The following is a 72089-nucleotide window of genomic DNA, read 5'->3' as shown; positions in this document are numbered from 1 at the left end:
GTTATCACATTATAGATATACTATTACCTGGAAACATGAAAACAAAAGATAAAATAAGTTAAATATCACTAGAACATTAAAAAAAGTGAATACGTGGAAACATGCAATACAACACTTGTCATAATAGTAGGCTAAGTTGTTTGGCAACTCGTCATAAGATAATTTTCTAACTTCGATTTGAAAGACTTCAATGTTCGGCAGCCCTTGACTTCAGGCGGTAGAGAGTTCCAGTGTCGAGAGGTAGCAACAGTGAAAGATGAGGAATAGAGAGATGATGTGTGAAGTGGAATTTCTAGCGTGTGATCGCGTATTAATATTATGATAGCGAGAGAGAGTATGAAAACGGGCGAATAAATAAGAGAGGGATGAAGTGTGCATAATTCGATATAAGAGAGAGAGAGAGTGAGTGCAGATTTCTCCTTTCATGTAACCTAAGCCATGATAACTTCTCGAAAGAAGGTGAGATATGATCATAGTATCGAACATTACAAATGAAGCGGACGCACGCGTTTTGAACACGCTGTAGTTTCTGAGCGGAATCAATCCTGAGATCGCTGAACAAAACGTCGCAATAATCGAAGCGAGGTAGAATGAGTGTCTGTACCGGCGTCTGTTTTAATTTAGATGGATAATGATACAATCTTTTTAGTGAATGGAGAATAGAGAATGCCTTCTTACATGTATATTTAATCTTATACTTTGTTTTTCGGGGTTTATTTCCAAGCCTATCCCCTTACTTGCTTCAAGTAAAATCCCCAGTATTTTTTAATTGTCACGTTAGCTTCGGCAAGTTCAAAAGTCGTGTTACGCCACTGCTGAGTACAGCACTATGTGACATGTTTGCTATTGGCACGGAAATCATTGCGAGCAGTTTCCTCTCGGACCCCCCAAATACAAACAGACACGCTAACTGTACACCTCCATCCGTCGGTCTGCTTGTCGGGTCTTCAATCATGAATCGCTACCGGTAGAGTGGCATTCTTCCTGCTCATGCGTACTGAGCTGCATACACAGCAGTCCGCGAGAGCGCACTGGTGTATTAATGAGGAAACTTCTTTCTGAACAGTCCGCGAATTTAGTATGCCAGACATGTTATCTCTGCTTCATACGACTTGTATATTATTTTTAGGTCAGTGAAACGAATGCACTTCAAATATCCACAACTATCATTATTAGGGACCTTAGTCTGGCCCAGGGAAGTGAAGTGGAGTGTGGAGGGTGGAAGTGCATTATATAGCGAAATTTATAAACTTGTAGTTCCTATTTGGGAAAAGGAAATTGTACCAGAACAATGGAAGGAGTCCATAATTGTACCTGTTTTTAAGAAGGGGGACAAAACCAACTGTGGTAACTTTCGAGGAATATCATTTTTGTTGACGTACAAAATGTTGTCCAATATTCTTTTGAGAAGATTAGCTTCGTACGTAGATGAAATTATTGGGGATCATCAGTGCGGTTTTAGGCGTAATAGATGGACTATTGATAAGATTTTTTGTATTCGACAGATAATGAAGAAAAAATTGGAGTATAAGGGTACAGTACATCAGTTATTCATAGATTTCAAAAAGGCATATGACTCAGTTAAGGGGGAAGTATTATATGATATTCTTATTGAATTTGGTATCCCCAAGAAACTAGTTCGATTAATTAAAATGTGTCTCAGTGAAACATACAGCAGAGTCCGTATAGGTCAGCTTCTCTCTGATGCTTTTCCAATTCACTGCGGGCTAAAGCAGGGAGATGCACTATCACCTTTACTTTTTAACTTCGCTCTAGAATATGCCATTAGGAAAGTTCAGAATAACACAGAGGGTTTGGAATTGAACGGGTTACATCAGCTTCTTGTCTATGCGGATGACGTGAATATGTTAGGAGAAAATCCACAAACGATTAGGGAAAACGCAGAAATTCTAGTTGAAGCAAGTAAAGCGATAGGGTTGGAAGTAAATCCCGAAAAGACTAAGTATATGATTATGTCTCGTGACCAGAATATTGTACGAAATGGAAATATAAAAATTGGAGATTTATCCTTCGAAGGGGTGGAAAATTTCAAATATCTTGGAGCAACAGTAACAAATATAAATGATACTCGGGAGGAAATTAAACGCAGAATAAATATGGGAAATGCCTGTTATTATTCGGTTGAGAAGCTTTTATCATCTAGTCTACTGTCAAAAAATCTGAAAGTTAGAATTTATAAAACAGTTATATTACCGGTTGTTCTGTATGGTTGTGAAACTTGGACTCTCACTCTGAGAGAGGAACATAGGTTAAGGGTGTTTGAGAATAAGGTGCTTAGGAAAATATTTGGGGCTAAGAGGGATGAAGTTACAGGAGAATGGAGAAAGTTACACAACGCAGAACTGCACGCATTGTATTCTTCACCTGACATAATTAGGAACATTAAATCCAGACGTTTGAGATGGGCAGGGCATGTAGCACGTATGGCTAATCAAGAAATGCATATAGAGTGTTAGTTGGGAGACCGGAGGGAAAAAGACCTTTGGGGAGGCCGAGACGTAGATGGGAGAATAATATTAAAATATATTTGAGGGAGGTGGGATATGATGATAGAGACTGGATTAATCTTGCACAGGATAGGGACCGATGGCGGGCTTATGTGAGGGCGGCAATGAACCTTCGGGTTCCTTAAAAGCCATTTGTAAGTAAGTAAGTAAGTCTGGTCCAGGATGTACGCAGATAAGGTTAGTTGTTCATAGACTATATTGGCGTGACGTCATGTTTCCCGCGCTACAGAGGTAGGCCTACTGTTAGGGAACATTTGCATCTTATTTGTGTGCAGTTGACGTTCTATTCATCATTCAAAACTAGATCGCGCAGATTATACACACTGCACTCTAGTGATAAAGAATTACACTACGATAATCCTTCCTACAATTTAAATTATTTATTCATTTGATCTATTTGGATGCTATTCATAAACATTTCGCAGCACGCGCTACGTGCGTACTAAGCTAGCCTCGGCTATCCACTGGTTACTAGTACAGAATTCAAATCATATCCTATCGCTAACACTGGTTTATGAATACGAAAAATGCTGATCATCCACCGGAAGCCTGCGCTAAAAATGTCTATGAATACGGCCCTTTATTTTTACTGACAGAGTTTAGCCTTAAGACCTCGTGTTCCACACAATCAGCATAAGAATACATAACAAGAAAAAAACAGCTATTTGTTCAAGAATCATGTAACTTAAATGAAGCTGCTTGTGTTTAACAAGTTGCCTTAAGACACAGCTGGCATGATCTATCATTTAACCCTTTGCAGCACAAATTAATTTTGTATGTTTTTCATTTCATGGATCCTAACAAAGCTTCGATCTATTTTTTTTCAACATTTTAACTCTGTACACAATTTCAAAACATAGATGGCACCTCTATGTATACTGAAGAGGTGGTTTCTTCGTGGAATATTTGTACCATAGAATTTAGAAACGGTGGTTCTTCTGAACAACCACTATGCTGCACAGGGTTAAACCAATAAGTACAATAAATATAGTAAATACATAGTCGTTCAGTGTTTAGGTCTACTATGACATGCTGTTGTTTTTTATTTAAATATTTTTATATAATGGGAGCCACCTCAGTAGCTCGGTCGGTTAAGGCGCTTTTCTGCAGATCCGGAGTTGCGCTCAGGCACGGGTTAGATTACCAATTGGGCTGATTACCTGGTTAGTTTTTTCCGAGGTTTTCTCCAACCGTAAGGTAAATGTCAGGTAATCTATGGCAAATCCTCCGCCTCATCTCGCCAAATATTATCTCGCTATCACCAAATCCATCGACGCTAAATAACCTCGTAGTTGATACAGCGTCGTTAAATAACCAAGTAAAATAAAAAATATACAGTTTGTTTCCGGGCTAGTGTTACAAACTTTCAGAGATGATGGGGAAGGGCACATGCATCAATTTGAGATAAGGAATCCTAGTCCGGAAATGACTGAATCGAAAGTTATAAGCAAAAATAGTTGTGTGGAAATAGAATTGTAATTTGGCACCACGTGCCCTCCTTTCCTTAATCTTTGGAATAGTCGTGGAAAGATGATATGGATGTCTCCTACGTGGGTACTTGCCTCGATACAATCTGTGAGCTTCTCTACTGTTCCCATTGGCTCAACCGTTTTCGAAAATCATGTCTGCATATTCCGCTCTCGTGTACTCCTCCATTTCACTAGGACTGATCGACTGGACACTGCAGCTTGTACACATACACTGCTGCCTACAGACGTGCATATCAGGACCGACCATGTCCGTTACACATTACGCCATTTGCATTGCTTTAGTGTAGTTTCCTGTCCCCATCCCTCAGACAGCTCATTGAATGGAATACTGTAAGTAGACAACGTAAACAACGTCAGATGAATGCAGGATGTGTAAGATGTAGATAAATACACATAAATAAGGTGTACAGAGGAATAAAATTATTTCATTTCCACACAACTATTTTTGCTTGTAACTTTCGACTCAGTCATTTCCGAATCAGGGTTCCTGATCTCAAATTGATACATGTGCCCTTCGCCATCATCCCTGAAAGTTTGTAACACTAGCCCGGAAACACTCTGTATATAATGTGATGATTTAAAATTCCAATGAAATCAGCAATCTATAATTTGTTCATGTATAGTTATTACTTCTATGAATAGATGGTGAAGATAACAGTCAGTGTCGCCAATACTACATAAATATACACGCATTATTGAATTTAAAATATTATCCCCCCTCTAATGATTGTAAAAAGCACTACGTTTAGCGGGAAACCGTTGATATTGTCAATTACGATAATAATTTACACTTAATCTACATTATCATTTTCCCCAACACTTTTTTACCCGTCCCAACATAGTGTTACCTATTGACAATTAGCGGAACAATTTGCTAACAGGAGTTCAGCATATTTTCAATTTGCCTGGATAAATGGCGTTCGTGATTGGCAGGGCTTACCAAAAAAAAAATTTAATGTACGGAAAGTCTCAGTCTCATCTGAAGGCATGTGTTGTTTATAATCTCTGGAAAAGAAACGAAACGGTAGATTCTAATCTGGAATGTGAATTAAAGAAAGAAAGTAACATATGAAAACAAATTCTGATCGCATAATTAATATCATCATCAAATTATCAGTAAATAATCTAGCTTTACGAGGTCATAGAGCAGAATTAGGGAAAGCTCACAGTGGAAATTTTTTAGATATTGAGGACTTATTGTGTAAGTATGATCCGGTATTACAGCAGCATGCACATGGACTGAAAGCATCTGAAAAATACCTCAATCCAAAAATCCAAAATGAATAAATTCATCTGTTATCACTAGAGCCCGAATGTTTGCCAGAATGCCTTTTTTAAACTGAGTGTTTGTATGAAAGACCTATTAGAGATAACCACGTTTCCACACATTTGGGGACGATAGGCCCAATTTTTATTTTGCCTTTTTGCCTATTTAATCTCCCGTTGCCTATTTTAAGTTTAAATGCATTTTATTAGCCTTTTTACGTCGTTATTGTACATTTTCTACATTTTAATGCACTTAAAATAAGCCGCACATAAATTACACAAAAAAAAAGGTTGTATAAATTAAAAATATATATTCACCCCACACAAATATTTGCTAATAATCTTATTCTCCAGCAATACATATGTTTCCTAGAAGTCGTTAACTTTTCTCCCCTACCGATTCCATCTTTTATGTCACTTAACGAAGATGTTTGAACAGTATAACCCCCAGTGCTCAGGTCACTTCGGAGTTTACCAGTGAAAGAAAGGGGATGAGGAAACTATTAAAAGTAAGTCTCCAGATCCCGTTACTGTTGTCGCTTGCACGCACAAGTCACGCGTACTTTGAAGTCTGTAATCCCTTCTCACATCCCTCTTTTTGAGACAATATACAGTCGGTTTTTCCCGATCTCTGAAAGAAGGTAGAGACAGTACTTCTGAAATAAGTCGTTTTAAGTTTGCTCCAATCACTTCAGTGGAAGTAGAAATCTCTTTTTCCACCATGAAAAACGTTCTCTCTGACAGGCGGCTCTCATTATGACAGTTGACAACTTAAAAAAGCATCTTGTGACATGTAACCAAGGAAAGTGAGTACCGTATGGGATAGTTTATTATTCGTTTTTTTTTCCTTTTCCATGAATAATAAATGCCTATTTCACTGCCTATTTTTGTTATTTTTAGTGCCTATATGTCTGTCCATTTTAACCAAAATAAATGCCTAAACATCCGAGCTCTAGTTATCACATAAAGTAGAGAATGAAATCAAATCTGCACAATTTTTTTATATAGGCCTAATTGTGGATACTACACAAATGTGAGCGAAAAGGATCAATTAATTCAAGTTTTCAGATATATTCATAGAGTTAAAGATTCTTTTGGAAACTCTTGTGAAATAAAAATGAATGAAAGATTTTTAGGATTCAAAGAGATAAAGACCATACTGCTGTGTCATTGAATGAAAAGTGTAGCCTATTTCATTAGCCAAATGCCGTGGCCAAGATTCTGACGGTGCAGCGAATATTATGTCCGGGATCTACTGTATAACGGAGTAAAAGCAAGTATTCAACAAAAATAGAAAACAGCTAAATATGTTTACTGCGCCGCACATAATTTGAATCTAGTTCTAAATGACGCCGTTACAGATACATCTGAAAAAAAGACGTTTTTATATGCATTAGTTGGTAGACTTTGTTTTTCAAAATACAAAGCGATGGGAAATATTATCACTAGTTTCTTACTCTTTAAAAAAGATTTGGTCTACACGTTGGTCATCAAGATTCGACTCAATAAAAACTTTAAGGCATGGTTATTGTTATGAAATCAATAACGGCAATAGTGTTCGAATAAAAAAATACCAACTGACTGTAATCAAGCCAGTGCTCTTGAAAAACAAATGGAAAAATATTAATTTGGTATCAAAATTACTACAATATAACGACCTTGTTATTGTTCGAGCTTCAGTGTCACTTCATACCGCTGCGAATAATAATAATAATAATAATAATAATAATAATAATAATAATGGTTTCTGTGACTACAGAAATAAATTCCAGGAAGCAATGTTGTCCAGCATGTCTCTAGCAGAACAATGGGGAGTTGATGCCAAATTTGAAAACGGACTCGGCAAAACTAATAAGATTTCGATGAACTGCTCAAGATGAACGTCTGTCAGATCTTGACAAATATTTTCAAGTAAATGTGTTTAACATGCCATTAGATATCATTGTTAATCAAATCAAAAATAGGTTCAATTGTATGAAATGTTTAAGTGATCTGTTCAGTGCACTAACACCACAGTTTCTGTCTCTTGTAAAAGACGAAGAATTGCATAAAGCACAACACTTATCAATACAGTATGCTGAAGACTTAACAGTAGATTTCTCATTTCAGTTACAGCTCTTCAAAAGTACATTAAAAACGAGATTAAAATACAAAACGTCATTTCGAGATTTGGCACACCTCTTGCTAATCGAAAATTACACTTTAGCTTCAAGTGCACCAGACGTTTGCAGGGCTTTCATTTTTTTCTCTCTCTGTCTATAATTGTTGCGCTAGCTGAGCGATCCTTTTCAAAATTGAAACTAATAAAAACATTTTTACGTAGCACCATGTCACAAGCGCGATTAAGTTGACTCGGTATTTTAAGTATCGAGTGTGAGAGAACACGAAGAATTCAAGTGAGTGAAGTATTAATGGAAACTTTTGCCTCAATACTAGACGTCTTCACCGCTTTCAATGACCCTTAAGGGCTCTACATACTACAGTGTGTCAGATTTTGGAGGTAAGCAATGTATCTAGGAACTGCTGCTGCTACTGCTACTTCTATAGTTTAATAGTTTAAATTACTTGTCTAAAAACAAAATGTATAGATAAGGTCAGTTAAATTACAAAGAGATTGTACAATCAAAAAATTCGTCAAGATTATAAAACGGATTTAGAATTAACCAACCTCAGGTGTAAAATTTGACAGCAGCTCTGGGTAAATTAAAAATGTGCGATGTAAATTTATTTGAAACCTTCAATGACATTTGACAAAAGGTTTTTTGGGATTTAGCAAGTCTACATGTTATGACATTAAAATCATTTGCTTCTCTTGTGTCATAGGAATGAATATCATTTCTTAATGTTAAAGTTGGAAGATTATCTTTAACATACAATAGTAACTCTAGAATATATAAATTAATTAAAGTCATGATTTTGTTTTTCACAAATAATGGTTTACAATGTTCATTAAAAGCTGCATTTGATAACATTCTTGTGGCCCTTTTTTGAAGCAATAGGACCCTATTTATAAAAACACTGTTGCCTCATAGCAGTATTCCATAGGTAAGAGTACTTTGAAAGTAAGCAAAATAAGCATCACGAATATAGTTTTCAGGTACAACAGTTTTTAATCTCTTAAGGAGAAACAAAGTTCTTGAAAGTTTAGTAGAAATATAGTCAATATGACTTTCCCATGTCAACTTGGAATTAACAATAATTCCTAACATATTAAACTGACTTTGTTCATGATCGGTCTTCTTAAGAGTAAAAATCACACGTTCAGATTTACCTGGGTTCAACCATAGCCCTCTCTAGTCATGGCCCGGCCCTGGTAATTGTGGCAACGTCGCAGCCCGTCCTATCAGCCCAGCAATGTGCTATGTGTTTCAGTGTAAGACGCTCTCCTCGCTTGTGCATTTGCGCCTATATTTCCATTGTTATGTTGTCTGTGATAACATAAATTTTTCATAACCATGTCAGATAGATGTATGTGTAGTGACGGGCTGCTTAGGTAACTACGATAAGACAATAAAAGCAGAAGGATAATATTATAAGTTGCTTTCGGTTTCCTAAAGATCCCGAACTACGCACTAAATGGATTCATTGGGTTTCACGGGGAGACTGGTCACCAATCAACACATCTGTGGTATGAAAGGAATATTTTCAGAAGTACACCGGCAAGGACGAAAAGACGAGGTTTCGTAAACGCGGTCATCCAGTTTTGTGTGAAGGTGCAATTTCGAATGCGTTTCCAAATTTTCCTTCATATTTAAGCAGTGTGACTGAAACTAAGTGGAAAAATCCGCAACAGAGGAGAGAAGAAATTGACAATCGCCTAAAAACCGAAAAGAAAGAGGCAGACGAAGAAAACAGTGTGTAGCATTTTCCTAATTTTTTGGAAAATATATCAAAGAAACTGTCTAAAAAAGACGGGTCACTATTTAAAAACGAATCTTGTTGAATACTGTATGAACTAAACGTAACTAATGCTCCTAAAATAACTGTTAGCATTAGAATAAACAGGGATTTTAGTGTGCAAATGCACATGAATGGTGGACGTCTACCGAATGAAGTTTTAATATGGACAGCCTCTAACTTGCTAATAGCTGTAGAAATTCTTTGCTCACAGAATGAATTCGCCGATATGCCGGAATTTTGTCCCGCAGGAGTTCTTTTACATGCCAGTAGATCTAATGACATGAGCCTGTCGCATTTAAGCACGCTTATATACCATCGACCTAGGCCGGGATCGAACCCGCAACCTCGGGCACAGAAGACCGGTACTATACCGACTACGTCACCCAGGACGACAGTACGATGTGTCCTCAATAATTTATAAACTCATTTTTAATTTATATCCAGAATGCAAAGTGTTACGATATGATTAGATTGAACAACATCCTGTCATTACCTCACTCTCGATAGCCTATCTAAGAAAACTTCCCTCGTTGTTTGAAGTATCCCCTTCTTCAATATCTGAGACTAGATAGTTCTTGTAGCATGTTAGGCAGTATTCAGAGAGTGAAAAAATTGTGAAGTTTCAAGTAGATTAAATTCAAGTATAAGGAACTGTAGACTACGAAAATGGACGATTGTTTGGGGTTGCTGCAAATAAAACGGATGATCTCGCGAAAAGTATTGTACCGATAACTTTTTTAATTAGTGATGCATTTTGGTAATTTTGAAAAGGTGATATGTGATAAGACTTGTTTTGGTTAAACAACTTACAGGGCCAAGTTCAGCAGAAATACAATATGTAAAGATATTTTACAACAAATACATGTATGTGGATTGCAAAACATTGTGCGTCAAAACTGACAATAATAGGGTGATCTATAATGTTTAGTGAACTCACCGAAGATTTAAGAAGTCATTACTTTTCCTTTGAAACAGAAAAACGATATAGTCTACTGCATTTAACAGTTACGCAACAGGATAGGACGGCAACTAACGTGCTGTCCGACGTTGCGACGTAGTGTGGGCCGGGCCATGACTAGAGAGGGCTATGGTTCAACAGAAATCCATTTGCATTAAACCAAACTTCAGCATCTCTTAAATTATGTTGAGCAAAGCTTTTCAAATAGTTAATATCACTATGGTTAATTAAAAAAGTAGCATCATCCGTGTATGGAACAGTATCAGCTTTTATATTATAAGCGAGGTCATTAGTAGCTAGCAAAAACAATATCGGAACCTATACGAAGCCCTGAGGAATTCCATGATAATAATTCATAACATCAGATTTTTTACCATTAAACGAAACACTTTGCTTGCGATCTGATAAGTAGGATTCAAAAATCATCAACTCACTTCCTATGATACCCAAATAACTTAATTTAGTCAATAGAATACTATGATCAAGACAATCAAAGGCTTTGCTTAAGTCACAAAAGGTTGTATGAAAATAATCATTATTTTCAAAAGCCTCCAGTGCTTGCTTCACAAGACAACTATTAATAATAATAATAATAATAATAATAATAATAATAATAATAATAATAATAATAATAATAGTAATAACAATAATAATAATAATAATAATAGTACCGCCAAATTTTAATGCCTTCGACGTCCTGTCAGCTTATCAAATTTATTATTTCCCGCGGTCGAAGACATGTTATTGAACCCATATGCTTGAACATAAATCGATATGTTAGAACACCCAAATTATACTTTGCAAGGGGGCCCAATCTTTCTCCGTTACGCTACTGTTGTAATGTCGAAACTAAGTAGCTGTTGGTAACAAACCTCCTGCATTCCATTGTAGTCTGTTAAGTTCATTGGTGTAATTCAATTCTGTGCATCTCAATGTTGTCCCCATCCGGAGATCCGATTGGGGGATATTTTAGTGTAAAGTAGCATAAATCGCACCGCTTCCTAAATCGCACCACTGCTAGTTTACTGGGGCGTATTTTGCGGACTACCGGGGCTACCGCCAGGAAATTACAAATGAAAAAGTTTATAATATAACATAATGTAATAATTTTGTATTACCGTATTAGTTCTACCACAGTAATTAAAATTAAAGTAATTGTTAGATTTGTATGCGCTCTCTGCTCTCGAAAAGAAAGAGTTGTCAAGGCGGCATCACTGGAGAAACCGCTGCCGCGGAGGGTAGCCTGTGACCGTTCCGCTCACGTCGCACAACTGCCCGTCCCCCACTCCCTCCTGTTTCCATCGTGCACTGTAGGAGGGTGAGTTGCCGCTCTCGTGATCGGTTTCTTGGAAGGCGCGAAGCAACAATATGCTTAGTACGCTAGCTCATTAATGTGATTGTGTTCTTGCACTGCAGTATTTTAAATTTGTGATTTGTTCGAGTGTCTAAGAGTTATATTAATTGTGAATTATTAAGTTTTTAATTTCCCAATTAAGTGATATTGTGAAAAATATGGCAGAACAAGTTTCTGGAGAGGTTTGTGTTGAAAATGACTGTGTAATAGAAGGTTTATTAAAAGTGCCTTTTAACCGTCGTACATACAACGAGAAAGTTGAAATTGTGAAAATGGAAAGACCAACTCCTGAGTTAAATTTGTCCATGGACGTAAAAGAAAAACAGCGAGAATACACACGCCATTTCACTTCAACATCATATGGTAAGTGGAATTGGTTGTATGGTACTTCTAAACTGTCTAAACTATTTTGCTGGCCATGTTTGTTATTTAGCCGCGAAACTAATGTGTGGTCAAAAGAGGGGTTTTCTAATATGAACTCCCTTCGAACGGCAGTCCTAGAATACCACAAAATCTCATATTTGTAGTAGCATGAACTTTGCAAACTTTGGGAAGACAAGAATTGATTTACAGCTAGATAAGCAAAAAGTTCTACACATCAACCAACACAATGCTCTTGTGAAAAAAAATCGGGAGATTTTACTGCGTCTTATTAACGCAGTCTGCTTTCTAGGAAAACAAGAATTGGCTTTTCGGGGTCATAATGAGAGTGTGGAATCAGAAAATAGAGGAAATTATATTGAATATTTAAGTTCCTTAAGTGAATTTGACCATTTACTGGCGAATCATCTTGAGAGTTCAACAGTATTCCGTGGTACTTCTCCCGCAATTCAGAATGACTTAATATTTGCTATAAGTGGGGTTATGATAAAGAACATAAAATCTGAAATAGAAGAAGCACCTTTTGTGGCCATTGTTGTTGATGAAACAAGTGACTGCTCTAATCAGAGTCAATTGTCCACTGTTTTAAGATACGTCGACAGTACTGCCAATGTTCAAGAACGGTTTATAGCATTCACAAATGTCAGCTCGGGCAAAACTGCTGCTGCTTTGTTTCAGCATGTGGAAGGTGTTATAGCAGAATACAATGTCGGCAATAAGTTAATTGCACAGACATACGATGGTGCTTCAGTTATGGCGGGAAATATTAATGACTTAAAAACAAAAGTTCAAGAAAAGTATCCTCAAGCACTATTTGTCCATTGTTACAGCCATGTTCTCAATTTAGTTTTGCAACAAACTACTTTATCCATTCCAGAATGCCGCATTTTTTCAAAACACTGTCCGGTTTAGCTGCATTTTTCTCATGTTCTCCTAAAAGATCAGAAAAACTCAAGGAATTTATGAAAAAGAAACTCCCAAAAGTAGCACCAACTAGATGGAATTTTACATCTCGGCTTGTAAATACAGTAAAGGAATACAGAGAACAACTGACTGCTTTCTTTGAAAATATCATTTGTAATGACTCTGAAGAAAACTGGGATGATGATGTAATTGTGCAGGCTCAAGGATATTTGTATTTTTTCACACAGTTTCAGAACATATTTCTTCTTGAAGTCTATGCTAGAGTGTTCGCACATACAGATGTGCTCTACAATATTCTTCAGACAAAAAGTCTAGACATAGCATACTGCTTGCAAGAGGTATCAAAGTTAAAACATACTATACCCGAAGTCAGACGTAGTGGGTTTCCGTCCATATGGAGTAATATGGAAAATGAAAATTCTTCAGACAATACAATGGAACCACCATTAAAGCGAAGAAAAGGAGATGATGAATTGAAATACAGGCAGCTGTACTACAGCATACTTGAGCGTATGCACATGGAAATTACTGACAGATTTTCTGATTATGGAAAGCTTCAGTTCACACATCTTCTAGATTCTCAAAAATTTTCTGCTTATAGAGAAAACTTCCCGAATGAGGCACTAAACAAATTATTTCAGTCCTATAACAGTCACTTTGATCAAGTACGTTTGAAAAATGAATTAAGTGTAATATATTCAGCAGAAGTCTTTGATTTTTCGAACAAACCTATCCATGAAATATCATCTGCCATATATGAAAACCAGCTGAACCAAGTTATTCCTGAAGTCCTTAAATTGGCAACATTAATTGTGACAATACCAGCTACGTCAGCATCGGTAGAAAGAACATTATCTGCGTTGAAGAGAATAAAATCCTACTGTAGATCAACTCATACACAAGAACGTTTATCCGGCTTGGCACTGATGTCAATTGAAAAGTCATTTCTACAGAAACTTCGCAAGCGGCCCAACTGTAATTTCAATGACGAAGTCATCGAAGTATTTTCGTCCCAATCAAGACGTCTGGAATTCACATATAAATAGGTAAGGAATTTTATTATAGGGTTTTAAAAATATATTTTGTGTAATAATAGGGTCAGTGGTAGCCCAGACCCTTAAACCAGTATACGCCACTGCTAGTTTAAAACAAATTACTATAGTAGTGTGGCATCTAGTGGTATTGTTACAACCTACCATATGAACTTCCACCATGTCACTTTATTTCTGCCACTTCTTTGTGTCTGCAGCGTGGTGATAGTGTATCTAATATAATCGCTCAGGTGGATGTGTATTTAGCTAACATTTTGTAACTAAATAACGGATTTGTATGCAAAGGAATCCATAATCTTAAGATGTTATTGGTTAAAAGAAATATTAAAGAACATTTAGCTTAGTACTATTTTCGAACATGTGGTGATTATAGGCTAGAATGAAGGAAATAATAACTTATGACGTAGTTTCTCAATTTGCAACACTTTATAGGTGCCTAATTCGTACCGGTGCGATATGAGCAACTGTAGCAATTCTAACCGTACAAAAGAAGTCCCAAAAATTTTAACTGAACGAAGAATGCAACAGGTGGGTGCAATACCAAGTGGTGAAAAGGGCATTAAGTACAAGAATTGTGTGTTGTACAAGCGCACCAGGTATTTTGTGCCACCTATGACAATTTTCAAACGTCAAACAGTACATCCTACATTATCAGCTGGTGCTCCTTCAGGATCGTTATTTGTTTGCTCCTGAGTCAGGTTACATCAACAGTGAACTATTTGTCGAATAGCTCAAACATTTTATTTGTCACTCAAACCTGCCATAGAAAAAAGTGCTGCTTCTGTATGTCCACCTATACGACCCATTCCAAAAATTTAGAAGCCAGATTATCTCGGGAAAATTGAGTTCTCCTCTTTCAGCTTCCTCGTCATAACACTCAGAGGCCCAGCCTTTAGATGCTTCCATCTTCAAACCATTTCAGACAGCTATATCATGAAACAGTTCTTAGATGGCTTCGAGGTAATCGTTGAGAAAAGGTGACGCAATTTACAGTCTGTACTGCCTGGTGAAGCACATGGCAAATGTGTAACAATAAAAAACGCATTTAGGAAGTTTAAATGTTTGATAATTTATGCTCTATTTTTTCAGTTTCATTTGAAACTCTCTTTCATTAATTTCAATAAACTTGTAATAGGCATTTATTACATTATTCATATTAAATACTGTTCAGTATGTTCAATTTTGAATGTTTTCCTTCATCCTGTTCCCTGCAGATAAAGAGGTGCTATTTAAGAAACCGCAGGTGCTATTTAGGAAACCAGTTGCCTAAATGGCACCACTGACAAGTGTTTCGAAAATGTCATTCTAATTAGAAAATATTAAATAAAATTCAAGATTATTTTTTAAATGAAAGGTAAATGTTCTGGGAATAATCTCTGTAAAGGAATGCAGAAAATAAAAATTGCATTGTTCAATAAAAATTATAAATACTAAAGTAGTGCGATATAGGCAACCTTACCCTACCTCCGGATTTGTTTCCATCGAAACGTGCAATCCATAGGCAAATCATTAATATGTATTACATAAAACTGGCAATTATCATTACATAAATCTACCTATAGTAACAAATATTACTCTTTGCTTAGTACACAGTAAAAATGTGAGACTTCTTTTTTACATAGCTTAAACACGAGTCGCGCTGAAAAATATCAGCCAATAATAAATTTGTTATGATATGCTTCTTAATTTTATTGCAAGGCGAGTGGAGAGTGGAGCCATCTGTGGTAGAAGTTAGAAAGGAAATCCTACTAGCGATGAGAGTTCTGCTCACGAAACGTTTTGCTTCGGGCAAAAAGAAAGTATCGCTGCTTTGCTTCCAGTGATCTGCAATAGAAGGAACTTCTGGTAGGTAAATTTCTTATATAGCAGCATTGCCAACCATTGAAAAGTATGTTGCGTTTTGCAGAATTAACAGGGTGTAGCGTTAGCATAATTACCGTACCATAATTTTATGGCAGGATCTAATCCAAACTGTTTTTATTATTTTCGTAAAATTAGCAAACTATTCAATATTATGCCCCCGAAGTCTATAAACTTGTGTAACATAATAGCACTTATTTTTTGATCACATAGAAACGGGAAAAATGAGAACAAGCGACATTTTAGTAGGCCTACTGTTTACTACTGCTATCTACTCTTTACTATTAATGGTATATTTAATTCATATAGTTTCAGATTTTATTTTACACTATCAATTATTTCCATTTTCTCGGGGTTATCAGTAATGCATTACGCAGGCTTTATCGTAATTAGGCTGACGAACTTTGAGCTCGGGTAGAGGACTTATTTTCGCTTTTCTATAGCATGCGGCACTGAAACTTCCAACTTGCATTTTTCTAAGTAATACGGCATGGGAATCTATGATAGATTAGCTAGGTTAGATTAGTTTAATTTAGGCTTTCCATATGTCTTGCATATAGGAATATGTGGTAGGTTAGGTTAGGTTAGGTTAAGTTAGGTTTGGTTAGGTTAGGTTAGGTTAGATTAGGTTAGGTTAGGCTTTTAGTATGCCTCGCATATACAGTGAAGTGAAATGTGCGTTTTGCTGCTGTTTACTCAATAATCTGTATGGATCGATCATTGACCATTGTTCTTTCTAATCTGGAAAGATTGATTACAGATGTATTTGAAACTAGCCTATACACGCGTAGATATAACTCATTTAGGATATTAGGGCTTACAGGATAATAAAAAAATTATCCTACAGATCGCATTTCAGTTGTTTCGATTCTGAGAGAGAACTGACTAGAAATTAGGATGGTACCAAATTTACTTTCCCCATAGATCGTTCTGAATATTGTACGTAATTGAAATTTTGGCAGTATCTCTTCCATATCCAAAGATCGTAAGTAAGAGGCATGGTCGATTCGATAGCCAAGACTTGAATGCTGAGTAAAAAAGCTCTTCTGAGTTGATCTCCGCGTCATTGAAACTCATTTTCGACTTCTGCATCCTGTGCAAGTAAAGACTTGTTTTCGGATATGGAACGTGATGCGACTGTACTTTGACCGTATTGTGTGGAACTATAAAAACTGGAGACATCCTTCGAAGAGGTGGAAAAATTCAAATATCTTGGAGCAACAGTAACAAATATAAATGGCACTCGGGAAGAAATTAAACACAGAATAAATATGGGAAATGCCTGTTATTATTCGGTTGAGATGCTTTTCTCATCTAATCTCCTGTCAAAAAATCTGAAAGTTAGAATTTATAAAACAATTATACTACCGGTGTTTCTGTATGGTTGTGAAACTTGGACTTTCACTTTGAGAGAAGAACAGAGATTAAGGGTGTTTGAGAATAAGGTTCTTAGGAAAATATTTGGGGCTAAGAGGGATGAAGTTACAGGAGAATGGAGAAAGTTACACAATGCAGAACTGCACACATTGTATTCTTCACCTGACATAATTAGGAACATTAAATCCAGACGTTTGAGATGGGCAGGGCATGTAGCGCGTATGGGCGAATCCAGAAATGCATATAGAGTATTAGTTGGGAGGCCGGAGGGAATAAGACCTTTTGGGAGGCCGAGACGTAGATGGGAGGATGATATTAAAATGGATTTGAGGTAAGTGGGATATGATGATAGAGACTGGATTAATCTTGCTCAGGATAGGGACCAATGGCGTGCTTATGTGAGGGCAGCAATGAACCTCCGGGTTCCTTAAAAGCCATAAGTAAGTAAGTAAGTAAGTAAATAAGTGTCGTCCATAATCGCCAAAGAGTATAAACCTTTTGGTTTGCATTGAACCAGCAATTTAATTATTTCACATAAGTACTTTGAGCCTGCTATATCTTGGCGACTGACTAGAGAAGTTAAACCAGCGTTCATGCGGTAAAATGATGAAATAAATCTCACTGACCTCGGTGGATCAGTGTTCAGCACAACTTACTGCTGAGGATAGCAATTAGTGTCGTGCATTTCAAGTTCTATGTTCGGTTTGTTTGTCAAGCGTGACAAGAACCGAAGTATAATTTGAAGAAAAGGATCTGTCACAGCTCTCTCGAACTTGTCCCTTTCATGATCTGTGCCCTTGAATTTCGATGGTCTCTCCTACCTTTCACTCCCAATCCCTTCATGCTTTCAGCTGAGTAAGTATTTTAGAAGTTTCATTTACATGTAAGGACAGGTAATTTTTATTACAAAAATATCATTAAACATCCACAGAAATATACTAAATATAGGTACATCACATTATGTTTTAAAATACATGACAGTTGTTACTATACCAATTACCGACTAAAAGTAGCTATAATTATTATACTCTTCACATAATATTCACATAAATCAAGGTATTCGGTAACAATATTTGTGTGTCTATATGGATGATGAAAGTATTAGCGACGTCCATTACAGGCACAATGTTCTAAGTTAGTCGAGTATGAGGAAGTTCGACATTTGTCGATGTTTACTCTTCAGAAGAAGGCCTGTTCCACCTTGTTATTAAAATATTCACTGTCCTTCACCCCACCACTTTATGTTTTAACCGCTTAAGGATTTTAGCATAAATCTTGGTATTAGTTTTTCATATTTTTATATAAAATAAGATTAAGTTTGTAATGTCTTGATTGCTCCTCTCATGTTCGAATATTACAGGACGCTATTTTAAACCACTTAAGGATTTGAGCACATTCGTATTTTGCGATTAGTTTTTCATATGGAATAAGACGAAGTTTGTGATGTCTTGATTTCCTCTCTCATGCTTGAGCATTCCACAATAGATACTAGTCCGTGCTTTGAACATATGCGTTTACATATATATAATTCATTCATTCATAGTGTTCTGCCCAGCATTTTCCAGTCTTTCCTATTTTCTACCTTCCTCTTTGTCTCCGGATATGATCCATATATTTTAATGTCGTCTATCATCTGATATGTTCTTCTGCCACGAACTCTTCTCCCGCTCACCATTCCTTCCAGTGCATTCTTCAGCAGGCATTTTCTTCTCAACAAGTTACCCAGTCAATTCCTTTTCCTCTTTCTCATCAGTTTCAGCATCATTCATTCTTCTCCACTCTTTCCAACATAGCTTCGTTTCTTACTTTGTCCATTTCACACGCTCCATCCTTCTCCATATCCACATTTCAAATGCTTCTATTTGCTTCTTCAGTTAGTCGTACAGCCCCATACAATGCCACTCTCCACACAAAGCACTTCAGTAGTTTCTTCCTTAGTTCTTTCTCCAGAGGTCGGCAGAAGATGCTAATTTTTCTGTGAAAAGCTTCCTTCACCATTGCTATCCTCCTTTTGACTTCCTGGCAGCAGCTCATGCTTATAGTATATCCAAAGTATGTGAAGCTGTCCACTTGCTCTACTGCCTCATTTAGAATTCGCAAGTTTACCTTCTTCATTTTTCTTCCTATGACCATGGTCTTCGTCTTATTTGCATTTATCTTCATTCCATACTGCTCATAGCTGTAATTTAGCTCCAGTAGCATATCCCTTAGTATCACCTCCTCTTCTGCTAACAACGCCATATCATCAGTAAATCTTATACACTTTATTCTTCTTCCTCCTACTATCACTCCTCCCATGTTCTAAAACAGTTCTTCACTAAATCCTCCAAGTAGATGTTGAACAGGGTAGATGATAAAGGGCATTCTTGTCGTACTTCTCTTCCTATTTGACTTCCTTCAGATATTTCTTCTCCTATCCTGTTTTTGACTCGTTGTTTCATATAAAGGTTACTGAACAGCCTCCGCTCTTTCCAATCCACGCCAATTTTCTTTAGGATTCCCATCAGTTTATTCCAGTCCACAAATACTATATACACTTCTTTATTATTCCCTAGGTATCTTTCGCCGATTATTCGTAGCAGTCCAATTGCATCTCTATATCCATACATATTTTTCTGTGAATGTTTAGTCATATTAGTAACAAGAAAATTACCTATACTCATTACTGTTCGTAACTTCACAAAATATGTGCCTGACATCCCTATGCAGCTAAAGCATAAATGATCAGGGAGAAGAGCAACAAAGGAGAAAGGCACCGAACATATGTAAGGAAAGGGAAAGACTGAACAAACGCAAAGGGAGCTTCAGTTCTACAGATACTCGGCAAACATGAACCGAACATAGGTCTGTTAACGGTTTTCAATGGACTCGGTAATTTTAGTTTACATGCTTCACTTCCACGTACTGTTGGGGTGCCTATGGAGTAAGGCGAAGTTTGTAGTATCTTGATATCCCCTCTTATGTTCGAACATTGCACGACACTAGTAGCAACGTCATTCATTTCAAATTACAAGTTGCGCTGCTCTGAATGTAGGAATTGATGTAGGAAATGAACAGAAAAAGCTGTGATCCACGAGCAAGTCTGGCGCATTGTTTAAAATCTTATAAAATTTCGTGATCAAGAAAAAGAAAGGAGAACTTACACAACTGTTGCGGATAACATTATTCATAGTGTTCGTATAATTACACTAAAACAGTTGTCATTGTTGAGGAAATAACTGAAGACACTGAATACTGAATAAATGCCGTTACTTTATACTAGAAAAATAGTAAAGAATTATATTGGAAACAAGATGGACTAAAGGAAACAGAGATTGAAAATTAATTGATATTGCGCGAATGCGCCAAAATAAACAGTACTGAAATTATCGCTCATCTGCTGTCCACGTTTCGCTAGCAACGAAGAATTGATTTATTGTATACAATAGTTTGACATATTTTGAATTCAGTGTTGTGTTGATTTCTGCAATTATGGTTCTCACAACAGAGGAGAAGGTGTTTATTGTCGAGCATTATTTCTGGTCTTACGGAGTACTGAAATTACAAACATACTCTGAAAATAAATATAAGTCATTATAACATGCAAGGCAAAATGAAACAGTTCCCGTACGACGGAACTTCTCGACAACAGCTAACATTGTTGTGTTATTTGGTGCCGCATTGTTAAATCGCTCGTGGTACTGCTCTTTAACGTAGCGCAAGCTCGGCCCATTCTGGCGCCCCACTCCATATGACTGGAAATAATGCTAGAAAATGGACACCTTCTCCTATGTTGTGAGAATCATAATTGTAGAAATCAACATAACACTGAATTCACAATATGTCAAACGATTGTATACAATAAATCAATTCTTCGTTGCTAGTGAAACGTGGACAGCAGATGAGCGATAATTTCAGTACTGTTTATTTTGGGGCATACCGTACTAACAGTACCGATGAAGAAAATTCTGAAAGTGAAACCTGAACTGATGGAGACTCGGATACTGACACAGCTAATGAAACTAAAGATATTGCAGTGTGATTGCATTATGAGGAAAATATGAACTATATGACATACCATAAACTGATTTACATATTTAAATAATCTTCTAAGCTAGAGAAGTAAAATTATTACCTAACCTTATTTACTATTCATGTTGTACTATATAATATTTATGTATGTTATGAACTTACTTGATTTTGCTAGTATAAGTATTTATTTATTTATTTATTTATTTATTTATTTATTTATTTATTTATTTATTTATTTATTTATTTATTTTTTTTACTGGTGTACTTGCTTACGTCTTATTTACTTGTGCATTTATTTACATATTCATTTGTGTATTTATTTACTTATTTATGTATTTATTTACTTACTGACGTACAATACAATTATTTAGTCCTGACAGTCGCCGGAGATGTGGGCCTGGGACAGGCGAGTCCATTTAGTTACGCCAAGGGATGTTTGGGTTATTCACTCGCTTGCCTTCGGAGCGATCGGATGTCACGCGTGCGGTAGAGCTGTATGTTTTCAGTACAATTAAGCTGTACTGCATTTCTTTACCGACCGACCGCCCTTATTTCTACTCCGTAACTCTCCCCGCTCCTCCTATTACTTCCCTTCTTTCGCGTCGCTGAGCTGTCAGGATTATATAATCGGTCTGTACCACTATTTTTAATCTAGGACCTTAACTGTACCACTAACCAAATTTATAATGGAAAACCGTCAAGTGTCTTTCCTACGATCATAATAGGCGGTTCTATGCTCCAATACCAATAATTAATTGCTTTACGTAGGCGTGTTTCATTAAAAGTAGTAATTATTTTAATTTATTTAATGGAGTGTTCCATAAAATATACAGAAAATAGCTATATGTTTATATTTTATAGCAATTTCTATTTCTATTTAACACTTTAAGTGCAATACCCAGCAGTGGCTCACGTACCACGTACGTGACAAAAATTATTACTTTTGAAATACGAGATATGAAGGATATTAAAGCGAAACTCAACATCAGTAGTAAGTTCCCAACAGCATTATCTAAGTAGTTATTATTGTGAAGAGAGGTATTCTTAAGGGCAAGATAAAATGCTTAATTGTATTCTCCTTCTATGGTTATAAACAATGTATGAACCCAGTACGTTTTTTTTTCTTTCTCTTCTTCTTTTGTTGTGAAACATTGTAGGCTGCACAAGCAATAATTTTGACTTCTTTTTTTTCGGATTCATTGTTACAACTAGCACGGAAGAAGAGTAGCATGAAACCGCTCAGTCCTATACTGAAAAGAAGAGACATAATCACAGCACAGTCGCAAGTTCGCAACGCAGTCGTACTTATGTAAATACAGACGATACGGCGAAGGTACAGTCGCAGAATAGTCCCACATGTAAAAACAGACCTTAATTCGTATCGTTACATATCGAAGTTGAACTTGAGTAAGATTTTTACTCGAATATTCTAATTCTCTTCTATAAGAGTCCTTCGTTGTTGTTGTGGTTATATTTATTACAAAGAGTTAATAACAGGGTGTTAGTTTCGGCCCAAGACTTTATAATAAAATTACAAATCAATTTCAAAATTTGAAATATTTTAAAATTGAAGCTTTTAAAAAGAAATTTGTAAAATTATCCATGATATATAATATTAACAAATATATTTTTTTACCTTTTATTTCTGTCGACTATATTCATGGTTTTATTGAATATCACTGGCTTCTGTCGGATTGTCAATTTATATTAAATGTGTATTTCTCTCTCTTTTTCTCTTTCTTCTTTATTCTTGCTCTTGTGTTGTATTTATTGGTTTGAATTAAGTTACTGTATTTAGTAAACTGTCCTTGTAAAGTTTATGTTATATTATTGACTAAGACCACACCGTACACGAGCCTGGCACTTATGGTAGTGGCTAGAAACATTTTTGTTTTATAAATGTAATTTGTACTCACGAGCCAGCTAGTTAAATAAAAAAAATAGATAGATAGATAGATAGATAGATAGATAGATAGATAGATAGATAGATAGATAGATAGATAGATAGATAGATAGATAGATAGATAGATAGATAGATAGATAGATAGATAGATAGATAGATAGATAGATAGATAGATAGATAGATAGATGGATGGATGGATGGATGGATGGATGGATGGATGGATGGATGGATGGATGGATGGATGGATGGATGGATGGATGGATGGATGGATGGATGGATGGATGGATGGATGGATGGATGGATGGATGGAGGGACGGACGGACGGACGGACGGACGGACGGATGGATGGACGGACGGACGGACGGACGGACAGATAGATAGATAGATGAATAAATAAATAAATAAATAAATAAATAAGAGATGAATGGACGTCATAAACAAAGTGATTTCTTACGTGCAGTAAATACACTGTGTCCCGCTTAGAGGGATAGAGAAATAAGTGATAATTTCAATTGTAAATAATGGTTTATTAACAGAAATTTTTACATAATTTGATGTAAAAACTCTCCGAGTTTCGGAGAATGCTCACTGCAACTCGATGTGTGCGCCTTGAATTGCTCTGCAGACATCTAAACGGTGTTCAACCTTACTCCAAGTTTTCTGTAGCATTTGTGGAGTCACTATAGTAGCTGCATTTGTGATGCGTTGCCTCAAATCCTCCAAAGTGTTAGCTCTGTCTCTGTGATACACAGCATTCTTCACAAAGTCCCAGAAAAAAAGTCCAAGGTGGTCAGATCGGGTGACCTCGGTGGCCAAGCAAGGGATCCTTACCTTCCGATCCACCTATAGGCCTAGAGGAATTTTTCATCCAAGAACTCACGCACCTATTGATGATAATGGGGTGCTGAGAAATCGATCCTGGGGGAAGTTGGTCAACAACAGAGTTCTACAACATGTCGAGATACACATTTCCTGTGATTGTAGCCTCTACGAAGAAGAATGGTCCAATGACGGAGTTCCTCGTCGTCCACGCCAACACTCACTTTGGGCGTGTCTCTCTCATATTAACGTATAATATGTGGATTCTCTGAACCCCATCTGGTGACGAAACTGGATCTTGTAAGCATACAAGTGTAGAAGATTATGCATGATCCTGTGAATTGTTGATCTAGGGATTTGAAGCTCGGCATTAGCTCTTCGTATCGATTTCTGTGGACTCCTAGTGAATGCCGTTCGCACACTTTCGACTGTCTCCTCAGTTACACACCGTTTTACATGTTTACCAGTCTGCGGTAGCAAAGATCCTGTTTCTGGGAGTGCTGTGTCCCCCTTGAGAATTACTTTATGCCCAGATGGATCTACATTTCATGTACGACAACGACACGGTGTTGTATTCGCGTAACACATTTTTCTTCTGCTAGCTATAGCACGCACTGAACTTTCTGTTGTGGTGTTCACATGTTTACCATAACGTGTTCTCCTACAAAATGACGCCAGGCTTGTTTTAGTGCCCTAGCAACAAACAAACGATACTTACGCATAAACAAACAAAAGTTACGCATGCAGCAGAAAGTTTGGACCCAAAATATATAATGCATTAATTAGAGCTTACCCTGAGCTAAGTACACTTAACACACATAGATTTAAGAAACAAATCAGATTAATTATTTAATTGTTTAAGCTAATTGAGTTAAAAATTGATACTCTAATATTCATGTACTTTTGTATTTTCTATTTGTATATAGACCCAATTATTACATGCTGTATGTATTTTACCATTTATTAATGTTATTGTGCTCAATGAACTCTCTTAATTTTGTGATTATATTTTGTATAACTGATCTGAACTGCGCCCGAGCACGATCTTCTGCTCTTTCGGTCTGCAATGCCTAATGTAGCTCAAGTGTAAAGTATTAAATAAATAAATAAATAAATAAATAAATAAATAAATAAATAAATAAATAAATAAATAAATAAATAAATAAATAAATAAATAAATAAAGTAAATAAATCTGTTTTCAGACTTCGTTGCATTAACTTGGACAGTTTCTCTATCTTGTCAGATGTAAATCACAACGATATCTTTATCTGATTTTAAGTGGTACGCTTTTATTTCTCGATCCCTCTAAGCGGGACACGGTGCACAATAATATACGAGACCAATTGCTTCAATTACCATAATTCAATGGAAACATATAGCAACCAATATAAAGTATACACATTAAAACTAAATGATATGTCAATCTTTATTAAATTATGGTAGATATTCACTTGACTTTAACCCTTGCTTTCTCCGTTTTTAATAAATGGCGCTTGGCTCACTATGGCTCTGAACCCTTTAATTTCTCAAAATGTGGAAGTTTTATTCAGAATTTTTTTCAGTAATTCTCCACCGGAAATGAAACTGCCTACTTTGAGTACAGAGCCATTAGCTAGCTAGGAGGACAATGGGAGTTTGCAGTCCAAGGAGCAAAAATATTTGTTATATATTTGGTTTTGTATCATTGTATAATTATGAAGGCCATAAAATGAGGTAGAATAAATGGTAATACGTTGAAAACACCTGCTCCATTACAATATATATCCACCACAAATTTCACTCAACCTAAATCTCCGACATAAAATGCTGACATTATATTGCTTGGATAAATCTGACACTGTGAAGTTCGATAGATCATTAAAAATATTGTCTAGTTCCAAGATTGCACAATATTGGCAAGCCTGATTTTCATTTGCCGTGGGTAGGCCTCAAGATAGGAGTAATGTAGTACAGTATGAGTGAGTGGTGCAAGAATGAGCTGGAGAGAAAGTGATCCGCCCGCCTGGATAGGTGCATCGTCGTCATGCACTCTCCTTCGCCAGCAGGCCTACAGCTTTCACCGCCCGTTCCAGACTCTTGCAGCATCTTTATTACTTACGCTTCGACACTTTTCTCTACAATTAACGCCATGTTACAATCTATGTATAAATGAATACATACTAACACTAAAAGTAACTCCGAACGCAACAAGAAGCGAAAAGTGATTATATATTGCAACTTTACTATAATTGATATTAATAATTAGGGACCGGATTTTTATGTAATTACATATTATATTCCTTTCAACCTAACCGTATATAAATAACAACTCTTTGCGAATCTTGTAATTACCATTAATATATTAAAATTTGATAATACATATTTTTACATATTTACCCCACATTACATATTATGGCTTGGTATTACATAAATCTACATAGGCCTATTTAGGGGTTTTATTCATTTTTACTTCTCTCAAAGGAAAAGAAAAACTTCTGCTGGGGAAGTTTACAATTCGAAATACACAAATTTAAAAAGCCTTTTTACCTACCCAAGAAAATATATATTTCGGGACGAACATAACGTTCTTAGTTCCAGGAAGTAATAGAGGCACTCACCCCATACCGCTCACTGTAAATATGAGTGAACATAAGGCAACCTTTCTCATATAACTACCTTGTATTGTAAAAATCTCTCAGAAGGTAGCGTTGTCTTCATGCGGTGGATGGGACGAGGACGACATGATTTATCTCGAACTATAATTGTTCTGCACACGTTTTAACAAGCCGTTCCCATGCAATTTGGAACCTTACCCACCCTCTTCCTAATTCTTCCAGGGAAAATCCGTGTCAAGTCTGACATGAGAGTTTCAGGTTATTGCTTGACCTCTTTATTTTAAATTTAGTAGACTTATACGGAAATGGGGTTTTCCGAGCAATTAGAAAGTATGGTTCTCGGCTAGAATAATCCTACCCTTCTGAATGAGACAGGAATGTCACTTTTCAAACAACAGTTGGTAAATGCCTATAGTTTGATATTTTAGTAGGTACTTTGTTTCTTACAGGGAGCAGCTAAAATGCATGTGTCCCACATCTCCTCTTATTTTCTCCTAATCCAGTAAAGCGAAACAGTGCTTGCAGTACTGTTGTGTAATTCATTTCACTCAGTTCTCTAGTTTTAGTACTTACAGTATAAAGTGCAAGTGAGTTTATCTACTGCTTTTAACTAACTAAAATGGCCCCTGAATCTTCAACCCTAACGACAAAAATAAAATCATGGATTGCAATGGACGAATCTTTCATTACAGATGGAAAAATAGTAATGTGTCAAGTGTGCTGTAAAAAAAATGTCGGGTGCTCTATGAAATCACAACTGGAGAGTCTTATCTATCCTATACCTGCCAGATATTGATATTAAATATTTTCATGATTTTACATATTTCGGTACATATTCAGCTTATTTTCTTACATAAATATGTACATATTTCACATTCTGATATTACATAAAAATCCGGTCCCTATTAATAAGGGTGGGGGTAAAGTAGCTCACTTGATACAGTAATTAGTCACGGACTGGAAATTTCTGAGTTCAATGTCGGGTGGTGACGGGAATTTCTCGTTGCCAAACCTTCCAGAACGGCCCTGAGCTTCACTCAGACTCCTGCCATATTTAATACCGAATATTACTCGAGGGTAAACGGCTGTCGAGCGTTTATATGGGAAACATTTACGTCTATAATAATAATAATAATAATAATAATAATAATAATAATAATAATAATAATAATAATAATAATAATCATCATCATCATAATAACGACTATTTGGTACATGATTTATCATAAACATCTTAAGGGATAAGAAGTAGGCCTATAATTTCATAACTAAGGAAGAGATTAGTGAAGTGCTTTGTGTGGAGTGAGGCGTTTTATGGGACAGTATAGACACTACGACGATGTGTGGACTCGGGTTCAAATCCTGATTGAGATAAATTACCTGGTTGAAATTTTTCCTGGGTTTTGCCTCATCCCATTAAGAACAAATGTTTCAGTGCTGGACCCTGGAGTCATTTCGCTGGCATTATTACCTTCATCTCACTTAGACGCTAGATAACCATAGCATTTCATAAAGCTTCATAATATAAACAAAATAAACGACGAAGTGAAGAGAAACGACTGGAAGTGTTTGAAATGTCGAAATGGAGAAGAATGGAATGTGTGAAATGACAGACAGAATAAGAAAGAGTGGGTGAAGAAAGAATAATGCTGAAACTAATCAGGAAGGGAATAAAAAATGTCTGGGCCACTGGCTCAGCACAAACTCGGGGTAGAGGAAGATATCAGATAGTAGACAACTTTAAGATATAGGCCTATGGTTCGTATGCGGACTTAAGAGGAAAGCGGAAAAGAGAGAAGATTGAAGAGTGCTGGGTTCACAAAGAAGAACCTGCCCCTGGGAAGAAAACTATGAATTAATTAATTAATTAATGAAGACAAAGAACTAGTCGAATAAAAACCTGCAAAGATAACCACGTATTAAAACAGGAATCACAGTAAATGATATCACAGTCTCTTAAGAGGCTAAAATAGGTTAAGTAATACATTCCTATCCGGAGCTGTGCTGGGCTAATTACCTGATGGAGTTTTCTCGACGTTTTCCCAATTGCAAGGCGAATGTCAGGTAATTAAGATCAGACTAGCAGATTCAGCTAATTGTAACGACCCCAATGAGTAGGAATTCCTTCTCACCCCATTTTTGATCACCTGAATACGAAGATTGACGTCAGTCTTCGTAACGTTATGACGTCTTCTCCCGTTCACCGTTCCTTCCAGTGCAACCTTCAATAAGCAGTTTCTTATCAGCCAGTGATCCAACCAATTCCTTTTTCTCTTCCTGATCAGTTTCAACATTATACTTGCTTCACCCACACTTTATAGCACAGCTGTATTTTTCTCCGTTTCATACAATCCATTCTTCTCCATATCTACATTTCAAAATCTTATCTATATGTGTGTGAATGTTGGACACTAAAAATTTGTTAAGATGAACAGAATCTATAGAAATGCAATATTTTTAGAAGGATTACTGTTCATGTATATTGATTGCTATAGCCTTCCGAGTCCTGAGACATTTGTTGTTTTATTTTTAAAGTTCAATATAACTCTGCACTTCAAAAAAGTCACTGACATGAGGAAAATGCTGAAGAAATTCTGCAGGTTAGTTAGGACACAAATGTAGGTATATTATGCTATACTTCGGGTCTCTGCATATATATCTTTTATCATAATCGTGTATGAAATATGGTATAGTATACTATACTCTTAGGACTCAGGAGGATAGGGAAAGCGAACAAGGCTGAAAGAGAACTGAACGTCTCAGTTGTAATAGTAAATGTGTATAGGTACAAGAAATTAAAGAAAAATAAACATGTTGAAAGTATAAGAGCTATAAGACCACCATAAATGCAATAGTTAAGATCTCGGAAGGCAGAAGAAGATCGGGAATATCAAATATAAAATGGAGACAAGAGTTCTTAGGAGTCGTAACATACAGGGTAATTCACGAGGATTTACCGCCACTTACAGAGCTTATTTCCGAAGACATTCTAAGCAAAAAAATGTCATATAAACATGTGTCCTAACCTCAATATTTTCAGAGTTACATTAATTTGAAGTTGTTAGTAAAATATATTTTTCCTTTAGTTTTAAGGGTAAAAGAATAACCTATTACAAATAGAGAATGAACAATTCAGAAGTATCATGTCTTTAATTGGCTAGTGTTCTGAAGCTAAAAATGTGTTGTTAATTGTTTTATAAAGATTTTGTGTTTCAATCTCTAACTAAAAATTACATTATTCTTACACACTTATCTAAAAAATATAATAAAACAATGGAGATCATTAATAAAATCACGAAACCTTCACTGGTACAAAGACACACAAGAATAGGCTTGTATAAACCCTTGGCACAGCCAGTATTAAGCTATGGTAGTGAAGCGTGGACTGTGAAGAATAAAGATGTCAGTAGAATAACAGCAATTGAGATGAAGTTCATGAGAGCAACAGCTGCATATACTCGCTGGGATCATAAAAAATGAGGACATAATGCAAGAACTTCAAATAGAACCCATTATGCAGTTCATCAGCAAATATCAACTTCAGTGCAAGGGTCATCTCGAACGAATGGATCGATGCAGAATTCTAAAAGCACTGTTTCATTACCATCCTCATGGCAAAAGATCTCTGGGTCGTCCGAAGAAGAGATGGACTGAAAATTCTAGTTTGAGACCGTAACAGGCCACTCGACCTAATACTTGTTAGGAAGACGACGACGACTTATCTAAAAAATTGTTACACATCATACGACTTTAGGAACTGAATTACTTACAATTTCAAGGAAAAATTGTTCCGGGGCCGGGTATCGATCCCGGGACCCTTCGCTTAGCGCGCGAACGCTCTTCCGACTGAGCTACCCCAGGAACTATACACGACACCGTCAGAATTTTTCCTTTGTATCCACACGACTCAAATGAGCTGACAAGACGCCAGAACTCAACTATGAGTGCACACAAATACTTGTGTGACTTAAATTGTGGCTTTCTGTTAACGTACCTCCTGTAACGGATTATTTACAGTTTAATTGTGCATCCTAATGTACAGTCTTGAAATTTTACAAGAGTGGCGCGATTTGTAACAACTGTTGTGATAAATGCGTAACAAAAATGTAATTTTGTAGTTAAAAATCGAAAAAATATCTGTACGAAGCAACACAACACATTTTTACCTTCAGAATACTAGCTAATTAAAGAAATGATACTCCTGAATAGCTAAATCTTTATCTGTGATATTCTTTTACCCTTAAAACTAAAGAATAATTTTATGAACAACTTGAAATTAGTGTATCTCTGAAAATATTGAGATTAGCACACATGTTTAGGGGAGAGTTGGGTAGTATCAGACATTGGACAGTGAATTTCTTTCATCTACCACCAGATGATAGTAACTGAATGACATGGTTATGTTTCTCTGATGTCGCATACAGAAACGTAACGTCATTCAGGTACTACCATCTGGTGGTAGATGAAAGAAACTCACTGTCCGATATTACCTGATGTACGATACTACCCAACTCTCCCCTATATGACATTATTTGCTCAGAATATCTTCAGAAATAAGCTCCGTAAGTGACGGTAAATCCTCGTGAATCACCCTGTATATTTGATATACGAATGAGGAGAGTAATAGTGGTGGTGATAATTATGAACCCATTGTTTAATAATTTATTACTTTGTATTTTACTACTTCCTGTTCAAGTCACGAAAAGTGCTGAGTCACCATATAACAAGCATTGATTGCTGAATAAACCGATAACTTCAAGAAGACTGAAACGATTACTGTTATTTTGTTAAGATTTAATGAGGCGCGAACTTTCTCCAAGGCATAAGTACTGTTCTGCCTTCTCATAAGTCTCTTATTATGCATGACGAAGGCTGACATAAGAATCCTTTCATGCTGGCGATCGAGGATCTCTGGGAAAGTTTCTTGGTATTGATATATCATGCAGCATTATTGTTAGGTAATGCACGCTTAAATAGGGAGAGAAAGTGAAGTGAATGGAGAACCTGCTAATAACCTCGCATGCCCTTCTAGACGTCATCTTCAGCAAGTGAAAGGACTTGGATTCAGATCGTGATCCACGTTGAGCGGACATACTGACATAGCGACACTGTCTGACCCCTATTTCGGAAACGGACGATGAAGATTCTTGGCCAACTGACGTTGCGCAAAGTAACAGGTTTTCAGTTGAGAGAGTGCGTCATCATTTGGTCTGAGTTTCTCCTTTAATTTAGTTTAGTGTAGTGTGCCAGTTTCAAACAATTTCTAATAGACATATGTAAAGAAATATTACGCTTTTTAAATCTTGAACCGGGAAGCATCTTATTTTCTTGCATTCTTTCTTAGGTCTTTTACCTTTTTCAAGGTCAGACTTTTCGCCCTTAAACGATTTCAATCTCACACACTAGACAGAAACGTAGGAGCACTCCGTGGAATAGAGTCAACGCGACACAAGACCTCCATGTTAACAACGAATAAATATTCATGTCATAGAAACACACGACCAAGGCTTTCACACGGCCGGCGCGGCGTTAGCATTCGTCTTGAGCGTTCCGCACGACAGATCAGTAGAATCTTTTTACTCGTAATATGCACAGAATATTTAAATGTAAGTTGAAACATTAATTAGTAATATTGGGCTCTTTACTTAAACCACGTTTTTCACATAGCTGAGAGATTGCCAACAAATTACAAGTCATGTTCCTTTTAAAGAAACAGTTGAAGTTATTCAGAATTATCATTTGTATATTTACTTCTTTTACAAGAACGGATATTCTTGTTTCCCGGTATTATACTGCTCTAAATGCTTCTGGAAATTGGTCCTGGGTTCGTGGTTATGAAACTTATTTACTCCTATGTTTTATTGATTCTGTAGTCTATTAGGTAATACTTGGCTAGTCACTCTAGATTTCGTTCATATTTATTTTTAGTCTGGTACGTAATGACTAAGTGTCCACCGCTGTGGAGCAACGCTTAGCATGCTTAACCGTGCAACAAGCGGGCCCGGGTTCAAATCTTGATTGGGACAAGTTACTTGGTTCAGGATTTTATCCTGGGTTTTCTATCAACCCATTAAGAACAAATGCTGGATAACTTTCGGCGCTAGACTCTGGACGCATTTCACTGGCATTATCACCTTCATATCATTCAGACGCTAAATAACCACAGCAGATGATAAAGCGTCGAAAAAAATCCACTAAAAAGATTAATTATTTAGCGTCGATGAAATTGGTGATAACGAGATGGTATTTTGCGAGGTGAGGCCTATGTTGTGACATGACTGTAGAGCTCGGAATTTTAGGTGCTAAAGTTAAGAATGACACTGAGTGTGAATGAATTTTTTTTTTTATATTTTAGTAGGTTATTTTACGATGCTTTATCAACATCTGAGGTTATTTAGCGTCTGAATGAGATGAAGGTGATAATACCGGTGAAATGAGTCCGGGGTCAAACACCGAAAGTTACCCAGCATTTGCTCATATTGGGTTGAGGGAAAACCCCGGAAAAAACCTCAACCAGGTAACTTGCCCCGACCGGGAATCGAACCCGGGCCACCTGGTTTCGCGGCCAGACGCGCTGACCGTTACTCCACAGGCATGGACGTGTAGATGAATAGATGTGGTGCGTAAGGAGGGTTTTAAGCCCAATTCACAGGAGTCCGATTTGTAATAATAGACAACAGACTCACAAGAACTAGGTAATGTATCTTGTAAACCGTACGCTAATTTGTAAGTGGTAGTTAAGAGGATTAGAGATCTTTAATGGTACTAAAAGGAAAATACTAAATGACAAGAAAGACGTGTCAAAGAAGTGGGGGCACGGCTTCTGTTTTATAAACTATACCGAGGAACAATATTAACTTTTAGCACCTAAAATTCCGGGCTCTAGACATGAGATTAATTGTCATTCTCATTACAGTTGGGGAGAATCTCGAAAAAAAAATCATGTAATCCGCATAAGCTACGCAGGCGGCCTCATTGACATCTTAAATTTATAAAATTTAGTGTAGGCTAATATTTGTTTTAGTAAATGTTTTTTTTTTTTCACTTGTTCATTATACTAAAATTAGGTACTGAATAACAAATTACAAGACTTTTACTGGAATACACGTGTATAGAATTGCATAGTGACTTTATGAAGTTCATCCTAAACCAGTGGTTCCCAACCTTTTTTGATTGACGACACACTTTACTGAACGCCCACGATATCGCGACACACTTATTTGTTTTAATTAGTAATAACAATAATAATAATAATAATATTAATAATAATATAATATAAAAATAATAATAACCAGTACATTTCTTCTGCAGAAAAGGATGGTGGAACTCTATGTAGCATATTTTATAGCGGACGGGGAAATGATTACTGTTCACTGCACGGGAACTTTGTTGTTCTTAAGCTCCTTTTTGTCCAACTAAGACTTTCAAGATCTAAGCGGAATTCAAAGAAAAATTATATTAAAAACATAGTTATTCACACATATTTTGGTTTCATGATGAAAAATGCAACAAAAAGGTGCCGGAATGCCGTTACAGCGCGTTCCGCCAGAAAAAAACATTAATAACAACTTCTATGTAGTGTTGAACACGCAATCAAAAATTTTAAAAGAACAAGCAGCAATTTGAGTAGCATTAGAAAACACTTAAAAGTTATGTGTCAAAAATCCCAACCTATCTATGTTGGATGTCCGCTAAAAGATATCCGATCAAAGATTATCGTTTTTGAAAACTCGCCTATTTAAATTAATGTGAAATCTACGGTTGGTGGGTTGCACAGAGTTTCTTCATACGTGACCTTATGGTTGAAAGACTGAACTGAGTATTGTTGCAGGTGTTCACGTTTCATTGGTAAAGTCTGTCTCGAAATAAAATGTACCACATCAAAGACTTCGTTGTAAATAAAAATACGTTGTAAAGAGACTTTCTGGATGGCATAAAATTTATTTTTCAAATACAAAATTTCGCGACGCACTCCATGGAGATGCGCGACACACTGGTTGGGAATCCCTGTCGTAAATAATTATTGATCAGATACACTATTTTTTTCAAACTTCTGTAAATAAAATTAAAATTACACATTATGTTCAAGAGAAGGAGATAGGTCGTCATTTTATGCAATTTAAACAAAGGACTAAAATTTGAAGTTATGTTTATAATTATTTTTATGCTCGACCATGCCGAAATGTAGTAATTATACACCTGGTAGCAGACCTTCAATGCATGTCATTAAAGTACACCTACTCATTAAAGGTCAGGTCTTTCAGCCAATGACGACTCAGGTTACAACTGTTCAGCCAATGACAGGTCAGCTTTCTACCGTTATAAAACCGCAAGTATCGATTATTCTCGGATATGCAATCGAAAGAGAATTAGCGAAAAGTCACGGAGGCTGGAAATCCAATACTGTCGCAGAAGGTTATGTTCTATTACTCTAATAATTAGCGTTAATTGTAAATAATATTCAAATAAATTCAATTTGTCATCTCGTTTTTCAATGTCTAATTTAATTTCAATGTTATCTCTGTAGGTTCTTATGGCCTAGCAAGGTCAATGTGGACATCTGTTCCTCGGAAAAAATCAATACTTTCGCGTCTGCGCACATCTCACAACATACGGGACATTGCTCAAAAATTAATAATATCAAGTTAGAAATACGGTCGAGCATAAAAAGTCGTATGAAACTCGCCTATAATGGTAATTAAGAAGCTCGTATGAAAATTATGAAACTCGCTTGCGCTCGTTTCATAAATATCCATACTCACTTCTTAATTACCTTCATTATAGGCTCGTTGCATAATGTACTATTATATGAATACATTCTACGTGATAGAAAAGATATGTATGTGAACAAAATTCGTTAATATTCTACGAAGAAAAGCTCCACACCGATGCACGGACTGCCAGCACATGATTAAGAATATGAAGATGCATATTCTCATTAAAATATCCGTACTGAGTTTTGTAGCTTCATTTTTAATTGAATGAGAAAGGAATATTAAAATATTCGTACTGTAATTAGTGGTCTGAATTTTTAATTATTCATAATTTAGAATTAATTCCTTTTGTAAAAAGCTCTTACATATGAAATAGCACATTTTAAAGGAAATTAATGCTATGATGTATACTTGTTATTTACGTTCGGTTTACATAAATTACTTTTTTCCACTGACTTAAGTGATGGTGACAAATTGAAATCACCGTCTTAAGATAAACAAAGGAAAGACAGAAAATATAAAAATAAAAAGAATAGTATGGCCGAAGATAGTTACTAGGAGACGAAGGACAATAAGTGAATAACAGAAAAGGACAAGAAAAAATATAACGAAGATATTTGAGAAGAAAGAAGGAGATGAGAACGAAGGTACTGGAAATGGTGCGAGTTTCGTTTCACTAATAAAATGGTGTTATTAAATAACATAACTAAAAACAAAATTATTTTTATTATTTTTGTGTTGTGCACACTTTTATACAAAACGTGAATTGTGAAGGCACATAAAATTACAAATTTGATGGTATCAATTAATATGGATTCAAAAGTGAAATTCTGTGACTTCAGCTACATTGCCATGTCCTTATACAGTTAAATTTAACACAGGAGTTAATTTTTATTTTAAGAAAATATCACTATATTATTTCTCTCATAATCCTGGATTCTATTAGAACAAAGTGATATGAAACTAAAAATCATGCAGGACTAACCCTGTAATTTCCGACCTATCTAATAAACTTAAAATTAACATTTATTCTGCTTCTATTATCACCGCATACTCCTGCCTTTAAAAGTAATATTCAAGTACGATACTTGTACTGCTGTGAGAAGAAATCACCAGTGTTCGTAAGAAACATTTCAAACGGAACTGATACGAAGAACTCTCGTCGTTCTTGGCAAGGAGTAAGCTCCTACCTCCAGATGGAGTCCACCTGTTCATTGACGATGCTTGTCTGCTTGGTGAAAGCGAAAGAAAACCTCAAAATTGTCGGTTGATGGAAACTCGCTACTGCTTGCCAACTTGGTCAACCTGTGCCTGGAGGTTGTTCACGACCTCTGGTGGCACATGCTCGCCCAGGATCTCAAATAAATTGATGCGCTGGTTGCCTGGAATGGATTCGTATGCAGCCAGCTGGATGCCTTCTTGGACTTTCTGGATGGTAGCATCCTTAGGGATCAAGTACGTGTTCTGGGCTTGTCTGATAGCTTCGTTCGTGAAAAATGCTCCTTCTTTTTCGGCCTGTGAGACTGGGAAGGCCGCGGCCGACCCGATCACCGCCAAAGCGACGAGTAAAGACACAGCCAGCTTCATCGTTCTGTAAAGAAAATTAATTGTTAGCAAGAACTTCATGAAAATATCAGATCTACCACAGCATTGACAAATTGCCTAGAAATATTTTTACGTGTTCTTGTCAATATCACGTTCGGGTAACATTTTTAGATAAAAAATTGATTAATATGACAAAAAAGTTGAAATTAAACGTTATAATGGGAAATATTTATGATAAAGATAATTGGTTTGGCTTTCCAAAGCGCAAATAGCACCTAGTCATTCATTGGCGCATTGTGTACCAGAGGTCTGCATCGGACGTTTTCGCTCGAGCACCAAATAGTTCATAGCATAATCCGATAGGTAGCGCACATGCATGATGGGTAAAATTGTCGCGAGCGATAAATCCTCGAACAGTATAAGCCGAGCGTTAGACATTCGTTCTTGTTACAGTGATAAACTGTGTAGTAACATCATGGATGTTTATCATTTCAAAACTTTGCAGAGTTTAACTAACCTCTCCATAGTGCAACTACAAAACGTGCTTTAAAATGTAATATAAATATTGTAGGTAAATGTTTTTTTTGTTCCCCCCCCCCACACACACACAGGAGTGATTTTGTTTTTGCGACATCTGATAGATGTTATTGAATGTAAATGTAATTATTATAAACGGAGAACACAATCACGATAATGCAAGAACCGTATCAAGTTTTCTAGTAATAATAATAATCTCTAATAATTATTAGTGTATCAATATTTGCGTCTGTAACAGTTGTGCAGCATGATTATTCGTTTTATTATATTTTGTGACGTTATCTCTGTACTGATATTGTTATTAATCTACTGCTATATCAATAATATTTTGTAAAATGTTTCTACATTGTCGCAGTATATAGGGAGAACACTATGTATGGACCTATCACATTATATATGTGGTAAATCAAATATTGAATAATTATTAATTAGCGATAATAACTGTATATCGAAATTTTTCATACTATTCTATTTATAACTTCATGTTACTCTTTTGGTACGTACCATTGACTGTTCCATTAAACGTTTGTCATAAACGCAGAAAATAAAGCCTTATTTTTACCGTGTGAGCAAAACATATGTGTATCTTATCTGTCGCCTTCCATACAAGATAAGACATATCGGTGAGATGACCTTGTACTGTGGTTCTATTTATTATGAGCGTATCACGACCGCTCTTATCTCACTCGAGGTTGCGACACTCGGCCGAGTTCAAGCGAGCGATTTAACTCCAATGCAGCACTCTGTTGTGTACCCTATTCAATGCGATGATAGTCGAAATTTGACAAGTGATCTAGGTGTCGCTCATGAATCCGATATTGGCAGGCTCGTCATCCTGTCTCATCAGACGAGTATCTGATAAGCTAAAATCCAGGGTCCGAAGTTCCAAGTCTTTAAATTCTATATCAGCTTCGGAGATCCAAAGAATTCATCCCGACCTGCTTTTTACTATTGAAGATGATATGTATGCAATGGAGGGGGAAAGGAACTAGCTACCCCATTATATCCTGGCCTAGTCGCCTCATAAGTGCTGCCTTCTTGGTATCACTTGTGAGGTTCAGACCTGTCTTCGGACAGTTGACTAAACAACAACATGTGAATTAATGTAGAATAAGAGGAGAGTGTGGGTGGAATTAAAGATTAAAAAGGGATTGTCTCGAGGAAACTTTCATGACGAGCAAGCTGGGGATCGAATCTGGACAGCTTGGATGAAAAACCAGCGTTCTAGTTCTGAGCCAAAAACGCGACGATAAAGATAGTTAAGTATTATGATAGCTTAGAGCAAGTTAATCATTTTAAATATTTATCATGGTTTGTTAGTTTCAAATACTGTATAACAAATAATATATGTGTAGATCATAAGTACTATGTGAGGCAGTTTCTAGAACACACGAAAATAAAACAGGGAGAAACACTACAACAAAATTCTGGAAGTTATGGCTATAGTAAAGTTAATTTATAGATTCGAAACATATTCGTACTGATGGGTGTAAAATGAATACAATAAAAAATAAGCTGCTAATTTAAATCGTACATAAACTAAAAAACTGAATAAAATAAATGAAAATGTAAGAAAATAGTTACAGTAGAGCGTCTCGTTTAGGCACAGTGAAAACGTAAATAAAGGGCAGGTAACGTGTGGAGGGAAAACGAGCCGTACGATGAACACAAGGAATGCACAGATTTTAGTTACAACATTTATGGCGGAGCATTAATTGTAATTATACTCCTATTTTCCAAAAACACACAAAACAAAAGAACATAAATTGCATAACATTATCATATACACATTTTAACAAACAAGCAATTGTAACATTGAAATGATTCAATATAACAAATTAAATTTTGCTACTTATATGATGTTGCTTTCAAGCAGCATTTTTTACGGTCATGAATTTCATTCTTTGTATGACTAACATAACTTAATATCACCGTCTTCTGTGGCCAAATTAACAAAACTACAGTATATTGGTCTGAAAAGACAACACTATTTACTAAAAATAATTATCCCTTCTCAAAGTTCAATTTATTCAATTGCTTGTTTGTTAAAATGTGTATATGATAACGTTATGCAATTTGTGTTCTTTTGTTTTGTGTGTTTTTGGAAAATATAATTTCAAGTAATGCTCCGCCATAAATGTTGTAACTAAAACCTTGTGCATCCCTCGTGTTTATAGTATGGCTTGTCCTCCCTTCACACGTTACCTGCATCTTGTTTACGTTTTCACTGTGCCTAAACGAGACGCTCTAGTGTATAAATAAACTGGATAAAAAACAAGGCTACTTAATATCGCGAGAAATGACAGAACATCTACTCAAAATAGAAAATAACGGATTAGCTAAAAGAGTGAGCGACATCGAGACAGTGTGCACCAGACCTCTGCAATCTCACGGAAATGGCCGATCGGAACTCACCGATCAGTCTTCGGTTGCGAAGAAGGCAGCCGGGAAATGATTCGCTCGAGCTCATGCAGTCGAGAATTCATAATCGATCGGTTGAAACGCTTACTCGATCGGTCGCGAGTGCTCGAGGTTGATGCACTACAATATTCCATCATCTTGTAATGCCTGACACCAAAAAAATCTACCTACGAAGGTTACCATATAGCACGAAAAGCAGGAAGCATTTGAACATTTAAATAAGGAAACATAATTTTTAAATAACACAATTCTTTAAATGAAATAATGCTTTATATTATCAATCATGTTATTAATCATCCTTCTAGCCAAACTCATTATATCAGTAATGGAAATGTTTAATGTAGTTTAGTAAATATGTGATTGCATAAAAAAACAGAGATTTTGTGATACGTCTCAAGTTTCTTCAAAAGAAGACATAGGTCTAATCTATTTCAGTCACAGTATTTAATAAAAATAAACAATATCTACATGTTCACTTTGCTTAAAATTTTTACTATAGTGTATATGAGGAGATGCATATTCACAGACAAATGATTGATGTTGGAGCTACTTATGGTAAGGTGGAGGCAGATTCTATAATTCCACATTCGACGACCATATCACGAAATATCAAGGATGGAATAAACAAAAATCGTGCTGGTTATTTCAAAATTAAAAGAATCAATGGAAAAATCGCCATTTGGTTAAAATTAATAATTTTTGTTCATTCTTATCAGAATTTTCTCCTTGCCTTCTTTAATGTATTTGCTTTTGTCCTATGACATTATGAATACAACTGTTACAAAATATTATAACTGTTCCGTGCAACGAGAGGATAAACACGAACACATATTTTTTTGTTAATCTATTTAGTGCAGTTTTACTTCATATTTGTATTCTTATAGACAACGTAGTTGATAAGATTTTATTTTATTTTAATGACTTATTATTATTTAATATTTTATTGTAATTTTTTATTCACTCTCATAGCCTGTACACATTCTAGGTTCACTAATCAGGTGATAGGGTAGCAGACTGTTTAATAATTTCCATAACCCATTCTGTAAACACATCGATCCAAGACAGTGTTCTCAGTCTATGATACCCCACAAAAGATCAAGACGACTGGTCGACCGTAATGCTTCATCAGGTGTTTGCTTTCTGCGGAGTCTGGACACGCGGCAGCGAGGCTGCTGTGTATAGTACGGAGCGGCCTACCGAACGCACGAGTATATCATGAGTAGAGCCCGGATGTTTAGGCATTTATAACGTTAAAATATGCAAGCAAAAAAAGCAATAAACAAAAAAAGGGCGCAATAATCTTTGAAAAAGGCATTATAGATTTTAAAAATCATAATATATTTTAACAATAAATTTAAATTATATCAACATAACTCTCACATTTACTTCGTAGGTTACACATGTTGACTTATAAAATACATTATTAACTATCTTTTCACAAACGTTACATAACAAAACTGTTCCATCTGTTGAAAATACATGGGCACCAAATTCACTAATGTAAGCATGAAGTTTACTTTTCAATGGTTTAATGAATTTACGCATTCTAGCTAACCGATCTGTCACCCGACAATAACTGACTGTTCCTCATTCAAATTTCTTTCTTCTACAATAATAAACAAAATTGTAACAGTAAGATTTGAAAATATGAAAGCAAACAATTGAAAATATTTCATAGAGTGTTTTGGTAAAGTTATTGATCTAATTCCCAGAATGCTCAGTCAGTTTAAGAGAGCAATGTTTTATGATAATGGATTATTGAAAGAATTTTAGTTTTGTTCTTTAAATGTACAGAAATTCCGAACAAAATGTAACATTGTAACATTCTTTTGCAGAGAAAAAAGTTACATTTGTACTGATCAAATTTCTGCACATTTAAAGGACGAAACTAAAATTATTTAAATCATACATTATTATAATACACTGACTCTTAAACTGACCGAGCATATTGGTAATTAAATGAATGGCTTTCCCAAAACACGGTATGAAATATTTCACATAGAACAATTTTTATACCGAAAAGGAAGAAAAAACGAGCAAAATTGTTAAACTTTTCTGTTTCAAATATCCCACCTGAAATTAAGGACAGTACTTATGGTTTATCCTCTATAACAGGAACTGATTGTATTGTATTCCAAATAAGAAAATATCAGTTCGATTACACTAACACAGAAGACGAATCAGTTTTAAATTTACATGGAATGGAACCTGGCTTTTTGAAAATGTTATTGCCATTGATGTAGAAGATTATACTTACTTACAAATGGCTTTTAAGGAACCCGCAGGTTCATTGCCGCCCTCACATAAGCCCGCCATCGGTCCCTATCCTGTGCAAGATTAATCAATTCCCTACCATCATATCCCACCTCCCTCATATCCATTTTAATATTAACCTCCCATCTACGCCTCGGCCTCCTCAAAGGTCTATTTCTCTCCGGTCTCCCAACTAACACTCTATATGCATTTCTGGATTCGCCCATACGTGTTACATGTCCTTCCCATCTCAAACGTCTGGATTTAATGTTCCTAATTATGTCAGGTGAAGAATACAATGCGTGCAGCTCTGCGTTGTGTAACTTTCTCCATTCTCCTGTAACTTCATCCCTCTTAGCCCCAAATATTTTCCTAAGCACCTTATTCTCAAACACCCTTAATCTCTGTTCCTCTCTCAAAGTGAGAGTCCAAGTTTCACAACCATACAGAACAACCGGTAATACAACTGTTTTATAAATTCTTTCAGATTTTTTGACAGCAGACTAGAGTCTGTGTGATGTATCTTGTCTCACTGTGAAAAGAGAGAAAAAGGAGATATGTCTTACTTCGTCTGTATTGTTATGGCGATGGGGGAATGGAGCGATGCCGTCCATCTGTCCAGTGGCGGAAGGGACCAGTTGATACATTCTGTAGCGCAAAATAAAATTACAAAATATCTCTCTTTGTACTGTGTAGTTCCGTCACTGAGCTTGTCTTTCACGAAATTGAGTTCCGGTAGCCTGTACAATAACAAGGGTTTGAAAGGAATACTGAAAATTTACAACCCTCCTATAATCTCCACCCTCATTTGAAGCGACTTGGTTTTATTGCTACTGAGACAAGATAAACCTTACCAGGTATAGATGACAAAGGCTTCTCAACCGAATAATAACAGGCATTTCCCATATTTATTCTGAGTATAATTTCCTCCCGAGTGACATTTGTATTTGTTACTGTTGCTCCAAGATATTTGAATTTTTCCACCTCTTCGAAGGATAAATCTCCAATTTTTATATTTCCATTTCGTACAATATTCTGGTCACGAGACATAATCATACACTTTGTCTTTTCGGGATTTACTTCCAAACCTATCGCTTTACTTGCTTCAAGTAAAATTTCTGTGTTTTCTCTAATCGTGTCTGGATTTTCTCCTAACATATTCACGTCATCCGCATAGATGATTGTGATGTAATATTTTTGAGAACATGTTACTTTTTTATTTTATACTTTAATGACAAGACATGGCGTTAGTCAGACAGTTACAGAATCGGCTTTCTATACTGGTAACCCGGATTCGTATCCCGGCGGGTTCAAGTGAAATTTGTGATCGATAAAGACGGTGAATTGTTGGTAGGGTCTCGCTATGCGAATCATTTTTCCACCGTGCACAAAAGGCAAAAGGCAAAAAGTCTGCTAGTGCGACGCGCCCCTCCGTCTTTGGGGGAATTTATTTTTAATTGGTTTATTTTACGACGCTTTGTCAACTGCAATGATTTTCTAGCGTCTGAGTGAAATGAAGGTGATAATACCAGCGAAATGAGTCCAAGGTCCAATGCCAAAAGTTATTCAGCATTTGCTCTTATACATAAATATCCCACTAAGACCCCAGTTGGCTCCGGATGCTCTTCAGTAGTCTAATTTAATTCATTTTACTCGTCTTTAAAATTTCTATTTGCAGTGGCGGCCGCTTAGGCAGTTTACATTATGTTATATAAAGCACATTAATTAAACCAGCCATTTTACCAGGTGTGCAGTTAATAATGCACCTAGTAACAGTTACAATAACATTTCCGAAACTAATAACAAAATTTACAAATACAGATAATCAAAATCTTTCACAGTATGGTTAAGTCAAATACAAATATCTTTTATGCTTGACCATGCCGAAATGAACTAATTATACACCTGGTAGCAGTCCTTTAATGCATGTCATTAAAGTACACCTACTCATTAAAGTACAGGTGTTCAGCCAATGACAACTCAGCTTACAGGTGTTCAGCCAATAACAAGTCAGCTTTGTACCGTTATAAAACCGCAAGTATCGATTATTCTCGGATATGTAATCGGAAGAGAATTAGCGAAAAGTCACGGAGGCTGGAAATCCAATACTGTCACAGAAGGTTATGTTCTGTTACTATAATAATTAGCGTTAATTGTAAATAATATTCAAATAAATTCAATTTGTCATCTCGTTTTTCAATGTCGAATTCAATAATCAAGGTTATATCAAGTTAAACGGTATTACATCAAGGTCAATGACATTATTGTTCCTCGGAAAAAATCAATACTTTCGTGTCTGCGCACATCTCACAATTCACGACCTAGAACAAGGTCAGTTCCGATCTTGTCAGATACAAATAAAATGTATACATCTGAATAATTCCAAGTTAAAAATATGGTAGAGCATAAAAAGTCGTATGAAACTTGCCTATAATTGTAATTAAGACGCTCGTATGAATATTATGAAACTCGCTTGAGCTCGTTTCATAAACATCCATACTTGCGTCTTAATTACTATCATTATAGGCTCGTTGCATAATGTACTATTATAATAAATGAACACGTTTGCACTTTACTTAAACAAGTCGACAAAGCCAAGGCAGCAGCCTGAATAAGACATGTTCATGTCCTGCACAGATCTCATGTAGTGTTAACAAAAACATCAATACTAGCAACAGAGTAGCGATATTTAGTTGCCTCAAAATAAAACAAATATTGCCAAAAATTAACAAATAGTGTTACATAATATGAAAAAAATATTTATCTTTCTAAAGCGAACCATGACTGACTGTCTCTGCATTCAGTATAGTTGAATGGATAATAATTTACACATTCAAATTCAAGTTTATGCATTAGTTTTGAATTGGTAATATTACATTAAGATTTGGCGCGGGACTTTAACTTGTGTTTTTCGTGCAAGTCTGAGCTTGATGGTTCCTTACCTAACGTCTCCAACAACCCTGCCATCTAGCGAAATTCCTGCATTACTGCTCTCTAGCGGGCGGAATGTTAACTACTGAGTCAAATTCAATTCGGCTAAAAGCCTCCCTCCAACGTTCGGAAAAACGGTGCAAGAGTGCGTCCCGATCTGTGCGCACGCTCGTTCAGATGCAATACGAATAAAATGTGTAGAAATAAACTATTCCAATTGCTTTTAGGATATTATTTTCTGTTTTTTTTTTTTCACCCCTGCTGCAAAGTCACTATCGGAGACGTCTATCAGCAAGAAACTTCTAGACGAAAAATGTCATGTAAAATTTTAATAAAATGCCTCTGATTTGTGGCCAGGAGTCTTTTATGCGTCACAAAATCAACCATTTTCCTTCGGAGGGAACCTTGTTAAGAATTTTCATCTATCGCTCTTGACTGGGTTTGAACTATTGGATCTTAGATGTAATGACGAACATGGTAAGCACTTAAGCACGATTCACAGAAGCTCTACTCACAACAGAAATGTAGGAATGAATTTTCAATATATTAGCAAAATTAAGTGAATGCACGAGGCAGACGAAACGTGTTTGGAAACCCCTGCAATACAACGAAGTGGCTGCTCATTTTAATGTTGCGCACAGCATGCAGAAAAAGTCCTCTTACCGCTCACTTCAATTCAAGAATGCAGTTTATTCTTTTTCTATTTTATTACTTAATTTAATTAGAAAGTTCTCAATCAGGTTTTACAGGTGAAATGCTGAAAGGCAAGGAGTACCAGTTATTAATAAAAAAGTTAAAAACTTCTGCGAACCTTTTGCAAAACGACTTGACATTTAATCTTTGTTTTCAATAAATGTGTTATGCTTTAACGGTGTTACTGTATCCGTGTGAACAGGGAGGTAGAAAGAGAATAAAATATTATATGCCTTCTACAGGAACTGTGTATGTTTCTTTTGCATTATATCTGGCCTCTTATCTTAAGTGATGACCTGAGGCAGTATTAACTGCTGAGACCATGTTAACCCTATCAGTAGGCAGTCTGTTATTCGTAAATTTCTAACATAAATTAACAATAGATATCTATAATGGATGCTCATAAATTAAATACCTTTCATAATTTGCACATGTACGCTTTTTCTTGTCCACACCTGTGGAGCAACAGTCAGCGTGTCTGGACGCGAAACCAGGTGGCCCGGATTCGAATCCCGGTTGGGGCAAGTTACCTGGTTGAGGTTTTTTCCGGAGTTTTCTCTCAACCCAATACGAGCAAATGCTGGGTAACTACCGGTGCTGGACCCTGGACTCATTTCACCGGCATTATCACCTTCATATCATTCAGACGCTAAATAACCTGAGATGTTGATACAGCATCGTAAAATAACCCAATAAAATAAAAAGCGTACGCTTTTTGGATGGGAAATATATTGAAAAATAAAACATTTTTCCCCAGGAATTTTTACAGATTGACTCCACACCTATTTCTTTTGTCTTCCCGAAAGAAGTGATGCCATCAGCCATTATAGAATTCTATTCCGGACTGAAGCGCAAACCCGTCAAGAAAGATGACTGATATGTCGAAACATGATAATCAGTAGTGCTCGGATTCCTATAATGTCATATGTTCATTGTGGTATTTTTTACAAACTTAAGGTAAATATATTTCTAGCTTTTCTGAGCCCCATGACACGTTTTTTTTTTTTTTTTTTTTTTTTTTTTTTGTTATATAAATGTATAGTTTAATAATAAACCTAATCCTCTGGTTACAAATAAATACGACCACACAGGTGTATACAAACTCACATGTAATAGTTGCTACAAGTTCTACATTGGACAGACAGGCAGATCATTCCAAACACGCTACAAAGAACACATCAAAGCAATAACCAGTGGACACAATACATCTACATACGCCGATCACATAACCAATGCTAACCATACATACAGTAACATAAATGCGGACATGGAAATCCTACACATACAACCCAAGAACCAAAAACTCAACACACTAGAATAATACGAAATGTACAAACACGCTAAAACACATCCAGATCAAATTCTCAACACACAGATCAATTTCAGTACACACACACCATTTGACTCCACTTTTCAACACTTTTCAACAATCAAACGCACTCACACAACAGGCAGAGAAGTTCGAGATGACGCCGAGATCTAGTAGGCTCTGAGGATGATGTGATGAAGCACCGAAACAGCTGTAAGCCGCACAGACTTCATAATTAACACAAGTCCGCTAGTAATCAATTACTTATAAATATTTATATTAACAAGTTATTCGAAATACCCAGGAGTATATTTAAACTCCAAACTTTCTTGGGAAGAGGATGTTGATAATGTTACGGGTAAACCACGGAGAGCACTTCATTTTATTATAAAACCTTGAAAAAGACTAGCCCCAAATGGAGGGAAATGGCATATCTAACGTTAGTGCGACCGTTAATGGAATACGGAGCTATATGTTGGGATCCCTATGCTGTGTATATTTGTACTTTACATGGTTTTCATGTTTAATATTTCACTTTTCACTTGGTATCGTCCCCTTAAAGATGTCTACCCTCTTTCATACTTTTGTTCACTGATCTTGGCATTCTATCCAAGGATTGTGTTACGAAAGAATCTAGCTGCTTCAAGGACCCGTGACCCATAGAATCTGCCACTGTCGCCTTTCACATTCTATTCTTTGTCAATATGGTAGACATGAGAAGAAATCAGTTTGGATACTAATTATTTTGCTACATATTTAGTGATATAGAATTTTAGATGAGGGATTGAAGCAAACTCAAGTAGCTAGATGGCATGAGTTTGCGCAGTCAACAATCGCAAAATTCATAAAGAAGCGCAAGGAAATAGAGAATGTTGCAAGTGATAAAATTAATCCTGAATTTAAGCGTTTAAAAGCTGCAGCAGTAGAAGACGCTGACATTGCTACCTTGAAGGGGTTTAATTCTCCAGTATACATTCGGGTCAGCTTACTTCATATCAGAGGTCTGCATCGGACGTTTTCGCTCGAGCGCCAAGTAGTTCATAGCATGATGGGTAAAACTGTCGCGAGCGATAAATCCTCGAACAGTATAAGCCGAGCGTTAGACATTCGTTCTTGTTACAGTGATGAACTGTGTAGTAACATCATAGATGTTTATCATTTCAAAACTTTGCAGTGTTTAACTAACCTCTCCATAGTACAACTACAAAACTTGCTTTAAAATGTAATATAATTGTTGTAGGTAAATATATATATTTTTTCCCCCCCACACAGGAGTGATTTTGTTTTTGCCACATATGATAGATGTTATTGGATGTAAATATTATTATAAACGGAGAACACAATCACGATAATGCAAGAACCGTATCAAGTTTTCTAGTAGTAGTAATAATAATAATAATAATAATAATAATAATAATAATAATAATAATTAGTGAATCAATCTTTGCGTCTGTAACAGTTGTGCAGCATGATTATTTGTTTTATTGTATTTTCTGTGACGTTATCTCTGTACTAATATTGTTATTAATCTAGGCCAGCGTTTCTCAAAGTGTGTTCCCCGGAACCCCGGGGTTCCGTAAGCAACTCTTAGGGGTTCCGCACAATTCCTTGTGAAATTATTTACTTTTTAATCTCTAAAATATAATGTTATAAAAACATGAAAAAGAATAAGAACAGGACTATAACTGTTTATTCAGCCATTCTATTGACAATAATCAGACAACAATGGGTACCGTTTACGGCAATCTAATCATTAATGCACATTGTGCGCTTGAAATAACTTAAGTGTCTGCAGCTAACACATTTTTCAACAATAATGCATAGGTGTAAATTGTATACGAAATTAATTGAAAGTTCTGTGAAGGTTATTTCGCAGAGTTGTTTTGACGTTCCCTCAAGAAAGCACAGGAAATTTCTTTTGGAGAAGAAAGAACATTATTTTGAAGTTCGTTGTGAGTTATGTGTTAATTTTGTGTCTCAACGTTTATTTAATAATATTCCAAAAAGGTCAATGTTTTAACCTTCCTATTGTGAATGGGTCTAATTGACCCATTGCATTTGCTAAAATTAACATAAAACCTACAAAAACAGCGATTATGTGACAGAACTTTGAGTAATCCTAAAAAAACATGATTAGGAATATTTCCTATTACTTTTATCCACAAAAATATAGTACTTCGTCATATTTTTCACTTTAACACATCTATTGTGTTTGGGTCATTTAGACCCAGTCACGGATTTTGATTTTAATTATGAGTTACGTATTGTTGTTGTGTTCCGATACACACTCTCTCACACACACACACTCACTCTCACACACACTCATTTTCACACACACTCACTCTCACACACACTCACTCTCACAACTCTCACGCATTCACTCTTACACACATACTCTCACACTCTTACACACTCTCACAATCTCACACACTCTCACAATCTCACTCACTACTCACTCACTCACTCACTCACACTGATATTAGCCGGTGTATACAGATCTGCTGGATAATCACTTCAAGAACTATGGGACAGTATGTATAGTAGACCTGTTTTCTATGCAACAGTGTCACTTCAATTTTTTCATACTACTAGCAGGTTTCTCAGGTTTGATAACAAATCAATCCGACCAGTTAGATGACGTCATGATAAATTGGCTGCTATTATATTATACATGTCAAAAATTTTCTTACCCTACCAAGATGTCACAGTATATGAGCAGTTGGTGCCATTTCGAGACAAATGTCCCTTCCGCCAGTACACACTTTCAAAATCCAGAGACAAGTATGGTATAAAATTGTGATATAAAAACAGCATAATATGTTTGCGCAGCAGAAGTGTGCAAAGCAAAGCCAGAAAGTGGACCACGAGAAACAAACCAAGGCAGAAATGTTGGTAGCATTGAAAAGACTGATAAAAACATCACCATTAACAATTTTTACCAATGTATGGGACCGGTGCCCACCCAGCATCGTGATGCACTTGGAGAGCTATGATAGGTAGCGAAATCCGGTTACGCAAACAGTTATAACGGCTGGGGGGCTCATCATGCTAACCACACGATACCTCCATTCTGGTTGGATGATCGTTCACCTCTGCTTAAGCATGTGGCCCTGAGGCCAGCAGTCAGCTGGTCGGTATTGGCCCTTCGTGGGCTGTAGCACCACAGATTATATTTTGGCCGAGGAACTTCTCAAGAGGAATCTAACGTTAGTCAGAACTCTGAGAAAAAACAAACCATAAGATATGCAGCTGAACTGCACGAGACCAGGGTGTCCAAGCATTTTCGGATTTCAGACCGACGTAACTTTGGTGTCGTATGTGTCTTAGAAGAATAAATCAGTGATTTTGCTGTCCACAGTGCATCACGACTGCAGTCTATCTTCAGAAGAGCACAGAAAGCCTGAAATCATATTGCATTACAACAAAACGAAGGGAGGAATTGACATCACGGATAAACGTGCCAGTACCTACTCTTGCAAAAGGAGTGCCAAAAGATCGTCTGAATGTGTGTTTTATAATGTACTCGATATTGCAGGAATAAATGCTTATGTATTATATATTCATGCGAGTACAATCCAAACAAATTGTACAGATGAAGATTGTTCCTGAAGGAATTGGACTAGGCCTACAATTAGCACAAGTAATGCGAGAAAAAAAAAAGATGACAGGAAGCCTGACTCAGAAGATAAAACTAAGAAGAAAGTGCAACAAAAAGAAAAAATGTAGACCGAAGAAAAACCAAATTACTATAAAAATGCAATAGGTGCAAAGTGTTCCTCTGCCAAGATCATGCAAACATTTTAGGCCTATTGCAACATTTGTATAGAATAAATTGGTAATTATTTTGTGTTCACACATTGGAAAATAGGATATTATACTTGGCTCGGAAACATGACGGGCTCTCTTCTTGGAATTGGTAATCCCTCATAAACCCCCATCCTCTACTCAACCCCTACCGCGTGGCAGAAATACAATAGATCCCAGCATTGCCAAATCTAACAGTCATTGCCTCTACCTGATGGCTTTCACCCGTTCTCAGTGTCTTTGTCGACGTGTTGTTTTATACCGTTGTGCGCCTCAATATGTCTAATTTATTCCGGCCATGATTAATGAGTGTTGGAGCAGATGATCCGCAGCCAGGCCTCCTGATACACCTGAAGATCACGACAAGAACAACAAATAACACCGTCGAAGAAAACAGAATATCTTATTTGCAGAGGAGCGTAGCTAAGAAAACAAAGTGTTAAAAAAATTGTGTCTAACGTTAGAAATTCTATCCATAAAGTAATCGAAAGTTCAGGCAATTTAATAAGTATACATCTTAATCACTTAACATCGGACGCAACCGGCGGAGTTGGATATATGGGCATAGAAATTAAGAATTACGGTTCACCAACTAAAGAGAAAATAAACAAATTAAAACAGAATTCGGTAAGATAGACGATTTTATACGTGATTTACTTCGCCGAACAGTATGTGAACAGTACGCGAAAGAGATATGGCCAACAGCAACACCGTCCTTAGCAACCTAAATATGACATTATTCACAACAGTGCTTAAAAGTTTTCTAACTTACAGCAGTGAATTAAATGTTTTTAAATCACTCTCTACATGACAACCAACATATTAGCATTAATTAAAATGAATGTAAATGACCTTCTTCGCCAACAACACATTACAAAGAAAAGCCCTACAATTTAAAATTAAATTTACATACCAGTAATGAATAAAATATTGTATAGCACACTAGAATAAACAGATTTTATGCGTTCGTAGAAATTATCACCCAAGGCAAAGCAGATAAAATCTAACTTTACTCTTTTGTACTATAAATTCTATAACTATTGAATGATCACAATTTCAGAAAATTTTACCAGCGCAACATTCTTAATTAAGTATAAAATTCTGGAACTTCAATAACATGAGAATTTAACACTTATTATAGAGGTCTGCATTTTTTTGTTTATTTAGGCAAAACATGTTAGTGAAAATATAAATATAAAGTGTTTTTAAAATAAGTTTGTTCATTTTTATACCAATTTTGTTTTAGTAATTATAAATTAAGGTATATTTACGAAGATAATATAGTCTTTCTGAAAATCGCGGTTTCACGGAACACAGTTTGAAAAACGTTCGCAAATCACAATGACTTCAAGAATTGGCAACTCGGCTAAGGGTTTATCCCTTGCGCGTGCCTGCAATTAACTGGTGAAGGGGATGAGGGAAGGTCGTCATGTTTTCGTGCGAAGTATATATGCTTTTTTTTTTAATCAAGGCTTAAATAAAAGAAGATGTTTTACTATTATATCCATTTTTCAAATCCTGGGTCAAACTGACCCATTCACAACATGTGTGACAAAGTTTCGAACATAATAGGAAGGTTACAAAAATTGTGCGAGTTTTGTCATCCCTTCTTCAGAATTGTGTAAATAGAGGGCAAGACCGATTATTGCGCGCTACGTCATAGTATTTTTAATACAGAGTGACACCGATCCTAACTCTACAATTTTTAATACAGAGTGACATTGAATCATGGATCGGTGGCTTAAAACAGGATCATTAAAACAATCAACATCCAAGTGTGCCACTATAACTTCAACTATCCCTAAACAGTATGTGGGTCTGATGAAGGCGAAATGGAAACACCAGGTTTACAAAATAGCTTCTCGTCACCTGAAAATGTGAAGGAGCCAATATCAAAAACATAACATGAACCTGTAATTAAAAAACGTAAACATAATGAGAGTTACTTAGCCTTGGACTTCATAGATGCTAAAAATTGCCCTCAGTGTGTAATATGTGGCAGAATTTTACCTAATAATTCGATAGCACCTTCAAAATTACGTCGCCATTTTGAAACAAACCATACTCAGTTTCATGACAAGAATATAGATTTCTGTGATAGAAAACGTCGTGAGTTACTAAAAGTTACAAAAGTTCTTAGGTCAGTCATCTTATAGTACAAATGGAAAAGCAACAGAGGCATCTTTCATTGTAAGCTACAGAGTGGCTCAGACAGGTGAGTCCCACAAAATAGCCGAAAAATTAATAAAACCCTGCGCGATTGACATGGTTAAGTGCATGCTCAATGAGAAGGAGGCTAAACAATTATCTTCCGTGCCGCTCTCAAATGAAACAGTGGCTCGTCGCATTCAAGATATGGCAGCTTACGTCAAGGAAGAATTAAACCGTCGGCTGAGATCATGTCAATTTGCACTAGAGATAGACGAGTCAAGTGATGTAGTAGATCTGGCAGTTGTACTAGTGTTTGTCCGTTAACATTATGAAGGTACTATTGAAGAAGATATGCTAATACGTAAACCGCTGCCAGCTAATGCAACAGGATCTGAAATTTTCAGACTTGTTAGTGAGTACTTTGAAGAAAATCATATACCCTGGGACAATTGTGTTCATGTCTGCACGGATGGTGCAAAAGCAATGGTTGGGAAAACAGTTGGTGCAGTATCTTGCAAAAAGTCAGTTGCAAAAAATTGCAAAATCAGTCCTTGTATTTTGCACCGTCAAGCTTTGGCCATATCAAAAATTCCAGTGTCCCTCAAAAATGTTCATAATGAAGCAGTAAAAATCGTTAATTTTATCAAGTCCAGAATACTAAATTCAAGACTCTTCAAAATAATTTGTGACGACATGGGAAGCCTTCATAAATCTCTGCTTCTCTATACAGAAGTGAGATAAGTTTCTCGTGGAAAAACTTTAAGTAGACTCTTCGAACTTAAGGCTGAGGTGATGGCTTTCTTCATTGATCACCATTTCGAGTTGGACGATCGTTTGAGTGACAATCAATGGCTCTTGAGATTTGCCTATTTAGCAGAATTTTTGTGCTAATATATTCAGTGCAGAAAATATAATCAGCGTTTTCAAGAAAAAATTGCAGCTCTGGATGAGAAGTCTAGCCGGCCGTGAATTTGAGAGCTTCCCTGCTTTGAAAGTTTTCCGTGAGGAGAACGAAGAAACTCTCCGAGAACTTGATGAAATCAATGAAGAATTTGTAAAGCATTTGGAGAATATGCGCCACACTGTAGAGCAGTATTTTCCAGAAGAGGAAAGTGAAAACAATTCTCAAAACTTGTGAGTCAAAAATCAATTTGATATCAAAGAAAAAAACCTTCTTCCCTCGATTCTGAAGAATATGAAGCATTACTGGAAGTGACGTCTGATTCATCCCTGCAACCTCCGTTTAAGAATCTCCCTATGGTGGATTTTTGGCACAGCCTGAGAAGAGACTACCCAGTTTTATCAAAGAAAGCTATCACAATTCTACTTCCTATTATAAGTACTTACCTATGTGAAACTGGGTGTTCAGTGTATACGTCTATCAAAACTAAATACCGAAACAAACTGGATGCAGAACCGGACATGAGACTTTAGCTTTCCAACATTAAACCAGGTATTAAAGAAATATGCAGGCGCAAACAACAAAAACACTCGTCCCTGTGATCAATTTCAAATAGGTTTTTTTTTTCTGAAAAAAAAAAAAAGTATCTGAATTTTAGTGTGAATTTCAAAACAGTGTTAACAATGCTAGTGGACTTAATTTCATTTACACTTGTTATATATTTACTGATAACAAACATGTTTAATGTTAGTGGTAAAACTAAGCCAGGATTACTAATCTTTGTAATAGCAGGAAATATAGTTCAACAATATTATTTATAATTTTTAAATATGTATAATATGTGACATCAAAAAAATGTGTAATGTTAGTGGTAAAAATACATTTGGTAATTTAATATATATATATATATATATATTGTCACATATTATATATAAGTCACACAGAGTTAGTGTGCACTCAATGTTGGTTGCTTGACGGTTGTCAGCCCACTTTGAGGTCTGCGGATATAAAGGGAAAAATTGGATCGGTGTCTGGTAGAGTTCCCGGGTAGCTCAGTTGGGAGAGCGTTGGTACGTTTAACCAAAGGTCCCGGGTTCGATACCCGGCCCCGGAACAATTTTTCCCTCGAAATTATTCAAATCAACTTTACAGGGAGTTATACCAGAAAGCTTGATTTGCAACATATTTATTGCTGAAAACCTTAAACCAAAATACATAGTACTATTACTGACTTTAAAGAGAACAAGCATGAATGTTAAATACATTTATACGTTAAGTAGGGTAAATGTTATTTCATAGTATGTAATGTTGTTTTACACTTATTTTATTCTATTCCCTTTCAGAACATAAAGATGAGTATAATTTTATAACACCTCAATACAACAATGATCCCCATATAACGATACAAATTTTCCTAGTCCCAAAAATTGTTGTATCGAGGTTCGACTGTATAGGCTTTAAGGGCTTGTGGGTTCGGATCCTGAGATGCTTCTTATGTAGGCTATATCTGTGAGTTTTTTTAGAACCCACCATCACCGCCATAATACTCGTAGGCCTACCAATCTTTGAACAAACCGCGATGAACACCTTCCTTGGCATACGATCGGCGTCACCCTAACACAAGTGGTGGTTTCGAGACAGAGATGATGGTGAAAGGAGAATTGTTGAGAGTGTTGGTGAAATGGCGAAAGAAAAACGAGTGAACTCTGAGAATTATCTCGGCTTCGCTCACCACAAATACAATTCCGCAATACCCAAGATTTATCGTGGTCGTAGTAAGCCAGCCCTGTGCTAACAGAGCTACCAAGGTGACTGTGTTTGACATCTCTGTCTGAGTGATCAGGAATAAGAATTATGTAATGCAATAAAGTCACTATCCACAAGATGGTACTGTTTTGTAATTGGTTGTTTAACCGTGCTGTATCAACTACTTAGATTATTTAGCGTCCATAGAATTGCATATATCGAGATATTTGGCAGGATGGAGTGCCCCTCTCAAGGATTCGCCGTGGGCTTATCTGACCTTCGCCTTACAGTAGAGGAAAACGCCGGGAAAGGCCAAACGAGGTGATCAGGTCAAGCCGGAATCGAATCGACGCCCAAGATATTGCGGATCAGCAAGATAACGCGCTCACTGCCTGAGATGATCGAGTAGTATCATATTTCAATTGCTCCATTTCCCTGACTGGTAGAGGACGCTGGCATATTATTTTAACTTTTATTACTATTATTTTTATGTATGGATAATTTTCAATTCATTTCGCTGTTTTGTGTGTAGTGTACAATTTTGATATTTAGATGCGATGATAGCTGCACATGTGGAAGAACACCCACGACAGAGGGTTAGCACAACGCCGGGCCTCCCATCTAATACTACAACACATTGACAACGGACGAACATCTACGCTCTACATTAGATTCGAATCCACGACCGTTATTTCCACTCACTGTTAAAACTGTACTCACCCATTATGTATATTAAGCGCAATCGAAGTTGGAGAATGTAAACAGTCACCCAAGGTCACATGCTCTTTATCTCGCCGTGTGGTTGGCCCGCAGGGGGAGGGAACAGGCTGTGGCTTGTTTACAGTCTCCAGAAATCCATTGCGCTGCCTGTACTCGCATACAGTGTTAATTTAATCTGGAGTACTGTTCCTACAAAATATGTATGTATGTATGTATGTATTTTTTTATTGAGAACATCAATTGCATGCCCCATTACATAGTAATATTACATGCATTATACTAAATAATTTACATGTGTAATTACAATATTATGCTACAATTTGCTTTTTCATAATATGAGAGTTGAATTTACACATCACCTTAACTAAATTTAATCCTATACTTATAAGATTGAAATTTCTATACACATGCCTGGGTTAATTTAAATTTAAAATCACAATATTGTGTCATACTTTACTTATAATAACTATTCCTGATGATTATCTTACATATTTCCATAATATGAAAATAAAGTACATCTTATGTTAGTTAATTTTTATCATATATGTATGTATGTATGTATGTATGTATGTATGTATGTATGTATGTATGTATGTATGTATGTATGTATGAGCTATTCCATCTCAGATCGACCGAAATATAGAGAAAATACAATAAAACTTTCTTTTTTGTACGTAGAGAACTGTGATACAATGCTTTGTGCAAAGTTCGAGGCATCAGAACTTCATAGTGCTTAAATTAAAAATATTTAAATTTATCGTATTTTTATAAAATTTGCAACTTTAAACTGTTGTAGCTCCGAAACCCTTTCACCCAATGATCAAAGTCATGGTTTATTTGATGCTGAGAAATTAAAGTTTATATTTACATATAAACAGATTTTCTTACTTTTATGGAAATGGAGAAATTTAGATTTTTCCTAATTAAGACGCCTTTGACAAGGAAAAAATATTTTAAAAATATTTTTAAAATATATAGTTAGATTCCGCATTGAAAGAACAAATAAACACATATTTTTTACTGATGTCACATTGATAGGAAAGTATTGAAAATATCAAATAAAAAATAAATAGTACGCGCTTGAACTAACCAGCTGACTGTGAGGCGGGAGCTAGCCTAGGCAAGCAAGGCCAGGAGACAAACACGTGATGTGTCGTCTAGCAGTCATGGCTGTGTATGTATGTATGTATGTATGTATGTATACATATATGGCAAAATTGTTTCATTTTAAAATAGTATTCTGTATTAATATTTACATATTTGAAATCGTTATTAAATTTTACATCATCATCATCATCATCATCATAATCATCAAAGCTACTGGGGTGACTCAGTAGGTTAAGGCCCTTGCCTTCCGGTCTAACATTGCGCTCGGGCGCGGGTTCAACCCACGCTTGGGCTGATTACCTGGTTGGATTTTTCCGAGGTTTTCTCCAACCGTAAGGTGAATGCCAAGTAATCTATGGCGAATTCTCGGCCTCATCTCGCCAAATACCATCTCGCTATCATCAATCTCATCTACGCTAAATAAACTAGTAGTTAATACAGCGTCGTTAAATAACCAACTAAAAGAATCATCATCAACGTCAAGGATTGGTTCCTTTGGATCAGTTCCGATTCCATATTTTCACCAATAATTTTACACATAGATACATAAAAATTTCACTCGTGTCATTGAACATTCTTGTAAATGTTACTATTCTTCTTCGAAAGACCTTGAAATAACGCTGGCATAAGACAACGACTCTCTTTCGTTCCTGAGCTAAAAATCGTTCATCACGGCAATGCTTAATAAAAGAGAAAGTTTGTAGGTACCTCATTCAATAAATTACATACCTCTTGTTGATTTCTCTTTCTGTCGCCATATCCAATTATCCTATTATTTCTATCCTTTGTCTTTCAGTAGGGTTTACCGTAATGAACGATTTTCATCTCAGGAATCAAAAAGAGTCATTGTTGATTTACGTCAGTGTTTTATTATTTTCATGGTCCACTCAAATTAAACACACAAACTTATTTTTATTTTGTATCTAGGCCTTCGAAAGAAGCATAACAATTTACAAGAGAATATTCAGCGGCGCGAGTGAAATTTTTATGTGTTGGCCTATAGGCCTATATTATGTAAAACTGGAGATTTCAAATATGTAAGAATTCATATAATTTGACATTCAAAAAAGAAATATTTTTGGCGCACTCTGTATAACTTAATATTTTTGTAAGAACACTTCCGTAACATTGAATTATTTTCAACAACTTTTCTACATACCATTATTTTTCGTGAAACGAATATATATATATATATATATATATATATATATATATATATATATATATATACACACACACACACAGGATAATTCACGAGGATTCACCGTCATTTACGGAGCTTAATTCCGAAGACATTCTGAGGAAAAAAAAGTCATATAGACATGTGTCCTAATCTCAATATTTTCAGAGTTACATTAATTTGAAGTTGTTAATAAAATGCCTTTTTATTTAGTTTTACAAATAGAGAATGAACTATTCAGAAGTGTCATTTCTTTAATTGGCTAGTGTTCTGAAGCCAAAAATGTGCTGTTAATTGCTTTGTTTAGATTTTATTTTTCAATTTTTAACTAAAATTACATCATTCTTACGCACTTATCACAAAAATTGTTACAAATCATATGACTTTAGGTTCTTAATTCTTTACAGTTTAATTATGCATCCCAATATACAGTCTTAAAGAATTTACAAGAGTGGCGTGATTTGTAACAATTATTATTGTTGTGGTAAATGCGTGAGGAAATGTAATTTTGTAGTTAAAAATCGAAAAAAAAAAAAATCTGTAATAAGCAACTATGGAATTCACAACACATTTCTAGCTTCAGAATATTAGCTAATTAAAAAAAATGATACTCTTGAATACTTCATTCTTTATCTGTAATAATTTTTTACTCTTAAAACTCAAGAATAATGGCATTTTACAAACAACTTCAAATTAATGTAATTCTGAAAATATTGAGATTACGACAAATGTTTATATGACATTTTTGCTCAGAATTTCGTCGGAAATTAGATCCGTAAGGGACAGTAAATCCTCGTGAATCACCAGTATATATATATATATATATATATATATATATATATATATATATATATACTGTAGGCTATAGCAGATGTGATGTTAATTTTATCGCAATTAATTTATTCGAAGTATGCTTCAGCGCTCTGATTAAAGTAGTGATACACTGTAAAGCTGAAGTTCGCGAGTTCCAGTACTAACTACCACCACTACTACTACTACTACTACTACTACTGCTACTGCTACTACTACTACTACTACTATTACTACTATTACTACTGCTATTGTGTGGTTAGCACGAAAATCCCCTCTAGATGTATAATTGGCTTAGGAAAATCACTGTAGATCACAAATACATCACTATGCTGGGAATATACCGATCCTATACACTGGCCGAAATTTCAAGACAGAACTTCTTCTTCCTCATGAGAATTCGAACCAGCGCTCATACCGTAACGCTAATCTAAAACATGACGCTTCAACCACGTGACTAACGATGCAGGATTCGATTTCTAATAGTATCATCTAATTTCTTAAATTTATGAAATCCTTCCGGACGCCCCATGACACTGGGCTCTTTCAGTGGGAAGTGTGGTACCACAGTCTAGTATATACAGTCACGAAGCTCAATACGTAGTAAATATGCATCCATAGATAGTTGCTAACCACTAGGATCGCTACTATCGCCTCATTACAGACAATGAGAAATAGTACCTGCACAGTCTATTGTTCCTAGTACCCTCATAAACCCAAGCTTCGTGACTGTATATACTACACTGTGGTGGTGATGTAAAGACGTAATGACTATGTGTTCGAAATCTTAATTTATAAAATGCACATAAAATCTCACTGCAGGATGTGTTGTGCATTTTGACCATGTGCAATAAAACATCGTTTGTACTTTTAATGTGTAAAACTAAAGAAAGTTGAAAAAAAAAAAGACACACACGTTAGTGTTTCTTTAATTAAACTCATTTGTTTTGCCTCGCGTTTTAACTAGTAGACCACACAACAAACACATAGGAACGACATCTGTACTGCCATTAATATCTTTTAACTTCTGCCATTTTACCGCTTTTTTGCCTGTAATAAGACTACTACTTGATATAAAAAGGTTTTTATGTTTATTCAAAGACTTCACAAACGTAGAAATACTTTTTTATTACTTGTATTTTTTTTTTTTCGTATAATGTCTTGTGACAAAAGTTTCTTAAATATTCTCCTTATCATGTGTACAAATTCGATTTGCGTGTGTAAACGGTTGATATTGGAATTCATTCGAAGATGGAGTTTATGGCTATCAGTCTGTCCAAAACGAATCAGTAGCAGCAATGTTGTGATCCTGCAGAAATTGGTAGGTGAAACCATTCGCATCCTCCATGCAAGAACGAAAGGGCGGGAAAATAACGAGGGATGTTTCTTACGATTGTATTGGAGTTGGTTCCCAAATCTGTTGGTCGGTTCCCTACCATATTCCAGGAGGCGCTAGAGTTGGTTCTCATACTCTTGAAGGGGCGGTACAGGAGTTGGTTCACAAGTCAACAACATTTTTCTTTCCATTTTTCACAGACTGCTACTGTATCCCTCTGCAGCCTAATTTTAGAAATCAGATCCTCACAAACTACTGAAGCTACATTTATGAAAGCACCCTCTTTCTGTTGAGACTCTGATATGTTTTCTATTGTTACCACTGAAATATAGCGTCATACTTCCGTTGGCTTGAGTTAGTAAACAACGTGTATCTTTTTTTTTTTTTTTTTTTCTTTTTTCAAGTTTCTTTAGAATATCATAGTTACGAGTCGTTCTAAAAAAGTGTTCAACCTCACGAAAAATGTAGTCCACCGTTGTGGAGTAAAGATTAGCATGCCTGACTGTTAAACGAGCGGGCCCGGATTCAAATACTAGTTGGGACAAGTTACCTGGTTGAGGTTTTTTTTGGGGGGTTTTCCCTCAGTCCATTAAGAGCAAATGTTGAATAACTTTCGGCGATGAACCCTCAATTCATTTCGCTGGGATTATCACCTTCATCTCACTCAGACGCTAGATAACCATCGCAGTTGATTAACCGTCGTAAAATAAACGAAAGCTAAAGCGCAAATAAAATAAATAATACACTTCTGTGATAGGGAACCAATTCAAATAATGTTAAATTTAAGGACAAAATTTTACTGGAACCAACTTGAGTTCCGAAAGTTCGGCTTCGGAACTAACTCGAGAACTCTGTTCCTGATTGCATAACAACTTTCGGTGTTCCTGCAGCGAGTGCACTGGAAAATTTTACAGTATCGTTGTATAGCCAGAACTTGTTTCATATCTTTGCACTATTCAAGGAATCTTATAGTTGGAGAGTCAAAATTCGCGACTCGCGAAATCGCGAAAAACCTAAAAATCAAATAAACATAGTTTAAAACATGGTTCACATAAAAATATCACATAATTACACGTTTCAACTCGCGAAACAGTCGCGAAAAATCGCAAAAATCCTATTAATCGCGAATGTACCATATTTTCTGTCGTTATTCTTGAAAAGACGCAATTTTTCAGCAATTAATAAATACATTATCTAAATTTGGATATTTTAGAAGTTATGTTTGAAAAATGCACATAGTTAAAAATAGTCCTGGACTTCCAGTGCGAGAAGGTTTGCTGTCGTTACTTGGAGATCACAGTGATTTTGTGGACGGAGCACCCCAAACTATATGGGTTCCAGTTTCTAATGTTGACTGTGAACTTTTTTTTTTTCACAGTTTTCGTGTGTGCTAACAAATAGAAGAACAAACCTTACAATGACAAACTTAAGAACTATTGTCTGCATACAACTTTGAATGCTAAATAATGTTAAGTATCTTAGAATTATTGTCAACGTAAAACTTTGAATATATAATTATAATTGTCAATTATCTTAAGGAACATAATAGCCTAATTTTATAAAACAGGGTGAAAATTTCTGGTTTACTCATGAAATTTTCCTTTTTACTCAAGAATTTTTATCCTTTTTAACCAAGAATTTTAGCCCCTTTTAGTCAAGAATTTTGACTGTCTCTACTTATTGTCTATATGGTAAAAAGGATGAACATGAATTTGCAGACAATTTCCGAAGACGACTAAAGAACTAGAATGACTACCAACAGCATAAACAGAGTTTTCTCTAATATGCTTATTTTTACTTACAGAAATGGACTTAATTTATTGCTGTCCCAGTTGGTAATAAACTAATAAGTTATTCCTCATTCAAAGCAGGTAGACTCCATTTATAGAAACGGTTGTTGACAAATATTTACCACTCATTATACGTACATACACCACTTCTTGCGCTAAATCGGTGTCAATTACTAGGAACTTTCGTCGCTTCTTGCTATGTTCTAATACCGGATCAGGTTATGTGACAATTTCAAATTAATACAAGTAAGCGCCTTGGAATTATACATTTTTGCCTTAGGAAGTTTTAAAATAAAAACAAATTCTTTAATATTCAATTTCTGTTAAACAATCTCTCTTGGTGATGTACGGTTTATAGGCCTACTTTATATCATGGTATGGTACATTATACGGTGTGGAATACCGCCAATGGTTTCTGTGGTCAGAAATCATACCGTTAGTGATAAATGACATTCTGTCAGTGAAAAAATGTGATCCATAAAAATTTGAGTACTACCTGTTTGGTTCGTAAATCTAAACCACAGCCTTCTCGAACTGTATTCAACGTGTATTTAGACACGTTTATTTGATAAGTCAGCCCCTGAAAGACTTACAACAGCAATATTTCAAATATAGAAGCTGTGGTCCGTAGCTTTTGGTGGTCATTGTTGCCATTTTAGTGACTGTCATTTTTGTTGTTGTTGCACTTTTTTTTATTAACAATTAAGTAAGAAACTTTGAAGCTTTAACATTATTTTAAATGATAAGTTTCAATGGGCGTTGCAAAATAATCTAGTAAATAACTCAATTAACTTGAAATTATTCTATTGAGAAATTTAATGTGTTGCGTAAACTCCAAACATTCGCGTTGACTGCATGAAACAATTAATTGTATACATCAGGTTCGTTCCAACAGCAGTCAGGAACCGTCCGTAACCATCGTGAGCATGCGCAGTACAGAAAACGCGTTCCAACACAATCCGAACCAGTCCTGAACCGGAAACATGTACTGCAGTCGGGCGTTCCAACAAGCTTTTGACACGGGTTCGGATCGGTCAGAAATAGTCCGCGGATTGAGGCATGTACGGAAGAGTACGCAAGACGCGCATGAGCACAAGCTCACCAACGTCTCCTGGATACTGAAGAAAGACATGATCGATTGTTCACATCAATGAGGTTAAAGATGAAAAGTGACAGTACAGACGAATAATAAAACTAGAGATTTAATTTAAATTTTCGCCAAAAAGAAAGGGAATGGAAATTATTTGGGTATTGAAATAGTTAATTACAATTTCAATATGCGGCTTCGATTAAAAGTATAATAAATAACGTACATACATTAATAATAAAAAAAGAACTATTTTTAGATGAGAGTCCCCCAGTACACGACGTTGAATTGGCGGAATTCTTGCCTTCCATATTTTTTGTTATCTTTTTATAGAAAATGATCGAAATTCTATTTTCTACAATTAGAATTAGCTGCGAAACGATAATAATAAGCATCCCGTTCTTAGCAAAGATGATCACAGTTATAGCATCTCTGGATTTAGTACATAACGATCCGCGAAAGCGTTTCAACAGCGTCCAGTCCAGTTTCAATCCCACAGCAGATGCTCAACTAGCGCATGCGCATAAGATGGTAAAGGAACCGTACATGAACTGATCCATGAACCGCTTGTTGGAACGAACCTATTATGTATGTGTATGTTGTAAGGGAAAGGGTATGCCTTTTTTAAATCGGGGTATGCCAAAGGAAAATCTTGGGGTAGCATACCGCCTGTGTTTTTTCCCCACTTCCCTCACTGATTATATTTGTCATTTTATAACATTGTTGATAAAATGTGACAGTCTATTTTCAGACAGTCAAATTTTATAAAATTTCTAAAATATTATAATGTTGCTATAATATGTGTGAATACCATCATTCCCAATGAACTAGCATGTAGATATTGAATATGAACAAAATTCATTAAATACCGGTAGTAGGCCTAATGTCGCAAGGGGGGGGTGAAACTCCGAAATACTGAAATCGATTTTTTGCAATTTCATATTAAATTCGAAAAAAGAGAAAGTACCGCAAAAATCTTTAACTATTTTAATGTCAATTCGCATTTTGAAATAACTGTTGGATCACATTTTCACGACACGGTATTAGTTTATCGAAGTCACAAAACAATAAAGTACCACACTGGACTTACCTGGATATCGCAGCTATCTGTGTGCTTGTGAACGAGAATCAACCATAAGATGGAATAACAGTCGCGTTCTAGCACCTCACTTGTTTATAAGCCTGCGTTATTGGTCTGACTCTCCCCCCTCCCTTACCCCCCGTAAGTGAAAAGAGAGGATGATCCTTTCTTCTCCACCTTGTTGACCTGAATCCCCATCATCATGGTTTACCTGTCTGAGGCCAAGTAGTTATTTGCTGTCGGCAGAACGGAGGAAAAGTGGCTCAGTGAAGTCCGGCGAGGCGCGGCGAGGCGTCCAAGTTGTCATGCACAGCAACAATCAGGCCATAGGAGCTCTTGCGCCGCTCTCTACCTCCCCTCCTCCTTCCAACCCGCGTTGCAGGCGGGTTATCAACGCGTGTCTGCACCTCGTGTCTTCAAACCCCTTCGATGAAATGGAAAGTTGACCTTTATATGCCCGAATTTCGACCTTGTTTTCTCGTCTCTTTGTCCAACGCTTTGAAACAACGGCTAAGATATGATTAAAATGCAATTACACTATACAGGTAGGTAAATATTATTTATGAAACAATAATTTAATCTTTATTCAGTTGAAAGAAGAGCAGTTTGGCTTCAGGAAGGGACTACCTACTACGAACAATCGGCAAAAAATACCTGGAGAAGAATAAAGAAGTGTATGTAGTATTTGTGGAAGACACAAAGAACGCAACTAACCTAGAAAATGTTGACATAATGATAAATTGCACATAACAGACTCTTCCAATTTCCAGATGACTCGATAGTCAGGATAGGCTATATGATTCAATATATATTATTTTAATGTACCGAAGTACATATAATATTTCCATGCAGATATTCTGCGTCATCATGCGATGAAAGAGTAATGGAACGGAGAAAAATTCTCTCCGGCGCCGGGATTTTGAACCCGGGTTTTCAGCTCTACGTGCTGATGCTTTATCCACTAAGCCACACCGGATACCCACCCCGGCATCGGACAGAATCGTCTCAGATTAAGTTCCAACTCTTGGGTTCCCTCTAGTGGCCGCTCTCTGCACTACGTCATAGATGTCTACGAACGTAGGACTAAAGTCCACACATGTGCCGAGGTGCACTCGTTATGAGTGACTAGTTGGCCGGGATCCGACGGAATAAGCGCCGAACTTAATCTGAGACGATTCTGTGCGACGCCGGGGTGGGTATCCGGTGTGGCTTAGTGGATAAAGCATCAGCACGTAGAGCTGAAAACCCGGGTTCAAATCCCGGCGCCGGAGAGAATTTTTCTCCGTTCCATTGCTCTTTCATCGTATATGATTCAAGTTTCGTATTCTTCGTATCTTTTCCGCATGGTTTTTCTGTAAACCTGTCACTCAGTCACAATTGAGGGGTTCAGAAGCGAAGGGGTATAAGTACACTGTAGTTAATTTTGAGAAAAATGTGACTGAAAACGTTTAAGCTTCCGTAAATACCGTCAAGTTTTAATGTTATATTTTATTGTTTGATGTCGTTAAAAATATATCCCTTTGCAACTAAAATTTTTTTACGATTTAGCTTATCCTGAATGCACTTAAATCATTTTTTTTAATGTCACTTGTAACCCTATGCTCCTGACTCCCTCAGATTGTTCTTTCTAGCTTATTTCTTACAAAATTGAGTTATGGGCTGAATGGTGCTTTTTAGTTTCCCGTATGCGTGGAAGGCAAGAATACACTAATTTCGAAATTCATCTCCATTCTGGGGGCTGTTATAAAACTCGTGGAAGTCAGAACTCTACTTACTCCATGGAATAAGAGAGTTTTTGCATTCCAAGTTTAATTTCCCTGTATCGCTCAACTAGCTGACTAAAATGATACGGTATTCAGAATCTCACAAAAATCTATAAAATCCATGTAAGTAAGACTATGAAAGGCACAATATGGAGTCGATTTAACTTCCAGAAACCCAATTCAGATGCATTATTCCCCAGTCAACTAAAGTAAAATTCAGCATTGCCATTGAAAGAAGAAAGCAAAAGGACTTGCAAAATTTAATGGTTTATTTCCGAGGAAAGTAGGATGTATTATCAAAGTCTGTTTTTTGGACAGTAATAATCAAGAAGCACAGGAAGAACATGAGGGTGAGAGAAAAAACAGAATCTGTAACATGAATCAGACTGTGTTAACATTTTAATATTGTTTGTGGTTTTATTTGTGTATTTAGATGTGATTTGTGGTAATTTGTGATCTTTTGTCTCACATATTTGAAATTTAAAAAAAAATTAGCAGTGTTAATCTTAGTAACAAACTTCCATTTTCTCGTATATTCCAATGTTTCACAAGGTAATTATGATATACACAGTACTTACCTTTTTTCTTCATATGGCTCATATTTATTTTATTTTATTTTATTGGGTTATTTTACGATGCTGTATCATATAAAATCATACATTTCCACTACCCAAATTATAGTCCTGGAATTGTCTTAGCTTTCCGTTGTCGTAGGTAAATATTATAATATGTCTAAAATTTAATATATAGACCTACAGATTGTGTAAATGTCTGTGAATTCTTTACCGGCAATAACAATAAACGCGCAAACTTCACTTACCTTCATTAGGAGGATTATAAAGAGAGTTGCACAGGAAACCGTGTCAAAAACACATTTATTATATATTACGTGGTGCAATTCTTGCATTGTGATCAATTCTCGTTTGTGTGCAAAAGTGTACTACATAAAGCTTATAAATTATTCCTTGGAGAGTAGCTACCACACACCTAGCTGAATGTCTCAAGCAGCGGTGTATATTAATTCAAGTCCGTAAATGGCTGGACCGTTCAGCGGGCAGATTGCTGTGCGCGCGGGTTAAATTTCCTCTCTTAAGGTGCGTACACACTTAGCGAACGAACAACGAACGAACGACAAACGATTGTATTCGCTGATTGAAATCGGTACGTGTGTACGTCGCAGCAAAGGCAAACCGATCGTTTGATTTGCCTTCGGAAGTGATCCGTCGCTTGTCGGTACATCAAAGGAAGTTCGTACTCGTTGTGGACGGGATTTGCCACTAGCTTGTAGTTCGTAGCAGAACGCAGCGCTTAGTTCAATTTCACCAACAGGATGTCGAAACTGGAGTGGACGGAAGACGATGTTATAACTCTTATTAATGCACATGGGAGCAGGAAACTTTATGGAATCCCAAGCATCCTACTTACCACAAGAAAGTAAGAAAATGTGATGTTTGGGAAGCTATTGGAAAGATGTTCAGCTGCAAGATAGGCGAGTCAAACACGCGCAAAATTTTAAAATTATTTTTGTTTATTTATTTTCAGTGGATACATGTTTGTTGTTTATTGTAGGGACCAGAAGTCAAAATGAAAATTGAGTCCATACTGACATCACTCCGGAGGGAAAGACAGAAGTCCACAAAAAGATCTGGAATGGAGAGTGATGAAGTGTACGAGTCAACTTGGTTCGCGTATAAACATATATCGTTTCTTTTGGACAAATTCACGCCCAGAAAAACAAAGTTCCAACGTTGTGGTCACAAAATAAATTATTGGCACTGAAGAGTGCCTTTTCGTAAGCATGATGCGCATTCGACACAGACAAATCCAGTTTTTTAGTATTTTAAGATAATTATTGTCAGTGAGGTATCCGTGTACTGAAACTTTCTCCTGTCTTGCAGTCGTACCTTAATAAAATCTTCCAGTTCCTCAATTATAGCTGTACATACTTCTGGAACAATCCTGGTAATTAGCTGTTTCGACACCTTGAATAAATACATTAAAATTGTATACGAATTTCCTGTAGCGAGATATCGAAGTGTTAATGCTAGTCTTTCCTGAATAGGTATTGCTTCTCGCCAGCCTGTATCTTTCTTGGAAATTTTTGGCCTTATTTTGCATTTCGAAGTCTGTTTCTGAAATGCGACAGAAGTTGTGACTATCCCGATTCCATTCGACGTAAATAATGTAGCAAGTCAGTGCCTCTATATCGATTGCGACTTTCGTAGAGTGGCGTCTGCCACCATCGCCTTTTGATTTTTAACTTTCTTTTTGTTAAACTGCCTATAATAATAACAACGGCTGCGCTTCCTATAGTTATATTTCCGTTGTCTTTATTGCGGATCATCAGCGAACGTGAATGTTTTCTGACAATTTGCTGATGATTTGAACGTTGCTCCAAACAGCGAACGAACAACGAAGTTTTTCTTCATCATTCGTTCGTTGTTCATTCGCTAAGTGTGTACGCACCTTTACTAGAACGCATTGAAAGAGGAGTAGCGGTGCAATGGTTAAGTACAGCAGCGATATATGGAACAAGAAGGAGGTATGCTGTCCTTAACCCTTCAGTACTCGCGTGGATTACAATAGTAATCCACTGATATTTAATCCTGTATTACGTCACCGCCTGCAGCACTGCGTAGCTGAGCGTCAATGCAATTTCTCGTCACAGTCTAAGTGAGGCATTACTGGTGTTTAGACGTATTTGTCGCAACGCTTTGGAAAGTTATACGGAGTTTTATCAAGTTATACGCAGTTTTTCCGAGTGGATTACCATTGTAATCCACGCGAGTACTGACGTCAGTTTCTTACTCAGGTAAGTGAAATAGTTTTTATATGGTTATGAGTGATGCAATGCAGGAACTTTATGAAAAAAGTGTGTGATATTGTTCCATCCTCTTTGTAGTTGGCTCCAATGGGCACGGAAAATACAAGCAATATTTGCAAGTGGCTAGATGAAGATCTGGATGTTGGCATTGAAAATGAAAGTGATGATGAAAGCAACAAAGAAGATCTTTTGAATGAAGTTCACGATTCTAATTCAGAACAAGACAATGAGGAGGAGGATGATGATTATGGTGATGGTGATGAAAGACTAATGTCTATAAATGATGGAAACTGCTATACGGGAAGAGACAACACTACAATTTGGCAGGAAGAACCAGTATCTCTACGAGGGAGAAGAAGAGCACAAAATATAGTGATTCATTTACCGGGCCCTAAAAGAGCTGCAAAAAATGCGCGGACACACACAGAGTGTTTTGACTGCTTTATTGATCAGACAATAATCAATGTAATAGTAAGGTGTACTAATATTTATATTGAAAAAGTGAAGCGTAATTACGGACGTGACAGAGATTGCAAATTAACAAATGACGTTGAAATTCGAGCACTCTTAGGTATTTTGTATCTTGCTGGTGCTTTGAAATCGGGAAGACTGAACGTAAGAGAACTATGGGATAAAAATGGCACAGGTATAGAGTCAATTTACCTGACTATGACCTACAATAGATTCCAATTTTTGTTAGGATGTCTACGCTTTGATAACATTCATGACAGGCAGGAAAGGAAAGAAATTGATAAACTGGCTGCTGTACGTGAAGTGTTCGAGTTATTTGTTCAGAATTCACAAAGGTGCTACATTCCAAGCGAATATGTAACTACAGACGAGCAGTTGGTTGCATTCAGAGGACGATGTCCCATGAAAGTGTATATACCTACTAAACCAGCAAAATATGGGATCAAAATTTTTGCTATGGTGGATGTGAAAACATATTACACTCATAACTTGGAAATTTATGCTGGTATTCAACCAGATGGTCCATTTCACCAAAGTAACAGTGCACATGCAGTGGTGAAGAGGCTGGTTCATCCCATCAAAGGAACAGGAAGAAATGTGACCACCGATAACTGGTTCACGAGCATACCTCTGTGTTTAGATCTTCTAGAAAATGACAAAATTACACTTGTAGGAACCTTGAAAAAAAAACAAAAGAGAAATCCCTCCTCATTTCACAACTACTCAAGACAGGGAAGTTAACAGTACATTGTTTGGATTCAATGAAAACTGCACAATTATTTCGTATGTACCGAAGAAAAACAAAACAGTGTTAGCATTATCAACCATGCATTATGATAAGGCAATGGATGAGGAAACAGGAGGAAGCCAGAAGCCTGAAATAATATTTTTTTATAATAGAACTAAATGTGCTGTGGATGTCCTGGACCAGTTATGCTCAGCCTATGATGTAAGCAGAAATTCACGCCGCTGGCCTCTGACTATTTTCTTTGACATACTGAACATAGCAGGTGTCAATGCTCTTGTTGTTTATTCTGCAAACAAACAAAAAATTCTACGGAAAAACTTCCTAAAAACCCTTGCTCTGGACCTAATGAAGCCACTAATTTCCGAGCGTATCACCCAACAGACAATTCCAAGAGAAATAAAGAGAAGAGGAGAGCAACTGTTAGGCATTCCACAAACAGGTCAAGAAGAAGGAACACGGCCAGAAGGTATTGGTAGGTGCTACATGTGTGGTAGAACAAGAAACAAGAGCACAAGACAATCTTGTTCCCAGTGCTTGAAGAGAATTTGTCCTACTCATTCAGATGTAATTTGTTTGAACTGTGTAGAAGATATGCATAGGCCTACTCAGATAATTGAATCAGATGTAGATTAGACTCACGTGTGTAAAGTGTGAAATGCAAACATAAACATGAAAGTGCATCAATATCCTTCTTACAATACACAAAAACATCTGTAAAATATTATAAGTGAAGTGAGAATGATTGTTACATCCCTGAATTTTTTCATTGCTACACCCCTGAGTGAGGTATTCGGTTATCAAATATGACGTAAGTAAGGTCAGCAGTAGTGAACTTGCGTTTCCCGTGGGAGAGATTAAGAGAGATCAAGAGTTCAGATGACCTTCAAACATCGAGTGAGCAACAATGCTAGATAACCTACATAATTATGATAGTGAACTAACTCATAACTATGATGCAACAATAAATTATGACTCAAAGACACGACCAGTGTTGAAATATTATGCAAACATGTCACTTGAATGCAATTTGTGTACTATCCATTTCATTATTAATATTTATATTTAATACGTTCCGTTATGCGTACCATATCTATTCTTATTACTGTAATAACTGAAAACAATATATTTCTTAACATTTAAATCTAATTCCAATGTTTAAACATTGTCTGTAAACAAAAACAAATGTGGATTACCATTGTAATCCAGGTGAGTACTGGCGTTACGGAATTTAACGCGAGTAACGAAGGGATGTGGAAAGCATTGCATTATTTAGAAATGAACTATTCAGAGTCACTAAATGGAAATGATTCAAAATGACTGCCACAAATATGTGAGTAGTACCAAAAAATTTTACAGGCGGGAATGGTAGATTTAAACAGAACAATAATCCTTATGGTGGGATTCTGAAGCATATACTCGCTGGACAGGCTGGTCATTTGTTGAAATAATACACTAAGGCAAATATGGGTATTTTCATTCAGGGTATTATGGGCACAAGCATTGAATGCTAGTTTTGAAATCGTTCATTCATATTTTTCTATAGAATAAAATTTTAAGAGGCAAATATTATTTATATAATTGAAATTTACTCATATACACTTAATTATCTAAATTATTGTCAAATACAGAGTCCTACTTATTCTAACTTTTCATTCAAATTTAAAAAATAATAATATTTGATGATTTCGTAACTTCCTTCTCAACACCAGGAAAGTCGTATAATAATTGTTTATATTCATTGCTATAATT

The 72089-nt window shown here is 36.2% G+C and overlaps 2 protein-coding genes across 4 annotated transcripts; one reads left to right on the top strand and one right to left on the bottom strand.

Moving 5' to 3' along the window:
- Positions 1–35839: 35839 nt before the first annotated feature.
- LOC138691267 (uncharacterized) lies at positions 35840–64892 on the bottom strand. 3 transcript variants are annotated; one of them, XM_069813097.1, is made up of 2 exons: positions 64746–64892; positions 35840–36723 (listed from the first exon to the last, which is right to left on the bottom strand). In XM_069813097.1, exon 2 carries the CDS (start codon positions 36717–36719, stop codon positions 36414–36416), a length of 306 nt encoding a protein of 101 aa, XP_069669198.1. In that variant the 5' UTR covers positions 36720–36723; positions 64746–64892; the 3' UTR covers positions 35840–36413. The 3 variants fall into 3 exon arrangements, with proteins under 3 accessions (XP_069669198.1, XP_069669197.1, XP_069669196.1); XM_069813096.1 differs by lacking the exon at positions 64746–64892 and adding an exon at positions 64544–64698; XM_069813095.1 differs by lacking the exon at positions 64746–64892 and adding an exon at positions 39630–39745.
- Positions 64893–68872: 3980 nt separating this feature from the next.
- LOC138691266 (piggyBac transposable element-derived protein 4-like) lies at positions 68873–71572 on the top strand. Its single transcript, XM_069813094.1, has 2 exons — positions 68873–69109; positions 69200–71572. Exon 2 carries the CDS (start codon positions 69209–69211, stop codon positions 70331–70333), a length of 1125 nt encoding a protein of 374 aa, XP_069669195.1. The 5' UTR covers positions 68873–69109; positions 69200–69208; the 3' UTR covers positions 70334–71572.
- Positions 71573–72089: the final 517 nt, after the last annotated feature.

The sequence above is a fragment of the Periplaneta americana genome, chromosome 16 (assembly GCF_040183065.1).
Source record: "Periplaneta americana isolate PAMFEO1 chromosome 16, P.americana_PAMFEO1_priV1, whole genome shotgun sequence".
In the NCBI taxonomy this organism is placed as follows: domain Eukaryota; kingdom Metazoa; phylum Arthropoda; class Insecta; order Blattodea; family Blattidae; genus Periplaneta; species Periplaneta americana.
The sequence above is the reverse complement of the archived record's forward strand: the minus strand, read 5'-3'. Positions and strand labels throughout refer to the sequence as shown.

What these genes read in the sequence shown, in the direction of transcription:
- LOC138691266 (XM_069813094.1), top strand. Translation starts at nt 69,209, where the DNA reads ATGGGCACGGAAAATACAAGCAATATTTGCAAGTGGCTAGATGAAGAT.
- LOC138691267 (XM_069813095.1), bottom strand. Translation starts at nt 39,700, where the DNA reads ATGAATTCTCGACTGCATGAGCTCGAGCGAATCATTTCCCGGCTGCCT. An exon ending in TCGCAACCGAAGACTGATCG is followed by an intron (nt 36,724 to 39,629) that starts GTGAGTTCCGAT and finishes TTTTCTTTACAG; the next exon opens with AACGATGAAGCTGGCTGTGT.